Source organism: Phaseolus vulgaris, chromosome 7 (assembly GCF_051622355.1).
Source record: "Phaseolus vulgaris cultivar YP4 chromosome 7, ASM5162235v1, whole genome shotgun sequence".
NCBI lineage: Eukaryota > Viridiplantae > Streptophyta > Magnoliopsida > Fabales > Fabaceae > Phaseolus > Phaseolus vulgaris.
In genome coordinates, this window is record NC_143504.1 from 22,960,350 (window position 1) to 23,032,438 (window position 72,089).

Sequence of the window (72,089 nt, forward strand, 5' to 3'; positions counted from 1 at the left end):
TAACATACGACGTCCTTGACAAACTTTAAAACTTTGAACTTTAGGTAGCACACTTTCTCGCCCTCTGCCTTAATTGCTTAGCAACCCGTGATGGAGGTTGGCATGCGTGAACCTTTAATTGGCCTTGCCTTAACTCTTGTTTAGACAAGGGAAACTCCTTTGCTGATCCTTACCCATACTTTGTGGTTAGGGAGGATACACTAACTGGCCTCATCTTTGCCCCCAAGGCAATAGAGGACTTCAATGGGAATCCTTTCGCTGAGCCTTGGCGTTCACACTTGAGAGGAGGCGTCCTACACGGGAGATGCCATTCCCTCTCAAGGTTTTTAACCTCAAGGCGCATAACTGGCCTCGTTTTTGCTCAAAGGCAAATGAAGACTCAACTAGTCGAACCTTGCTGTTCGTTCTTGGCGTCCACTCTCGAGGGGGAGGCGTCCTAAGCGGAAGCTGTCACTCCCTCTCGAGGTGTCTAAACACCAAAACGACAGGTTCGTCGCTGGTCGAACCCTGTTCGTACTTGGCGCCCAAGCTCAGGGGGGAGGCGTCCTAAGCGGAAGCTGCCACTCCCTCTCGAGGTGTCTAAAAATCAAGACGACAGGTTCATCACTGGCCGAACCTTGTTGTTCGCACTTGGCGCCCACGCTCGAGGGGGAGGCGTCCTAAACCGAAGTTGTCCCTCCCTCTCGAGGCGTCTAAACACCAAAGCGACAGGTTCATCACTGGCCCAACCTTGTTGTTCGCACTTGGCACCCACGCTCGAGGGGGAGGCATCCTAAATGGAAGTTGTCCCTCCCTCTTGAGGTGTCTAAACACCAAATCGACAGGTTCGCCCCTGCATTGTACAAAAAATTCGAGAATATGTATACTTCAATCGTAATTTTATTGGGTGACCTCGTTAAAAAACCCTTAAAAGGGAAAAAGAGTGTCCCCTTGAAACTGTGTACAATGCTAGAGTTCAACTGAAATAAAACTTGAGATTGGCCGCATTCCAAGTACGAGGAATTGCGCCTCCCTCCAAAGTCTCGAGCCTGTACGCCCCGTTTCCCAGGACCTCCGTCACCCTGAAAGGGCCAGTCCACTTGGGGGACAGCTTGTTCTCTAGCTGATATGGGTGAGCCTTCCGCATTACCAGGTCAGCAACCTGGAACTTTCTAGGCTTTAGCTTTGAACCGTGCTTGGGCTCCACCCTTCTCTTTAATGCTTCAGCTTTGATCCTCGCCTCCTCTCTGACCTCATCCAGCAAATCCAGGTTTACCTTTCTCTCTTCATTAGACTCTTCAGCCACGAAACTCTGAAAAAGTGGCGAGCTCTCCTGAATATCTACCGGAATCATTGCGTCTGACCCATACACCAAGCTGAAGGGTGTCTCCCTGGTGGTGCACTGAGGCGTGGTGTGGTAAGCCCACACTATCCTAGGAACCTCCTCTGCCCATGTTCCTTTAGCCTTCTCGAGTCTTCTCTTCAGACCTTTTAGTAGGACTTTGTTGGCAGACTCAACCTGCCCATTTGTCTAAGGGTGCTCAACCGATGCGAACACCTGCTTTATCCCAACCTATGTGCATAGCTTGCCCAGTTGTTGGCTCGTAAACTGCGTGCCATTGTTGGAAACTAGACGCCTCGGCACGCCAAAACGGCACACTATATTCTTCCACACGAAGTGTTGGATCTTGTGAGTTGTGATTTGCGCTATTGGCTCAGCCTCTATCCACTTCGTGAAGTACTCTATGGCCACTACAAGGTACTTCATCTACCTTACCGCCAAAGGAAATGGCCCCAGAATGTCGATTCTCCACGTGTGAAACGGCCACGAGCTATAAATCGACCTTAGCTCTTCTGGCGGCGCCTTGTGCCAGTCGGCGTGCTATTGACACTGCTTGCACTGTTGGGCGTACCTCGTGCAATCTTCTCTCATTGTCCACCAGTAATAACTTGCATGAACGGCCTTCGATGCTAAGGACTGTCCTCCAACATGGCTACCACAAATCCCCTCGTGGAGTCCCGCCATTATTCGTGTACACTGTATCCGCTCACGCACACCAAAATCGGGTGGGTGAACCCATGTTTGAACAGCTTCCCATCAACAAGGGTGTACTTGGCAGAGCTCCTCTTTATCTTCTTGGCTTCCACGGGCTCCAATGGAAGTATCCCCTCAGCTAGATAGCGCCTATAGGGTGTCATCCATGTCTCCCCTTCCTCAACTATGCATATCTGCATTGGCTCCCCCTCCCAAACCGGGTAAGTACTTACATTGGGCATTCCTAGCGTCTCCTGAGTCAACGGCCGATGACTCCTCACCCCTCCTCTAACAGTACTGACCTGATAAACGCCTACCATGTTATCAGCAACAAATGTTCGTTGTGCCTTGAGGGTTTCCTATATGACCGTCATCTGCCTTCCCCCCTTGCCCGAACTAGCAAGCTTGGCTAGCAAGTCAGCTCGGGCATTCTGCTCCCTTGGGACGTGCACCAGCTCAAACACTGCAAATGAGCCTTTCAGAATCTGGACGTACCCCAAGTACGCGACCATCTGTGGATCCTTGCCTTGATATTCCTCGATCACCTGACCCGTGACCAAAAGTGAATCGCTCTTTGCCAACAAGCTCTACACTCCCATCTCTTTAGCTAAGAGCATCCCGGCTTTGAGGGCTTCATACTCTGCTTGGTTATTGTTGACCTTGAAAGCAAACCTTAGGGCCTGCTCCATCAACAGCCCGTTTGGTCCTTCCAAGATCACGCCATCTCCACTACCTTGCTGGTTGGAGGACCCATCCATGGAGAGCACCCTTCTGAAGTTGGCTTCCTCCTCTTGTTGTGCGTCCACCGGGGAGAGCTCCACCACAAAGTCTGCATATACCTGGCCTTTTATGGGGCCTCGGGGCTCATACTGGACATCGAACTCCAAGAGTTCCACCGTCCAACGTACCATTCTCCCTGCCACGTCCAGCTTATGCAGCACCTTCCGGATAGGTAAGTCCGTCATCACTACTACTCTGAAACTCTGGAAGTAATGACGCAACCTCCTCGTCGAGAGCACCACAGCCAGGGTTTCCTTCTCCAGGGCCTGGTACCTCACCTCCGGCCCTTGCAAAACTTTGCTCACGAAGTATATTGGTTTTTGTACTTGGTCCTGCTCTTGGACGAGGACCAAACTTATCGCCCGTTCTGTCACGGTGAAGTACAGTTGGAGCGGCGTGCCCGACTGTGGCTTGCACAACACGGGAGGGGTGGCTAAATACTCCTTTAACTGGAGGAATGCCTCCTCGCACTCTTCGATCCACACGAACCGGCTATTCCTCCTCAAACACTGGACGTAGGGGTGTCCCTTGTCCCCTCCAGCTGATACAAATCTGGACAGGGTGGCCATCTGCCCTGTCAACTGCTGCACCTCCTTCACCAAGACTGGGCTCCTCATGGCAAGGATTGTAGCACACTTCTCTGGGTTCGCCTCTATCCCCCGCTCGGTGAGTAGGAAACCCAAGAAATTACCTGCCTCCACCCCGAACACGCACTTCTCAGGATTTAGCTTCAACCGGTATTTAGCTATTGTCGTAAATAGCTCTTCTAGATCCGTCACATGTTGATCCCTCGCCTGCGAGGTCACCACCATATCATCCACATAGGCCTGCACATTCCGACCTATCATGGGTGCAAGGACCCTATCCATCAGCCTCTGGTAGGTGGTGCCTGCATTCTTCAGCCCAGAGGGCATCACCGTGTAGTAGTAACAAGACGTCTCGGTCATAAACGTTGTCTTGCACTCGTCTTTGGGGTGCATCTTAATTTGGTTGTACCCAGATAATGTGTATAAGAAACTAAGCATCCTACAGCCCGAGGCACTGTTCATTAAGGCATCAATGCTTGGCAAGGGGTATGAAACCTTCAGACACGCCTTGTTGACGTCGGTGAAGTCCACGCACATTCTCCACTTCTCGTTGGCCTTCTTTACCAAGACCACATTTGCCAGCAACTCAGGGTATTGAATCTCCCTTATATGGTCGGCACTCAGCAACTTCTTTGTTTCTTCCCTGATGGCCTGCCACCTCTCTTCATTGAACTTCCTTCTCCTTTGGCGGACGGGCCTGACCTTGGGGTCTATGGTGAGGCGGTGACACAGGAAATCGGGGTTCATGCCCGGCATGTCCGAGGCGAACCATACGAAAGCGTCCAGGTGACGTGCTATCACCCCAACAATTTGATCTTGCTCCGCTTGGTTCAACGACTTACCAAGCTTGAACGTTTAGCCCCTGATCTGCCTCTCCACGATATCCCCTGCTGGCTCGGGTCGCCTCTCCCGAGCGCTTTCTGCACGGGTGTCCCCGTCTCTGCTAGGTGGGCGCTCTGTAACCATGAACAACCCCCTCTAGGTCTTGAAGTTGTTCTCATAGCACCTCTTAGCCTCTTACTGGTCCGACTTGATGGTTATCACCTTCCCGCTCAAGTCCAACAACTTCATCTTCATGTGACGTGTTGATGCTACTGCCCTCAGCCTATTCAGAGTTGGCTCCCCAACAAAATATTATAGGCTGAGGAAGCATTAACCAACAAGTACCTTATGTTCTTCGTGCGGGATGCAAAGCCATCCGTAAAGGTGGTCCTCAGCTCCAAATGCCCTCGCACCTCCACCTGGTCTCCCGCCAAGCCATACAAGCACCCAGTGTACGGCCTCAGCTGATCAGGAGACAACTGTAGCTTTTTAAAGGTGGACCAAAACATCACATCCGCTGAGCTGCCTTGGTCCACTAGCACTTGGTGCACCTTCCTCCCTGTGGTTACAACAAAAATCACCACAGGGTCGTTGTCATGGGGAACGACGTCTCGAAGATCGACCTTTGTGAAAGTAAGGTCGATGTCGAGCACATCATCCACCGCTTGCACCTCCACTTACATCATCGATCGTGCATACTTCTTGCGCTAAGAAGCAGTGCACCCTCCACCTGAGAAACCCCCCGAGATGGTGTGGATCTCTCCATGAACGGGCATCTCGTGCCCTTGGTCCTCACCCGACGCTGTTGGGGTCTCAGTCCTCTGTGGCTCTGCCAAGTAGTCGTTTAGGAACCTACTCTTCACCAGCTCGTCTAACTGGTGTCCCAATGCCAAGCAGTTGCGTATGGGATGACCAAACGCTTGGTGAAACTCGCACCAAGCCTCCTTGTGGGGTCCCAGCTTCTTGTCAGTCTTGGGAGGCATCTTCAACCTCTCTGCTATGTTGCGCACAACGATCAAATCCTTCAGCTCTACCACAAAAATATGCCTCAAAGGCTTATTATCCCTTGCACGCCCCCTAGTCTGAGGCCTCATAGACTCGTAAGGCTGCTTCTTCATAGGGGCCCTCTTCTTTGTTGTAGCCTCATGCACTCTCACGGGTTGCACACACGCCGGCGCTCATGGACGCGTGGGAACAATGCACGCGCGCTTCTCATTCATCTCCCCTTCTGCTGCGATGTGAGCCACTGCTCAACGCCTTATCTCAGCGAATGTTTTAGGGCGATTTCTGATGAGTGATTCAGTGAAAGGCCCTGAACAAATCCCCTTTCTAAACGCGTGAACCATCATCGTTTCATCCTTGGTGTTAAGCTTCACCACCTACGCCATAAAACGGTTAACAAACTCCTTCAGCAACTCACCTTGATGAATTAAAAAAGGCAAAACGAACCATTAATCTCAATGATGAAGCTATAAGAAAGTTGGAGGAAAGATTACAAAGACTTGAAATGAAGCAAGCTAGGTCTTCTCATTCTATTCATGGAGAGCATCATCATCATAGACCTTCATCAAGAGGCTCTTCCAATGATCATGGACGTGAAGAAGATCATAGAAGAAGGAGACCTCAACCCAACTTTCATGGATTTAGACCATCTCATGCTCATGAAGATAAACGTGAAGATGGCTACTACCGAAATGCAAAGGCTAGGCTACCTTCGGTCCAGCTTCCTTGTTTCAATGGCTCTAGTGATCCTAATGTATATTTAGATTGGGAGGCTAAGTGTGAACAAATATTTGAGACCCATAAGATCCTTGATGAGCACAAATATAAGCTAGCCACCTTAGAATTTAGTGATTATGCCAAAGAATGGTGGCGTACAATTGTAATGGACATTATGTATCGCAAGAAACCTCTCGTGGTTTCTTGGAATACTTTGAAAGAGTATATGCGCGCGAGGTTTATTCCTCATTCTAGGAAGGAACACTTGTTGAAGTTCCAAAGGCTTCCTCAAGGACATAGGATGGTAGATGAATACTTTAAAGATTTTGAAACCACTTTGACTAAAATGAATATGCATGCTAATGAAAAGTCAAATATAAAATGGTTTGTCCGTGGTTTAAGAAGAGATATTAGAGAATTTATAGAATTAAATGAGTACTCTTCTTTGAAGCAAGTGCTTCGCATAGCCATCAAAATGGAATTATATCTTTTGAAAACCACGTCTACAAAACAAGTTTCTACTACAAATTCTTCTACTCCTAAGTCACCTACCAAAACTTCCAATATAAAATGTTTTAAATGTTTAGGTTTTGGGCACATAGCTCTTCATTGTCCACAAAAAACCTTAATGACAAACAAGGTAAAACAAGACCTACCTCACCCACCTCCCTCACGTAAAAATGAAAAAGACAAAGAAAGCCAAGTTGACATGAGTCTTATCCTTTCACCTCCAAGGTGTTTTCCTTCCTTATCTTTTTCATTACCCAAGGTTTCTATTTCAACACCATCTTGGTTAAAAAGTGTTAGGGATGATTTCATACCTCCTAATGGTTTTCACCACTTAAGAGGCCTTTTTCCAAAAGATATCATCATTCCCAAACAAATTTTTCCAACTTGGTCGATTTATAGAACCTCCTTTTCTGAAATCCCATTGTTTACAAAAGCTAAGTCATGTTTGCCTTTTTCTTCCACTTTTACTTGTAAAACTAAACTGACTTTGTTATATGCAGGGATTCAGAATTCGTGGACGAATTCTCTCCAACTCGAGGAGTATGATGAGAATCAAATAAAGGAGGCTTTTATTAATGAAGGGAGAGGTCATTCACCTACACATTTGAAGTTCTTCCTTCTAGTCTTTTCAAAATTAAAAAGAAGACATAAAATAAAGAGAGGATCAAGCCATAAAGCCAAAGAAGTCTACAAGCTTTCAAGAATAGGCTTCATTTAAATATCTCTCTTTATAGTTTCTTTTATAAATTTGTAAATAATATAGAATGTTTAAATACATAGTTTTTAGGAAAGGTGCTTAGAGGGAAACCTTAGATACCTCTTTTGTAAAAGCATCTTTAGGCATTAGTTTAGAATTTTCTAGAAGGTGACTCTTCATGCTTCACTTTAGGTGCTAGAAGTGAGTAGCATGCAAGGGACTTTTGGTTAGCTTGTTTTGTAAGCTTCATGACCAGCCCTTGCTCCTATAAAAGGAGGGCTTAGGTCATTCACAATGGAGATTTGGAATTTGTAGTAAAGAAACTCTCCCAATTTGGTGATTGAGTGAGTGAGATTTGATTTCTCCTCTTCCTAGTCTCATCTTGAGTGCCTTGGTTCTCTCAAGTGGCGGCATTGCACACTTATCTTGGAGCATTCACACTTCAAGTGGCGTGTTCATCAACCAAGAACTACAACCACATAAGTCCTCTTTCTTCTCCATCTTCTCATTCCATTTCCGTGCCTATTTGAATTCCTAAACATGTCTTAGGTTCCTTTCTTGCTTTCTATTCGGTGTTCTTGCTTATTTTCATGTTTCAATCGGTTCATCTTCTTTCTCCTTGGATTTGTTCGGTGCATTTCAGTTTTGAAGCATTTTAATCGGTTCATTTCATTTGTTAAGCAATTTAATCGGTTCATTTGCATTTTTACATCTTTTAATTGGTTCAATTGGCAAGAAATGGGTCTTCCATGTGAGTTTGGTGTTTGGTGCAAGTTTTGGTGAGTTCTTGAAACTTAGAACATTGATCCAATTCTATTAAAAGTGCCTAAGCTATCTCCAACTCAAGTTGATTCCATAAAATGTCAAAGAATCATCTATATCTTGCTATTGGAATCACATCACCTTGGTACTGTCTTACGTCAAAAAGATCGTAAGAGTTAGGTGGGGGAGCGCGATTCGCAATATACTGCTCCCTGAACAACTTCGACAACTATGCAAACGACGTCACGCGGCCATCAAGGAGGCTGATGAACCAATCCATCATCGTCCCTACCAGCGTGCTCATGAACAACTTACATCTTACTGCATCAGAACCACCAACCAGCATCATCTGCGTGTGGAAGGCTGTGAGATGGGCCTCTGGATTCTCCATCCCTATGAACGTGGCTTTCGGTCCCACGAACGTAGCTGGTATCACAGCATCCATAATCGTTTGCGAAAAAGGCATGGGAAACTCCCTGGGAGGTGTAGCACATTCTTGTTCCTCTGTTTCATGATCCCCTGCCTGATTTCGCAAATCACGTCGCAACTCTTCATTGGTTCGGTGTAACTCTTCGTTTCTCGCTTGCGACGCAGCCAGATCAATCTGGATGCATTCTTGGCCAGCTCTTGACGTTGTCATCGCTTCTTGAAGGCCCTGCATCATCTCCATAACTTGTTACAGGGTAAGACCTTTGCCCCCGATTGGCGCAGCAGATCCTTGCCTTGTATTCCTTATCTTGATCGATTCTTGATGAATCTTTCTTAGTTCTTGTGGTTGGGACAATCGTCTTAGATTGGGCCCCACGGTAAGCGCCAAATGTTCCCGCCGGTTGACCTAAAGTGTCTTCGTACGCCTACGACAATCGTGCATCCAAGAATCCCTCCTTCCCTACATGCCTTTCCTCCACTGGAATCACCTGAAAACGAAGAGACAAAGGGCGCTCTCGCGGCTGTTTGCACTCCGACGCTCAAGTCAAACTCCGAGCAATGAAACACCAAAAAAACCTCTAACTTTGAGAGCTATGTGTGTGTGTATTCTCTTTGTGTGTTACTTGCATTAGAATTGTGTACCTTATTATGTTGGTTGTTACCCTTTATATACTCTAGTGTTTTTGTCCCTTTCGCTAATTGTAACTTAGGCTTACTGTAGGTGCGTCTTAGCGTCACTAACACCCGTTCTGAAGGCCATCTAATGCGTAAGACTCCCTTCCCAGAGTGCAACCTCCACGGGATGACCACTTGGGTGCCAACTCATGCACCCAATCTCTGGGCCATCCGCCTTGGGAGAGCCCTTAGCTATTCTCGTCCCATGTATGCGGATCACCCCTGGAATGTGACCCTTACGAGTCCTCTCTTTCCCAATGGCTCTTTGATTGTGGCACACCCTACCACGTCGTCCACACATGGGCGCTTGGTGATCTAGGCCTCTCCCTTACTGATAACTGGAGTGTGGCTTGGAAACCACCTTTTTCGCCCCATCTTTACTGTTTGGGGTTACCGAGGTCCGAGGCCTCCACGCCCTACACCTTGATGCCACCCCCTCCTCGGCTACCTTCACCCGTGTGTTTCGCAAGACACTAGCCTGTCCTCCCAGTGGACCCAACGTTCGGGGCCCACCGTAACTATGGTCAATGCCGAGGCCTGAGGACCATCCGGCACAGTGTCCCTCTACTGGGTTGGGTAACCTCGTTGGGAAATCCCACACGACCTTACCCGCTGGCAGTAAGATCGTGGAAGAATCGAAACCCACTCGTACCCAAGAGACTGTGGACGTGTCTTACCTCAACAAGTCGCTCCCCACGACCGGAACCCTGGACTTAGCCAGAAGACACCCATTCACTGATTATGTGATGGGGGTGCAACTTCCAGTCATGTGAAAGGAACTCAATACTGATCGTTATGACGACACAATCGACTCTGACGAGCACATGGATGTATATACTACTCATATCAGTTTGTATACCTCGAATAACGTCGCCCTCTGCCGAGTCTTCCCCACTTCACTGAAGGGAGGGGCATTGAGCAAGTTTACAAGGCTTCCACCATACTCCATTGATTGCTTTGACACTCTGGCATCAAAGTTTGGGACACAGTTCGCTACAAGTCGATCACATCACCTGACCTCAATCGCCTTGGTCAACATCTGATAGGAAAAAGGGGAGTCTCTTAGGATGTTCATGCAAAGGTTCGGTAAGGTGAGCTTGAACATCCAAAATCTGAGTCCGTACATGGCCATGCATCACATGGTCACGGCCCTACGGCCAGGGTCATTTGTCAACATCTTGTGCAAGAAACAGGTTGTGAATCTTGACAGGCTTAAGCAGAGAGCTGCTAAATATATGAAGTTGGAATAGTTGAGAGAATACAAGAGTCAAGCAAGAGCTAAGATCGGTGGTGATAAGGGGAAGCAAAAGGAAAGGGAGCGACCTGGCTAATCAAACTTCTGTCGAGGAGACAAGTATAAGGAGACTCGTGGGCCTAGGTTCATTAGGTACACCCCTTTGAATGTTGATAGGGGAAGGATCTTGGACGAGGCCTTGAGTGCTGACCTGATACCACCACCAAGGAAGGTCCCGAGTCCTGATAACGCCGACCCTACACGCAAATGCAGGTTTCATAGAAATACGGGCCACACAACTGAGGAGTGTTAGGAACTAAAGGATAATATCGAAGAGCTTGTCCAAGTTGGACATCTATGTAAGTACGTGCAAGGAGAAGGAAGGAATGTGAAGCGCTCACCCCCGAGGAGGTAGGAACCGGCCAGACGGAGGGAGTACAACCCTCATCTGTTCAATGAAGATGACTGTCGACTTGAGCGTTAGCCACAAAGGGAGGAGCCTCTGAGGAGGGATGGAGTTGGAAGAAGAGGTGGTCAAGAGGTCGTCAACACCATCATAGGAGGTTTTGCTAAGAGAGGTAGCTCCAAATCGGCAAGGAAAAATCATTAAGAGTGGTGCAATCGATAAATACCATTTCTTTTTCTTTTCGACCGAGGATGCTCCCCATGACATTCACCGACGATGATTTCAAGGGTATTGACCCTTCACAGGAGGACCTGATGGTCATAACGGTCAACATCGACAACTTCTCTATCATGAAAATGTTGGTAGATCAAGGGAGTTCGGTGGACATCCTTTATTCGAAAACATTTCAAAGGATGAAAATTCCCAAGGAGGAGATGAAGTCGTACAACGATCAAATTTTCGAATTCTCGAGGGACAGGATAGGCAACCGAGGTTCTATCGAACTCTACACCATGTTTGGTGAGGGGAGAACAAGTAAAACCATCAAGATTCGGTACTCGGTGATAGAGGCTAACACCTCATATAACATTTTGTTGGGCTGATCGTTCATTAATTGGTTAGGATGATCGTATCCACTCCCATCTGGCCCTGAAATTTCCCTCAGTCACCTTCAGCGGGTGGCCCGTTGTAGAGCAAGTGTGCCAACCAGACGGCCTAGTTAAAGCTTTCACCGCACATCAACAAGACATTGTTTTGAAGTTGGTCAAGTTCGACTCCAACCGAGGTCTTATCAGCCTCTAAGGTTGTGTTTCTGGCCTTCAACTCTTTCATTCTCCTTCCGCATATTCCTCAGCTCGAGCTTGGCATCAACCTTGGCCATTCAAGACTCAAAATCTGAAACCGCTTCTAGTGACAACTTCAAAGAGCTAAAAGCCTCGCCCAGCTAATGCTCAAGACGAGATATTTCTTCCGTTGGTTGCCCTCGTCAGCAGCAAGTTTGGTCAACACCAGGCCCGAGCCTGCATCTCGACAGCAGCTGATAGTAGATCTTGGCGAGGGATGGTGGTCAGCATATTTTCTTCGGTCGACATCAGACCAACCTGCAGACCCTTTGAAAATTGAGTGTTTCCCTAGAGAAGCGGCAAAGGGAAAGTGGTAGCACCGATCGGAGATGGTGTTTTGGGCTGGATAAGGGAAGCAGGAGAAAGACATCTCGGAGTTCCATGCAGCGATCGAGTTTTGGAATCAGTCGTCTTCCTTTTCTTCTTTCTACTTCCTTCAGTTGAAGGAAATCCAGGGTCACGTATCTCGGCTGTAGAGGGGTTGCCAACCGTTTCTAGACTGCCCTTATGATGTGAGTTGATTTTAGGATTGTTCATTTGTATGGTGACACTTTACTTAGATTTGTATTTTAAGACAATTATAGGTGAAAAGCCTAAGGAAAATTCCCACTAGGCATTAACTTAACAAGTGTTAAGTAGATGTGAAGGTTCATTTCCATAAGGCCAAAGGAAAAACACAATTAAAGGTGAAGATGAATGCCAAAATAGGTGCGGAATTAAACCAAGGAAAACTAAGCAAACATAAATGGCCGAATTGAATTCAAGGAGCAAAAAGAAGAACAAGACATATTTTGGAATTGAAAATTGGAATGGAAAAAAAATGAGTGAAAGGAAACTTAGGAGATGAAATTGAGAATGTGTGAATGTCACCACTTGAGAGGTCTCAATTTCTAACAAGATAGGACATAGGTTTAGGGAGACAATGCTCATACACTCTAACACAATTTGTGTACACTAACTTTACTCTTCATTCAACTTGTGAATACATGAGGTAGGCCTCCCTATTTATAGATTTAGGAGCCTTGGAAAAGAAGAAAAAAGGGTAGAATGGGAAAGGAAGAAGTGGTGCGGTTTTAGGTTTGGACTTTGGTCAAAACCGCACCATCCTACACATTCTAGAAGCTAGAGTTTCCTTTCTACCCTAATGGACTTCTTATGGCCCATTCTTATGTCTTCACCTTCTAATATTGCTATATAGACCTACTCTTGCTTATTCTACTATTTGGACCCCTCATGTGAGCCCAACTTATTTACAACATTTTCTAATTATTAAAAAGACTAACATAAAGAACTTTAGATGCTCTGGTTTATGGCTTCTTCTTCTGCTGATATTGTTTTGAGGCTTGGTGGCCCCCAACTTTGTATTTTGAGATGACTGACCTAGTTCGAAATTGCTTGTAGTGTCTTTAGTCATCTGTGGGTTTGTATCACCTTACCCTTGTGAAGGGCCTTGGCATGGAACGCGGCCAACATGTCAGTCGATTAGGGAGTTGCCTGAGCCATTATACATGTACCAAATAAAAACGAGTTAATCAAAAGTATAGATTAACCGAGATGAAGAACAGTGCGAACATACCATGAAAATAAGTCCATCGTTGGGACGATTTATATACAGTTAAAAGCTTTTGGGTAGGGAGCCTTCTCGATAGGTTATCAAAAACATCATATACCTCTAACTCCTCAGCGCTTGAGGCCGAACGAGGCCACTGTTTGAACCGGGTGGGGGTCTTTCTCCAATATATAGGAAATTTGGATCGACAGGTTTCATCAAAGAAGAAATCCGTACCCTTAGGCTCGATAAAAGTCTTAAAAAAAATTCCTTTGAAATTTTTGTACTAAATGGTATAGGGGGAGAAGAGTTCTTGACTCGATCGACTAATCAGTGATAACCAACTCATAGGGTCAGCGGGGTGAGCAATGCAATAATGAAGGAAATTCAAAGGAGAAGGGCGAAAATAAAACATATCATATACAAGTCGAAAGACCTGCAACGATGCCCAAGAATTGGGGGCAAGCTAAGAGGGAGCCACGTTGAGTTCCCATGGGACACCCATGGTGAATTCATCAAAATAGCTAAATGCAAGTCAGAAAAAAAGACAAGAATAAGCAAAGAAGAAAGGTGTTTCGGTAGGTGAACGACCGATACGTATGGTATCGACCGAATGACACGAGTCAATGACGAGAATTCCATCAACTGCATCAGGCTTAATAAGGCACACTTTATCAACAAAGGACGAGATAGAACAAGAATCCCTGAAAAGGGAGTAGAACCCAGTTACTTTGGGGTCAACCCAATCAAATCCTGTAAGATGGGACGTCATAGTTCATTTTGCAGATACCATCCGGACTAGGAGTTCACGAGGAAGAGGAGGTTAGCGAGAGGAGAGAAGGAAGGCATTTAGTAAAGTGAAGGAGTAGAAGAAGACCGACCGACCAAGGAGGAAGGTAATAATTCTCTCAGTCCTAACCCATTCGAGAACATGTTTAATATTTGAAATTTATTAGTTTATATTATTTTGTAAGTTTTATTTACCCCCAAAAACCCAAACATGTTATAACAAGGTAAGGAATTAGGGATGGTAATGCAGGGCGGGTCATGCGGGTCAGCCCACAACCCACTACTAAAAAGTGCGGGGCAGACTCACTAATCTAGTCTGCTAACCTACTAGGCTCGCCCTGCATAACCCGCAACTCGCACGAGCCATTAGCAGGGCGGGATGGATTGGCCCATTGACCTGCATAAATAAAAAAATTATTATTTTATTTTCTACAAAAAAATCATACCTCACTCACACACTATTATTGCAGTGTGACCTTTATTTTATTTTATTTAAAATAAATAATATACCCAAAAAAAGTATGTCTTATTTTAATCATATAAAGAAGTTAATATTAAAAATAAAAGTGAATTTACTTTTAAGTAAAGTTTCACATTTAAAAATTGTTAATAAAAAAATAATATAAAGAAGAGATTTCATTAAAATATTTTGTAGTGAAACTTTGATAAGATACTCTCATACATTTACATACATATCAAAGGAAAATATATACAAAACAAATCTTTATTATTTTTAATCAAACCTTATAAGAACTTCATATTTGAATGCCTTTATATTTTTTTATCTTAATTAAATTAATTAAAACGATGATAAAATTTTAATTTTTCAACAGTAGAAATATATTTTTTAAAATTAATAAAATTTTAATTTTAAAAAAATATTTTCCTTATAGGTCCGTGAAACGAACCCGCATAGTTGGGTGAGTCTAGATTACCACCTCTATAAGAAATAAAATTTAGAGATGTGAAATAAGTTTAAGCAGATAATAATCTATAAACATAGACTATGCCTGAATTAAAAAAAAGTTATAACTTAAATGAAAGAGATATAGTTGAAATCCAACATATTTATAATATAAGATAAATAGAGTAAATCAAAATATATATATATATATATATATATATATATATTAAGAAATATCTAATATCATGATTTGTTGCATCTTATGTTTTTATTTACCACAATCTTGTTATTGTTTTTAATTTAATATCATGTCGGGTATAGTAGAAATATTTGTTTTTTACATAACTAAAATTCACAAAAGTGAATATTTTAATACATAAATTAAATAATAAATTAATGTATCTGATTATATAAATTATATTCTAGATTTACAATAAATGAATGCTTTAAAAGCATTTTCAATAATTCAAAAATACTTTCAAATTTAGGAAATTATCCAAAATTTAATTTAAAAATCGACATAATAGATGATATTTTTTATAAGTGAAAGAGGTTTTTGTCCAGTTGTGAGTTAATAAAATATATATATATATATATATATAAATAAATTTTATCACACCCATATATATATGGCTGTGTGTGATAAAATTTATTAGAGAGGGAGAGAATTTAAACTGTGTACTCTATATTTTCATATATGAGTAAATAAAAGTTAGTTTGGAAAATCTAATTTGGTTTTTGTTGGATGATAATGAGGCATGTGTTTGATAGTGATTACTCCTCTAAAAGAAAAATCAATTACCAAATACAGAAAAAAGCAACTAGTATGTCCAATATGGTTGTCGCTGTTACCTTTTCAATGGCTTCAAATACAAGCTATATAATCACTTCAATAAACTTATACACACTTAATAATAATAACAATAAATTATCATTATTGTTGAAGATCCTCCATAAAAATAATGCTCATTTATAATATATATATATATATATATATATATATATATATAAGATTTAAATTTCACTTTATAAATATAATTATTTTATGAGATTGAATTAAATAACTTATTTAATATTTAATAAAGATGATTTGAGCGATTCTAAGTCTACCGTTATTTATAAAAACATAAATCAACTTATTAAAAATAATAATAATAAAAAATAAAAATAAAGGTATACTGTTAAATTAAATTTAGTATTATTTGCTCTTAGTTTCAAGGTAGATTAAAAATTTTTAAAAAAATGGTATTGAGATTCAATGGGATCGGAGTGAACAAGAAACACAAGACAAAAAAAAAGTGAGTTATTTGTAAACACCTTAATTTTTCTTAATAAAGAAGAAAGAAAGAAAGAAAGAAAAAAAAAGTTTGTTGAATTTGATGTTGTAACAATGATATTTGTCGGTTTGTTTGTTTGTGGCATGGGTTGTTCCGTTCCCGCTCCTTCCGTCAACTAACTATATCTAATCTAAACTCAAAATCAAGGGAAACAAACTTATCCATTTTATTCGATTTTTGTAAACCTTACGAATTCAGAATTGTGATTACGATTACGACTACGATCACCATCTTCTCCACTAATTTTCCTTTTCTATCTTGAATGTTGCTTCTTTCTAATCAACACTTTTCCATGACCTTTGCTTTTGATTTTCATCAGCACAGTACCCTTCTCGGTTTTTGAAAACCAAATATGAAGTCACCTTCTCGAGTATCGTTTCTTTCTTTCCTTCTATTATCATCGTATTTTTGCTTCAATTCATGTTTCTTTTTCTAAAACTAATGAGAATCATGTTTTTTCTTCTGTTTTATTTGTTTTTATCGTTTCCTTTTTTTGCATGCCATAAGGGTTAGGCCTCATTTCTCTTGCATAAGGTTCGATTTATAATAATCACGATTTATAAAACTTGTGAAAAAGGGTACCATAAAGGTCTTCAATTTCATAAAAACATTTTGGGTAGCTTTTATCTAACCTTGTTTTACGTTGGACCAGGCTTTTTCTTGTGGTGATTCAAAGAGTAAAAGATCATGTCTTTATGCCATCTTGCCAGCAGCTTCTTTAATTTGTGCTGCTTTGTTTTTCATGAGTTCGATCTTCTCATCACAGGTATACACGAATCATCCTTGTTTCTTAACGACTTTGACTTTGATTAAGTAGGATTCATCACATTCTTCCAAATTCCATGCAGCCTAAACTATCAAGCTGGAAAATGAACGATGAACAAACTGCAAGAGCTGATAAATGCAAGGTTCGATTTCTCACTGGGCATGTTTTTTTCTTGATCATATGTAATTTTTTCAGGTACTGAATTTTTGTGCTTAATATTTGTTTATATTGTTTAGTAGAACCAGTGCAGGCCTAAGGGAAGTGAGGCATTACCTGAAGGCATAGTCTCCACCACTTCCAGTTTCGATTTGCGACCTCTCTGGGATCCGCCCATGCCTAAAAAAAAAGGTCATCACACTATAGAAGCTGCACAAGTGAGTTTCTATATATCTCTTTCTTGTACTTTGTTGATGCAGAATATGTGGTCTCTTTAATTTACACTCTTTTGACATAGAGAACACTTATCATCACCACCAACACTGGGTTCAATGGTTATTTTCTTTTGGGTTTCGTCGCTTTTTGGTTCTGAAACTTTATTTGAATTTTTATCAATCTGTAATTTTGGACAACCACGTGCAATATTTTTTGTCATGAACTGATCTGAATAGATACAAAATTAAGAATATAGTTTACGGAAAATATTCTCCATGATTGTCTTGTTACCTGCAAGTTATTAGAGTGCCAATTATGTATATCAATTAACATTTTCCCTAATAGCAGAGACTAAAAGTGGTAACTAAAATTTTAGCAACTCTGTTGGTCAAATTTAAGTTAAAGACTAAATGCCAAAATCTAAAAAGTTTGGAGACAAAAAAGATAAATGTACTAAACCCTTTTTCTTTTCTTCTGGTATGGTAAGGTTAAGCTAAATGCATCAAGCAGTTTGTTTGCGATGGCAGTTGGGATAAAGCAGAAAAACCTTGTGGACAAAATGGTCAAAAAGGTACTTTAATGGGTTTTGTGTACATATTGTTCATTACAAGTACTAGTACTCTTGTTGTTTATGGGTCTGTGACTCTTTCTGCACTACATTGCAGTTTCTACAAAGTAATTTCACTGTGATGCTCTTCCACTATGATGGCATTGTTGATGGATGGAATGATCTTGAGTGGAATAGTCGTGTCATTCATGTGTCGGTAAAAGGTCAAGGCAAATGGTGGGTTTCTAAGGTGATTTCAGATTCCACCCCATCCATATTCTGAATGATATTTGTTATTCTAAGTATGTTTTATCCTGGACACGTTTTCATTGATTAGGTGGTTTGCAAAACGTTTCTTACACCCTGACATAGTTGCAGACTATGATTACATTTTCCTTTGGGATGAGGACCTAGGAGTGCAATATTTCCATCCAGATAAGTATGAAGAATTTTGTTTTAACATTTGTTAATTGCGATTATATAGTTTGATGATCTTGGACTTTCATCCAAATATAGCTACCCTGTCTCATGATTTTTACCATATTTCTTAAAGGTATGTTTCTATCATCAAACGTGAAGGGTTGGAGATATCACAACCAGCACTGGATCCTAAGAAATCAGAAGTGCATCATCAGATTACTGCACGTGGGAGGAGGTCAACAGTGCACAGGTTCACTTCATACCCTTTTCATGTTCTCAACTCTCTTTTTTTTCACACAGATGAAACAACCATCAATAAAATAATCTCATTCTCTTAGTAAATGAATCCGAAAACAAGTGAAAAATTAATTCTTCATTAAAAACATGAGAATTTCGATCAAAATTAAAACTGGAGGAGTATCTATCTAGTTCTCATTATAGCAGTCTCCACTCTTCTAACAAGTACTTCTTTAGAATTAGGCCCTGCTATTTTGTGTCTGGGAAATCCTCTGAAGGTTGACTTAACTATATAAAATCAAACCATTGATAAACTTACTATGAAGTTCATCTCAGCTCCATTGTTGGAATTTTTTGAGTTATGTTGTCCGGACTAGCTGTTGGATGTTCTTTAAATACATTGTTAGTTTGATTTTGGGTTTGAGCTTAGTTAGGATTAGTGATAATCTGTTATCCGTCTTTACGTCGAGAGGTAGAAGCAAGTTTACAAGGGCCGGAAGGTGTTTGGGTCTTTGTAACGCTTTCTGGTATCAACTAAGGTTTTCTTATGTGAGGAGGGACAAACCCCCCCCTCAATCCGTGGTAAGGAACATTTGTTGAAAAACTGAGGGAAGATAAACCTATCTTGTCTTTTTCCTTGTAATGATGTTGTTACTAGACAAGTTTGCTTTGAAGAAAATGCTTATTTATGGATGTTTTTGATCGTTGTGTTTGCAGAAGAACATACAGAACTGGTAATGATGGTAAAGGGTGTAATAAAAGCAGCACAGCTCCACCTTGTACAGGGTAAGATTTTTTTGTTGAAAAAACAAATTTAATGTGGATTTCCCTTTATTTACATAGTTGAAGAAATAAAAGGTGAAGTAATTTGCTTCAGGTGGATAGAAATGATGGCTCCTGTTTTCTCAAGAGCGGCATGGCGTTGTGTTTGGTATATGATTCAGGTGCTCCACTCTGTACTGTGGAGCATTACCATAAGCACTGCTCTATACTGGTTTCATATTTATTCACAATCTGTGGTTTATTTTACAGAATGATTTGATCCATGCATGGGGCTTAGACATACAGCTTGGCTACTGTGCTCAGGCAAGTTAAGCTATGTTTTGGTTAACTTTGATTTCCTTTTTTTATTTAGAATACCATATATATTGTTGGGTACAATTCTAAAATCAAAATGAACTTTTTTATTTGGATAACCATTGTTTTCATAGTGGCAACTGAAATCAATGAAGATTAGCTTGATGAAACACAAATTTCAATTACAGAATAATGCTAACAAACTGTATTTAAATTTTGTCCTTTTGTCATTCTGCTTTTATTTTTGCTTTCTAGTTCAATCTGACCTTATTTCTGATTAGTATAGGGTGATCGAACGCAAAACGTTGGTGTTGTGGATGCGGAATACATTATCCACTACAATCGTCCCACCCTCGGAGGAGGAGATGATAAGAATGTGGTCAGAAAAATGGCATTTTTATTAGAGTTTAATTAAGAAGAAATACTTGTTTTAATTTTCTCAAACACTATAATTTCTTAGCTCAATTCTTACTTTGCATGTGTGTCTTGCATTCTATCTTCCTAGAAACTGAAGCTTATCTGTGTTTTGCAGCTTAAACCTCAGGAAAAGGATCACAGAGTAGATGTAAGTTACCATGTTCTCATGATTTGTCAATAGAAGTATTGTCTGAATGTACCTCAAGTAAAAGCACGTTTTTTTTTTCGATTTAGATTCATAGACTTGTACCAGTCAGATTCCTTGCAAAACTTGTGCTCTAGATGGGCTAATACTTGGGTTGTGTTTGGTTTATAGAAAAGAAAAACAATTCTTTGGGGGTCCCCTCAGATGTTTGATGCAAGACAACGAAATAGGCAACACTAACCTTTCAAGTTTCATAATATAGTCAATTGCTTTGCAATTTGGCTCTACATATTTGAGATTCTTGCATGAGAAAATTTATGCCAAACAATTAGTATAGCTGAGTGATGCATAATTTTTTTCTGTGGTTACTGACACCAACATTATTTTGGGGGGTGTGCAGGTGAGGAGACTTTCTTACCGGGAATTAGATATATTTAGAAAACGTTGGGAGAAGGCAGTTGAGGAGGATGAATGTTGGGTGGATCCATTTCAACTGCCAGAGTAAGAATTGGATTGGCCAACAAGTTTTATGTAAATTTTGTACCTAAAAAACATGTTATATGTGAAGAGAAGTGCTACAGGTAGCTTCAGCAAGTGTGGATCACTAGTAAGACGTACAGAGAAAGCTTAGAGGATCTCATGACATGCTCCTGGAATAATTTTTTTTTTCTTAAATAATTTTCCACCTTTTATTGGATCAGCTTTAAAGGGAAACAAAATAATGATAAAGAGTAGTTAGAAACTTGAAAGTTAGACTCTTCACCCTGTTGTTTTCTTGAGTAAACATCTTACTGTCATTTTTTTTTCAATTTTGATTTGAGAAAAGCAATAGATGTGAACTTGTCAAATTCATTTGAAGAGAGCTGATAATGATTGATTATATACCATATGATCGTTTCCTTTTATCTTCTTTTGTTTCTGCTAGGATCATCTCTTTATTCGACACTTCATATAACATCATCCTATAAGACAAGATGGTCACAAATTTTAGGTATGAACGATTACAAAATGAGATGACATGCAGTTTAAGATATAAAAAAAAACGAGCCAAGTTAGAAGTGGTGAATTTTTATTCCCCCTAAAAAAACCAAAACATTTGCTTTGTATGTTTTCAGCAATATAAAATAATTTCTGCAGTAAGATAGCAACATCAATAAAGTTAAGGCAAATCTTAACGGGTGTTCTTAGTATTAATGAAACAAAAGTAAAAAATATGTAATGAAAGTGAAAATACTCATTATATTAAAAATATAAAAATATTTATTAATCATTTTAAAGATAATTAGAAGCAGTTAATAGAATGCACTTGCACCTTCAAGTTAACTTGTTGACAAAACACTTAAGAAAATATTGAAGTTACTTAAATGGAATATGCTGCTGAGAGAGTGAAACCCAATTTGATTAGAACAGCCCCAAGCAACTCCAGTTGGATCCTTAAATTATCCTTACAACAGTACATGGGTTGTTGCGAAATGAGGTCAGAAAGATTCCAAAACACTCTTCTCAAGATGCAGAATTTAGTTGCAATCTCTCCACACCAGAACCCACAGCCACAAATGCCTCTGCCTCACAAATTTACCAATAAAAAGTGATAATTAAAAATTTGACATTATGGAAGCCTTGGTATTAGTATCACAAAACACATAGAAAAGAGAGAATAATACACATACCAAGGATAATTGCATCGATACATGAACCATTGTGGAAAAAAAAAATAGCAAAACATATTAGAAATGTGGCAGGTTTGTAGCTAAGGCTTCAATATCCTATCTCCCACCCCACCCCAATAGAATTAGTATGATGATGGAAAGGTGAAAAACTGTGATAAAGCCTGAGATTCGGACTAACAGTAGGGAAGTTGCAAGAGAAACAACTAAAGATGGCAATCAAAGCAATTGCATGTTTTAGGGGTGAAGGAGCAGAAGCCAAAAGGTCTATTGGGAATGTTGCAATTGATGGCATAGCAACATGGAGAGGGCAAGCAGATCCCTTTGGCCCCACCACAGCAGGTGCATACTGCACATATCTGGAAGCTTCCCAACTTTCTCCGGCTCTCATTCATCATCATCATCATCATCTGCATGGAAGCTGCACCACCATTTGCCTGCTAATAATCAAAATTAAGAAAATTGAGCTACACATTCATTCAGATTTAGTGGGATAGGAGAGAAGAGGAGAGAAGACTACATGGGGTAAGAAAATAGACAAAAAAATGAGAGTGATGATGATGAGGCCATGAGCATGAGTAGAAGAGGGCATCTTGAGAAGTGCTTCTTAGGTTGGTGGTGATGGAGAGCCAAAAGTTCAAGTTTTTAAGCGGAAACTGAACTATAAAGCTAGCTTTGCACAGTGGAGTTAGAACAGGGAAAAGAGTGCAGACGAAAGAGAAGGAAAAATGTTTAATTTGAGGTTAGAGAGCACGGAGTCTGACCCCTGTTCTCTCTCCTCTCTGCTCCCCACTCTCTAGAGTTAAGGCTAGAGTTGATAATCCCATGGGATTTTATTCAGTGTCACCAATTTCCTATTGAGTAGTGATAATTTCACAATACCTTTATCTTATGCCTTATTATTTTATAAAAGTATCCTTATCATATATAAGTAATCCAACATTTAAAAGGTGTAATATGAAAAAAAAGTTGTCAAAAAAATCATTTTTCTTTCCTATTACGTCTTCAACTCTTCAAACCTTCTACCACTCTTTAATACTCCAAAAATGTCCATACATAAAAGTAATTGTCTGCATAATACTTTTAAATAATAACATTGTTCTAATTACATTTTTTATTTATCAATTACTTTTATGTAAACGTAATTTCTTTTTTCTTTTTGGGCAATGAATATGTTATAGCTAAAGATACTCAGAGAGCTTTGCCTACACTAATAATGTTAAGGTATATTTATATACCTAAAAACAGTTAATATATATTATATATTTTACTTAGGGATAGTGAGTTTTGTCATTAAAGATGAACATTTTGTTTGAACTAGGTTGGAAGTGAAAAGGGAATAAAATGAAGAAAAATGAGTTGAAAGTGAGTACATTTTGAATGTAGACGGTATGATTGATTTAACATTATTGATTGATTTAACAAAATATCTCTGACTTGTTAGAATTTGGAAAGATTTTGAATTAAAATAAAAAAGAATGTTTATAATTAAAAGTTGATATATTTATTTATATATTTGTATTTGAAATTTGTAATTTGTAATTCAAGAAAAAAAATTACATTTAAATTTTTTAAACAATATTATTGGGTAAAGGAAATAATAATTGTAAGTATAATTCATATGTATAATTCGTACCATGTTGAAAAAATAAAATTGGTAATAGACATGCATAAAATTTCAAATGGAAATTACAACATATTTTTCACATTTCTTAAGCATACCATCTTTAAGTTCAACCAAAGATTTCACGCAAATGTATCATGATCTGATGAGTCGATTAATTTTTAAAATTAATATTAAATTAAGAATTCAATAAAAATTATTAACATAATGTAAATCTTAAGTTGTATTGTAATCTCATTTACATTATTTAATACAAACAATGAACTATAATCAATTATGTATGAGTACATAATCGATTAAGCCTCACATTCTAATCGATTAACAAGTTAGTCTTAATTGATTACAAACAAACACAACCTTAATCAATTACATACCACATCTTAATATATTATAGAATGCAACTTAATCAACATGGAGTCTATGCTTAATCCATTATAACTCAGTATACATGTTTATGCACATAGCCACATCCATCCTTGTTTCACCTTCCAATAGAACCAATATCATGTAAACCCAAAGTCATAAGATAATATTTATTTAAAAAACTCAAGTAAATGCACCCTACCAAAGCACATATTGAACTAACCTACAAAGGTTCTGTCTTCTTCAATAGTAGCTTTCCTTTGTGCACTTGTAGAACTATCTTCACTTCATCTCATGTTCTACCCCTGAAAAAAATCCATGCTCATTATACCTCCCCATACAAGATAAACCAAAGGGGACCAAAGTGAACTAACCTTCCACTCCAAAACAAGAATGTTGTCTTCACTCAATAATAAAGTATTTTTTTAACCTTTCATACACTCATTTCCGTACCACACAACCTCCTTACACGTACAACCTACTACACCATGTGAAATTACTATTTCTTCTAAAAAATAACAGAGGAACCTCCTCACTTTACCTATTCATGCAATATGCTCTTCTTTACTTATAAGTTAAAGGCTTAACTTATGTATATCTATCACATATAATATACATATTTCAAATCTAACATATTCCCTTTACCTCCTCTTGACCTTCTCCACAAACATCCAACAATGCTCAGAGTGTTCAACCCATATCTTGTTATTTATAATAATTTTTCAAAGCATAATCAACTATGCCAAGACTTATAACCGATTATGAAAAATTAATCGGTTACGACCCACAACTCATCCCTTCAACATGCATTTTTCAGGATTCACCAACTCCAAACTCCAATTATGCACATACATGAAACATCACCATATAGGGTTATAAATGTAAATCAACTTCTTCACTCAAAATTTTCAAGCTAATCTTTACAATTTAGAAGTGGTACTCAATCTTTCCTCTCCTTTCTTTCCATGCAAATAATCACAAATCATGTCCATTAAACATTAAACATAAACTGTGACATTTCTGAGCTTCCAAATCCACAACAAGAGGACAACTACCATCCAAACAAAGTGAAAATAAATTAAGACTGTTATTAACTAAATATTACTTTTGGTGTTACTGTTGTTCTTATTATTTACATTTTTTCACTTTAATTAACAATCATGCGTTGCATTACTCTCTTTTTTGGGAGTGGTTAAGACTTAGACGTGCTTTCCTTTTGAATTTGATTTGACTGAGCTGTGAAGATTGTCGGTCATACAAACTATTTTCGTCTTAACATGTTTTCTTCACCCGGACTTCCATTACATATTTTCGTCGGCACCTGCTTGGACATTTAACTGCAGTTGCATCGTACATAGCACGTGTACAACCCCACGCTCGGTCTAAAACCGACAATGATGTAGCGAAAAATAGTGACAATCTAAGCAGAGCACCAACACAGTTCGTCTGCTTCACCGAACAATCAAGAAATCACTCTACATGATTACTCTGCGGTAATGCTAGAAATTAGATTATTTTAGGGATAAAAACACTGCAAAAAGTCGATCCAATAATTATTTTTCCGGGGACACAGTGAACTCTCATGACAGTGTAAACCTATAAAAGAAAGAATCGGATCGGCAGTACCTGCATAAGTTTAGTCATATAACATGCACGTAATTTAATTAGCAATACCATACGCGTGTTATCTTCAGCTACAGAAAATGGGACTTTCTAAAGCCTCCATTAAAGATATTCCAGATTATGACTTGATGCATGTGAACTGCAAACCCAACTCCACCCATAATGGGACCATGAAATTTATAGCCTGAACCCCACAGCATTCTCTACAAGAACAAAAGTAACATAGGTTTTGAGATTTGGCATATTGGAAAAAGTACATCAGTAAGGTTCAGCTTTCACTGCCTCCAACATTCATAATCAAGGCTTTCTACCCTTCAACTCTGCAAAACAAAATCTGTCAAGGACAATCACCGCAGATAGTATGCATGATAAGAAGAAAATAGAGCCACAGATTAAAATAACATTCCACCAGTTGATATTTACACGGATGTACAAAATATACTTTAACTTGATCAGCTAAATTCTGGTAAGAATGTACAAGAATATGAAAAATAGAAAGGTATCGGCGATACTGTTTGCTTGCCATTGAAAAGAATTCCATACATGCTCAGCAGACAGCATAAACCCAACTGCGGTGAGGGTAAAGTTTGAGCAATGAGTTTCAATCCTACAACCAATAAATATCCAGAGGTGGTAAAATTTGGTCATTACATATTTCTTCCAGAAGGAGGTTTTTACATAATGTGAAAAGTTAATTAGAAAGAGTGGTGGCGCTTGAGGACAGAAGGATTGTTCACATTGGGTTGGACCTAAGGTGACAACATTCGCTTAAATTTATCCAATGACCCTGGTAACATGAAATCCAGAACATTTGATTCTGTCAACTGCATTTAATTTTATTGACAGAATCAACTTGACATGACCTCTGTACATCTCCAGCAATGGGAAAATTAATTTACAGATCAATCATCTTTCCCCTCAAAAAAATTGTAAAAGCTAAGTGACCCATTTTCAAGAGACATCGTCATCCATCATCATCAATGTCACCATCACCAGAAGGAATCTGTCTTGTCTCTGATAATGAGAGCCGCCTGGGCGTTGCTGAGCTCGACTCAACAAGTCCTTCCGAAGATAAACTTAACGCAGCAGTTCCTGATGAAGATCGTAGCAGATGCTTGCTCGGGGCATCAGCTGAAGGCGATGCAGAGATATTATAGGTGAAAATTCCCATTGGATGGTCAAACTTGCAACTTGGGCCAAATTTGCATATGCCATAACGAGAATAGAAGACACACAAAGGTTCTCCCTGTAAGAATGGGACACTGCCTCTTATCAGCTTGCTCTAATTCCATTAAAACTGATAATATCAAACTAAAGTTAAGAGAATGATGACACAAATATTTGCAGATGATCCCATTTTCTCCAATTACCACAAACAAATTAACCTTTTCACACATTTTCCAGTTGATTGAAGGAAAGATGAGAATACACAAAAATACTGCACAGACTTCGCACTGATTTAAAAATGATTAATATGAAAATCACACCATTGAAAGATATGTGATAAATCAAGAGCCATAGGGAGAAACCCTAATGCTGTCAGTCATCATAGTTTGATTTAAGATAATATAACAAATACATACTTCGAACTACTCAAACTAATTACCATTCTCAGCATCCTCTCTAGTGTCTATCTGACTGCTTCAAACCATTCCAACTTAGGTCGGCTTCAAATTATTTTTAAACATAAAACAACAACTTTCCAATCACATTCAAGGGTTCAAGCACCATTGTATATAATATGATTAAATCCATGCATAGAAAAACTATCTGTAGTAGAATTATTTTTGCCACTTCCTAACAACAAGGTCATGTCATGTTAGGAAAAAAAGAAGGGATACAAATCCAAGAGGTAATGCAACAATCAAATAACAAGTAGTATGAACACAGAAAATTATGGAGACTAAATCTTAATCAAATTGTCGCCAAACTCAAAAGCCCGAGAACTACAATGAAGAATAAATTCAGAAATGATAAAATTTATGCCTATGAAAACAAACTAGGCGGATAGAACTCCATAGGAAGAACCCAACTCACAGGACGTAAAGGAAGGCCCATGGGACTCAAGACACAGTCAGGAGCAGGAATTAGCCTTTCGTGTGGGTGGTGGAATCGACAGACTGCACCAAACTTACAGTCTCCTGTCTTCATGTAGAATTGGCATTCAGGCTGGCCAGGTCTCTCAGGAAATATGTTTTCCCTCTGCAATGCATAAAACCCTACTGGAACAGTGCCAGAACGGAATTGAGAATATGCTCCATGTGTTCCTGTGTTTGCTAGCTCACCTTGGCGAGAAGTTCCATATGTTTGACCATTTCTCATTGCTTGCTGAAGACTGTCTGAATTAGAGATTGATCCCACTTGACCCTGCAAAATAAATATTCTATTAAGACATTGACATGTATGATGTATCAGCCAGGGAAGATTCTACCAAAACAGTTGTGCACATATGCACCTTGTTGCATTATTACCTAAGTTAAAGGAATGATCATCAATCTATTCTGTTCACAGACAAATACCGTGAAATTTCACACCAACAGAGTTTCAGCATCATTTTTACAGAGAAACAGTGATCATAATGATGGAAATAAATGACCTTCTACATACATTTAACATAATCTGATATGACATGCCTTAGAACCAGCCAAAACACAGAATAAAACTATCGTGTTCTTCTTTATTTCCTATGGAAATAATGGATGAGCTTACACTGTATGCACTCCAACCAGGCACTGAAACCACTCCCTGAGGAAGAATTAAGGGTGCATAACTTGAAGGACCTTGCCAGCGAGGACTGGGAATGTATGATGCCCTTGCCCAATTTGTAATTCCTCCTGCAAATGACTGCTGACCTGGTGTAGTTGGAGAATGGACAGTAGGGTACAGAGAAGAATCCTGTAATGAAAGCATCATATTACTCGGCTGAGGATGGTGGAATTTGCAAGTGTTCCCAAATTTGCATTGTCCAGTTCTCAAATAATAAGTGCATTCCGGCTCATTCTGCAGAATCAGGAGACAAAAAAAATATTTTGTAAGTTATATATGAACACTAATATCAATCAGAAAGCTAGTACAATTTCTATAAAGGCTCGGGGATCAGATATTAAATATCTACATGCAAGAACACAGTTTTGGAAAGTATAACCATAAGATCTGAATTTATGCAGGTCTGACAGTTTACTGATTACCAAATGAGTGAAGATACAGTAATGAACTACAAATTTATGACCAACTACTATTGTAATCATAATTATAAATAAATAAATATTAAAAACTAACAGGTCGGAGCGGATAGCCTAAAGTATTTAAGGAAACTCTTCCAGCAATCCCAGTCTGGTCTTTAGGATGATGAAATTTGCATGTGGCTCCAAATTTGCAAGTTCCTGTCTTCAGATAGTACTGGAAAACAGAAAAAAAAAAAGAAAAAGACATCTTCTTTGTGGTGATTGGTGAATGTTTAAATAAAGAATGCATGCCGAGAGATAGAAATTAGTGCTTTACAGATCAAGGTTGATGTCTTAACATCTCTATTACTCATAAAGAACAAAAATACAAAATCAAAAAGAAAATCTGATCAAAACGCTTCATAGTTTGGCATGAAGTAATTTTCATTTCTATAGTAACTATAGCTCCTGTTGATATCAGTGCTTAAATCAAGAATTAGCACATGCTATTAAAAGTTGAATAGCACACTGTTGGGAAAAACGGGTAATTTTCCCACTAAAACAAAACCCTAACAGAGCTACCCGACAAATAATATTGAATAAATAAAGCGGAATAATAAAAGAGATAAAGAGGAAAAAAACACACCCGAAAATTGTTAACGGAGTTCGGCATTTTAGCCTAATCTCCGAGCACAGCAAAAACAACTCCCTTTTATTATTATGAGAGAAGATATTACAAATTGGGATATATAACAGTGAAGAAGGGGATGTTAATATATAACCCTCAAACCTCCTTCCCAAACAATGAACCCACCGATGTGGGACTTGGGATTAAGCCAAAATCAACAAATCTCCACCTTGGCTTAATTTCAAGTCCCACCTAAAACAAATCTTCTCAAAACATAACAAAAAAACAAACTTTACAGTGCTTCAAATTTGCGCCTCCGGGCACCAACTTCAAATGTGCAAAATATTAACCAAGTCTAAACAATATTCAAACTTGGCCCTTGTAACCACCTTGCCTTGTAGCGAACATCTTCTTTATTAGAAAATTCTTCTTTCTTTGCAAATACCCATTTGCACCCAATTGCCTTCTCACCTTTTGGTAATTGTGCCAACTTCCACGTCTTGTTCTTCTTCAAAGACTGCATCTCCTCTTCCATCGCACCCGCCCAATTACCACTCTCTGAACTCAGAATGGCTTTTGGGTAAGTGGATGGAATGTCATCAACAACTGGAAGTGCATAGGCAACCATATCCATGAAACGAGTAGGCTTCTGAATGTCTCGTCTCTGTCTTCTAACTGCAATTGGCGCTGATTGTTGTTGAGATTCTTGGGTAGGAACCTCTTCCTCATCCGACTCTTCTTCTGCCATAGGAGAGTGACTTGTGGTATTTCGTGTTGGGATCACCACTGTCGGCTCAAACTCCACCTGCTTCCGGGCACACTCCACCTGTTGTGGAGTACTATCAGCTCCTTCTGGATTTACCTTCTTTAACATGGCAGATTCATCAAAGGTAACATCCCTGCTGATAATCGTCTTCTTTGCCTCTAGACACCACAAACGGTATCCCTTCACTCCAGGACTAAAGCCCATGAAAAGAGCTTTCTTTGCCCGTGGATCCAACTTTGATTCAATCACATGATAATATGCAATAGAACCAAAAATATGCAAAGAATCATAATCAGTTGCAGGTTTTCCAGACCATACCTCTAACGGGGTTTTGCCATCTATAGCAGATGATGGCAAACGATTGACGAGATGTTGAGCGTATGTCACAGCCTCAGCCCAAAACTCTCTGCCTAACTCAGCATTAGACAACATACAACGAACTTTCTCCACAAGTATCTTGTTCATACGCTCCGACACCCCATTCTGCTGTGGTGTTTTTCTAACAGTGAAGTGCCGAACTATGCCACAATCTTGACATACCTTCAGGAACGGATCACTCTTGTATTCTCCTCCATTGTCTGTTCGGAGAACCTTAATCTTCCTTCCTGTCTGGTTTTCAACTTCAGCTTTCCACTTAAGGAAAATTTCAAGCACATCATTTTTGTTCTTCATAGTAAACACCCAAACTCTCCTGGAAAAATCATCCACAAAAGTGACAAAATAATGCCTACCTCCGATTGACGGAGTCTTGGCAGGTCCCCACACATCTGAATGCACATAATCCAGAATACCCTTGGTATTGTGAATTGCAGTGCCAAACTTCACTCTTCGTTGCTTTCCCAGAACACAATGCTCACAAAATTCAAGTTTGCAAGCCTTCGTACCTTTCAACAATCCTTGCTTGGTAAGAATTTGCAAGGATTTCTCTCCAGCATGTCCCAACCTCATATGCCACAACTTCGTTGCCTCAGCATCCTTCTTAGAGCTAGAAGTTGCTGCCGCTACTGTCCCCACCACTGTACTACCTTGATAGTAATACAAATTGTTCTTTATCACGCCTTTCAACATCACCAGTGCTCCCGAAGTTGCTTTAAGAATTCCATCTCGCATCGTCACAACTAGGCCTTTAGATTCTAAAGCCCCCAATGAGATGAGATTCTTCTTCAACTTTGGCACGTACCGTACATCCCGCAAAATTCTGGTGGATCCATCATGATTCCGCAGCTTGATTGAACCTATCCCGACTGTCTTACATGGATTATCATTACCCATGTAAACAACCCCGCCATCGAGTTCTTGAAAATCAAAGAACCATTCCCGAATGGGACACATATGATAAGTACAACCTGAATCCAATATCCACTCATCTGGATACGATGATGCTGAAAGCGAGACAATTAAAGAGATATCTGATTCCACGTCACTTTTGCATTCTACAACATTTGCATCTTGTGGAGTCTTCCCTTTCTTCTGCAGTTTTGGACAGTCTTTCTTCCAGTGTCCTTTCTCATGACAGAAAGCACACTCATCTTTGGCAACGACTCGACCTTTAGACTTAGACATCCCTCTTCTCTCCTTTGTTTGGCTTTGCTGACGACCTCTTGCCACCAATGCTTCTTCTGATGTCGTTGATTTGGTTCTCATCTTATCCTGCTTTCTTAATTCATGACTATATAAAGCAGAACAAACAGCATCTAACGACACATTCTCCTTCCCGTGAAGGAGCGTAGTCTCCAAATGTTCAAATTCATCAGGAAGAGATGATAACAACATCAAAGCCAAATCCTCATCCTCAAACTTCACATCTAAATTCAACAGGTCTGCTACTAATTGATTAAACATAGTGATGTGTGCATTCATAGTAGTACCTTGTTGGTAGTCAAATCGGAACAACCTTTTCTTCATCAGGAGCTTGTTCTGACCACTCTTCTTCAGAAACTTGTCCTCCAATGCCTTCCACAGTTTGTGTGCAGAAGTCTCGTTTTTTACAGCGTACTTCTGCTCTCTGGACAGGCAGGATCGAATAGTTCCGCATGCCAACCGGTTGATGATGCTCCAATCTTTCTCCTCTACCTCTTTTGGTTTCTCTCCTTCAATAGCAATATCAAGACCCTGCTGAAAAAGAGAGTCCAAGACCTCTCCTTGCCACATGCCAAAATGTCCAGTGCCATCAAATATTTCCACCGCCAATTTCAAGGTGGACACCGGGAACCTCGACCATGATGAAGAGGAGCCCGACACTCTGGATACATCCTTGGCTTCTTCTTCTTGATTTGCCATTACAAACTCAAAATATAATATTCAATATTACAAATAATTTCAAACAACCCAAGGCGAACCTTCGGCTCTGATACCACTTGTTGGGAAAAACGGGTAATTTTCCCACTAAAACAAAACCCTAACAGAGCTACCCGACAAATAATATTGAATAAATAAAGCGGAATAATAAAAGAGATAAAGAGGAAAAAAACACACCCGAAAATTGTTAACGGAGTTCGGCATTTTAGCCTAATCTCCGAGCACAGCAAAAACAACTCCCTTTTATTATTATGAGAGAAGATATTACAAATTGGGATATATAACAGTGAAGAAGGGGATGTTAATATATAACCCTCAAACCTCCTTCCCAAACAATGAACCCACCGATGTGGGACTTGGGATTAAGCCAAAATCAACACACACATACGTACAAGCCATACATATATAACAATAAGTTCTTAGGAATGACAAGAGCAAGATTTTCTATTTAATTCACCTTAACTTTTCAATTGTTCAACTGGTTTTTTAATATATGTGTGGGTGTGTGTGTTTGTATGTATGTATATGTATATAGTTTGGCAGAACAGTTGGTTTTTAATTATATAAAAGGAAAAATGAACTGAATGTTATTACAACATAATTTAGGCAAAGTCATGTACGCACAAGTTCACAGTTCTTCCCTTTCCCCCTACCCCATTCTCCACAACTTTCAAATTCACTGACATTTTAGGCTAGCCTTACATATCATGGTCTCAAGAACCACATGAAAGTGTCAATCCAAATCCAACAATTACGCCCACAAAGATTGATATGATTTAGAGAAATTGCTAAACTCCACCTAAAAGGAGACAATTCCCAGACCATGCAAATAAATAAGCAACATGCACCTTATGCATGCATTGAGAAACTAGTACGTGCCTGACATTCTGGTTGTCCTATTCTTTCTGGGAACTCGCCAATCATCCTTGCAGTGGCAATAGCCTGATAGAAGATAATCAGTATCAGGAATTTATATTCACCATGTAATATAATGATATCAAAATGAAAATCATCAACACAGTATGATTCAACATTATGTTGCTTCAGTAAAGTGAAACCATTAATGTGAAAAAGAGCATGTATGTGAAAAGCCAAAGAGAAAAAAAATGTTGTTTCCACACCCAAAGCTAGTTTAGGAGTGCTGCATCAAGAGAGGAATATACAACAGAGTGACATCCTCCCCAGTGTTTATGTGCATCTTTCGCTGCTAAAATGCTGTCATAATCCAGTACAACGAATAGAAATGCACGTGTTTTGCATAGAAACATGCCAACAAACTAACCAAAAACATGAGAAGGACAGAAAATGTTAGAAGACAACAACAAATAGTTTTAAGTGTGCATAGCTTCGATCAACTAGAGAGATTTTAATTTTATTATGACAAGAAAATAGGAAAAATTCAAAATGAATCCATCTAAGAACAAGAAACATGTATCATCATCTAATTTAAACTCATATATTATAAAATTACAGCATAATTTTAGAAATAAATGCATTCTAACATGTACCAGCTTCCTGTTAGGAGGATGATTAAATCGACACGTTGCACCAAATCTACAGAGTCCAGTTCTGATGTAATATGAACAGTCTGGCTCCCCTGGACGCTCCGGATAAGCTCCAGAATCCATTGTTTCGCTAGTCCTCAAATTCATCACCCAGAGTGAATCTGAAACAGCATCATAAACGCGTGAACAGCATGACATAAGTGAAACTGAAGCCACATAATCAATGCACACAATGGCTACAAATCCCAAACCTACAATCACAAAAATAATAAAAACTGTCTAATAATCATTTTCATTTTTAAAATGTTCAGAGAGAAAAAAAAAACAACACGGTTTCAATAGAAATGGAATTTGATTCTCGCAGCAGTTTAAATCAAGCAAAAAAAATTATTGATCTGAATTGAACACGTGACATCTCCTAATTCTAACGCAAAACATTGGAACACGAAATGTTACTTTATTAATCTAACGCGTTCAATTTGAAAAAAGAAAACGCTAAAAGAAATTAAGCAAAAAAGAAGAGAGAAAGAACCTTGTCCTTGAGAGATTGGGGAATTGCGGCGTGTAATGATTCCATGAGGTTGAGGATTAGGGATGATGAGGTTGAGCTTCTTCTTCTCCATTCATAAGCCTTTCAATTCTCATTTCCCACCTTCTCCACCCCATTCCTCAAAAGAGAAACTTCTCCTCTCCACAAACCTCACCACAACTCTCATCTCTTCTTTCTCTCTCTTCTCCCACACGTGCCATCTCTTTTCCCCTTCCCTTTTTTTTTTTTCCTTTTTTCACTTAAACCAATGAAGAATTTTCGTTTATTTTTATTTTAAAGTGTGAATTTAAATGATGTCATTATACATGGAAAATAAGAGCGAAAACTCATCTCTCCATCTCTTTCTTGTTTTTCTTTAGGAAAGTATGATAATTTTGTAGGTTAAACAATCAAAAAGAGAAAACTTTAATAAATCATTAGAATGAATAAATTATTTTGTTGAGAAGTAGGCATACAAGACAAGTCTCTCTCTTTTCTCTCATTTTGACTTGGTCCTCATGCACTTCCTTTGGAGAGAGACTTAAGAATGACTTTGTGCCCATGGAAGTTAAAAGAAATTTTGTTGGTAAAGCCATCATGAAAAACTTTTCTATCAAATTGCCATGGCCTACCTAAAAGAATATGAGTAGCTTCCATTGGAACAACATCACACAAGACCTCATCTTTATATTTACCAATGGAAAATGTAATGAGGACTTGCTTGTTCACCACTAACTCACCCACCTCACTTAACCATTGTAACTTGTAGGGCTTGGCATGAGAGATGGTAGGCAATCCAAGTTTGTCTACCACTCTTGTGCTTGCCACATTAGCACTACTCCCCCCATCCACAATTAAATAGCATACCCTATCATTAATAAGACACCTTGAATGAAAAATATTTTCTCTTTGAGTTTCATCAAAAGGTTTTAAAACTTGTCCAAGCATGCGTCTTATTACTAATAGGTCACCCTCATGTGGGCTCTCACCTCACTCTCATTTGGGGATCTAGAAGGTGAGGAATGTCTAGAAGATTCAGACTCATGCTCACTACCATCTACCCCATCATGCATATACATAGTTCGCTTAGAAGGGCAATTAGAAGCAATATGTCCATAGCTTAAGCATTTAAAACACTTCTTACTAGACGATTTAGGTGGTGATTTAGGTCTAGAAGTGGAAGTGGAAGGCTTAGATTCTCTAGGTTTGAAAGTAGAGTCCTTTAAAGGGATATTTGAGAAAGAACTATTTTTACTTTTCCAAGAAGAGTGGTAGTAGGTATCCTTAGAAGAATTTTTGAAAGCATTTTTCCTTGCAAGTTGATTTTCAATTTTACTAGCAAGGTGAAGCACATTTTCCAAAGAAGAATATTCTTGCAACTTGATCTTGCCGGTGACTTGTCTGTTGAAGGCCCCACAACGTCTAACTCCGCCTTCCGTAAGTCAGTGAACAAAACCACCAAAGAGTCGTTTACTCTGAGTCTCTGTGAGGACCGTGCACTCTGCGAATTCTCTCTCTTCTCTCTGTGCGAAAACTAGATCTTTACCAGTATCCAAAAACGTACCTCTGTAACAACGTGGAATGCCTTTATATAAACTCCTGCGCTCCCACGTTGTCTATACACGAAGTAACTTAGCGTGTTTCTTTCGTTGGATGTCTCGTGCAACCTTTGCGTAGGTACCAGGTGCGACTGGGGCAATCGCGCATACCAGGTACTACCTAACGCATGGGCGATCACCTCTGTCCTGCCTCGTGCACGTTACGGGCTGAGAGGGATTCGATCACCGACCGACTGGCTTCCTTGACCACTCTCATGCATGGTACCATAGAACGCATAGCCTCTCCGATCTCTGGTCTCCTCCTGACCACCGATCTCCGCCTGATCACCCTCTTCAAGACACATCAGCTTCCTTGGCCCACCTGTCTCACTAAGAACAACCCACGTGGCCATCAGTGGCTGACGTCATCCCAGACCGATGACCGACCGGATCACAAGCCCCCAAGTCTCGAGCTGCGTACTCGTCCTCAGCGAAGAGACTAAGTGCTCGCTCTCGGTGGCCACGTGGCAAGTAACGCCACGTCACATGCCGCGTCACGTGTTGTGCTTTAAGTAACGTTACGCTTTCCTTCCCTTATCTTGCGACACGTGTGCGCATCAACGGTTAGCGTGAAGCGTCGCTTGCAGTTCCTTTATTCAAAAACTTACACGCCTCTACTGCTCCATTATCTTCCCCAGCACGTTTCTTTGCAACCTCTCGAACCTTCTTCCGCGATTCATCTTCCTCGCTTCCAGGCTCCCAGAAACCGTTCGCGATCACAAAAAGGTACTCCTTTTCTCCATCTATGGCGTATTTGGACATTTTCTACCGAGTGCATTGCTCAGTAACTGTATTTATTCATGCATCATGAGTCACTTTCCCTCTTCTGCGCTGTATCAAGGCCTCTTCTGACTTTTCTACGTTCCGCTTCTTCTTCCTCTTCGTCGTTGTCATTTCTTTACCCCTTCGAACCATAGCATTTGCTCCCTTCATCTCTTCTAGTTTTTACTGATTCCTCACCTTTTCCCTTCTCCATTGTAGTTACAGACAATGGCTCGCACCAAAACTACCGCGCGCCTTGCCTCGCCTTCTGGTGCACAGCCTTCCGCCAGTGCACCTTCATCGCCCTCAACGAGCGCTACCCCCTCGGCGGGTACACAACCCAGGGTGACGCTCGCTCCACAAGACTACGCGCAAGCGTACAAGTGGGCTCCCCTCCACCTACTCGCTGAAACGTCCAGCCAGCTCCCAGCCAATCACCTCGCCACCCTGCTGAAGGGTGCTGAGGACGAGCCTTCATACGCCATCGACAGGGAGGACGATAGAAATCTGGGTGTGCGCATCCCCCCCGCAAAGCATACCCATTTGCGTAGATGACAGGGCCACCAACGGGGTGCCCTTTACATTCATCTACTCAGCTATCTTCAAGAGGCTGCGCCTCCGCTTACCCTTCACCTTCTTTGTGAAGGAGCTCCTTACTGAGCTGAACGTTACCCCTTGCCAACTTCATCCGAACGCTTAGGGCTTCATCCGGGCGTTCGAGATCTTGTGCAATCACTTTGGGCACCCTCCATCAACCGACGTCTTCCTCTACTTCTTCGAGGCCAAGAACCCGGGTGATAGGTCGTAGGTCAGCCTAAACGGTGTGACAGGGAGGGTGATCTTGGGCCTGTATCAACAGTCTTTCAAGGATTGGAAGGGTAGATTCTACATGATCACCTCCAATAGACACAACCCTTCCCTTCTTGAGGGCTTTCCCCTCTACAGGGTTCCTAAGGTGGAATTTAGGAAACCCCGAGGCCTGGAAACCATGGCCCCATACGAGCGCGAGCTGTGCGGCCTTCTCTCTGGCTTGGGCGCCAAGTTTGGCTCTTCCACCATTATCAAGCACGAGTTCGACGCCGAGAAGCTCGAAAGATACATCGGTTTGTTCCCTCCTTTCTCTTCTACCTGCCTTTACCTAGGGCTTCCGATTCGCTTATTTCCCCACATGCCCCTCGTGCATATACTTGCTAACTACCTTTATGTTTGAACTGCTCACTTTTTTGAGCCTTAGTATGCTAACCTTTTGCTATGTTGCATTGATGCAGATATGACTTATGACAAGGAAAGGCGGCAAAGGCTGCTCGCTCTGGCCAGGAGCCGTCGGGCTGCTGAGGAGCCCCCTGAGGTGGAGGCGATCGCCGAACCCATTCGTGCCTCTCCCATGTCGGTCGCGCCAGCTGAAGGGCGTGAGACCAGGGTTGATAAGAAAAGGAAACGGTTGGCGAAGGCCCCCACCACCGTCATAGCCATTGAGGAGGAGAGCTCTGGGTCCCCTTTGGTCCAAAGAAAAAGAAGGGGAACCGAGGGCCCCGAGGATGATGCCAACCCGCTTCCTCGAGCCCATGCCTCCCCTGAGCGCCCTCCATCGCCAGCCCCCCTTTCCTCCCCATCCCCAGCAAAGTCACCCCCTCTGACTCAAGCAGGTGGGAGTGGGATCGCGCGCTCGTAGGGAACCCCTCGTCCCCAACCATCGCCGCGCCCCCAAGACTCTGCCACCGCATCTGAGGGTGGTGGTGAGAGCTCCTTCCAGGCGACGGGCCCCAGCTCCGAGGGACTCCCCAAGGTTCTCCGCCTGACCAAGCAACTGCTACAAAATCAGGAGCTGGTCAAGTGGAGCTCCAGCGAGGTGGACCTCCATTTGGCCCGTCAGATGGTGCTCTCCTTGGAATTCTCCACACAACACCGCCGCCTCGAAAAGCTAGAGGGCAAGGTGAAGGAGCTGCTTAGCCAATAGGAGTCGCTGCGAAGTGACTATGAGGCTTTGCAAGACACCAACGGCATGCTGAAGGACATGCTGGAGGAATCCAGGATGGCTCGCGTCCAACAAGTCCAGGAGACCATCAAGACTAAGATGCTGATGGGGGATGCCGTCGCCGCCCTCGACTTCCAGCTGCTGGAGACTACGGGTAAGGCCATCCAACTCGAGGCTGAAACCGCCTATATGCGTCAACAGAATGCTAACTTGACAGAGGCCCTCGCCACGAGCGACCGGAAACTCAAAGAAGCCGAGTCGACTATTGCCACCCTGACCATCGAGAAGGTTGCGCTCGAGACCGATAAAGCTGGGTTCGAGGTCAAGAAGACCAAACTATGGGAAGAGGCGGTCGACACCTTCGCTGAGGGTTTCGACTTCGCTCTTGAGCAACTCAAGTGTGCTTTCCCCGAGGTCGACTGCTCCCAGCTGTCCATTGAATTCGAGGTGGTGGATGGCAAGGTTGTCCGTCCCTGACTGCCCTTGACGTGGCTTTTCTTTATTTTGCCCATAAACATTTGCCTTGTGAAAACTCAAACTATAGATTATTAAATTCTTCTCTTTGCTATTGCTTGTTTGTTTGTGTATCTTCTTGCCTTTATCTCTTGCTACGTGCGATTAACTGTTAACCTACACGAGCTTGATGCCAAACCTTAACCGTATTTGAACTTCTTTTATCTCTTACTTTGATCACAACGAGCAACCCTTGATAACTGATGACCGATCGGGTTTAAACCACTGCTACCACCCTCTCATCGGTCGTCGCGGTTCTACCTTACATCTTTCTTCATTGCTTTGTCGCTCCAGCGCTAAGTGCATAGAGGACTTCCACACCGATCGGTCTAGGATGACGCCTTGTTTTTGGGAGGAAGAGTGTTTCTCGACAACCTCTCTTACCTGCCCCAAGGCCACCGTTCCTCAGAGCTTCAGGTGGTTCTACCATCTTCTCACTCCTTGGGTGAGAAGGTATTTGACTAAGAGTCCTACCGAGCCAATATTGACGCTATGCCACTTGGGTAAAGGCGTTTCTCGAATCCTTCCTTTCCCTTCTTTGGGCTTACTAGCGCCCCTGGCGTTTCGAACTTAACTGCCTGCACTCACGCATGGGGTGAGGAGGATTAAGACCGGTTGCCTTCACTCGCGCCTGGGGCGAGGGAGGCCTAACCGATCACCTGCACTTGCGCCTGGGGCGAGGAGGATTTTAAACTCAAAACTTTGCAAACTTTATACTGATAACCTCTTTTTATTTCTGGGAAAAAGGGCTTACCCTTAACTTGTTCACATTGTTCACCTTGGCGCGAAAACGCGGCCTCACTACACATTTTAACTAAAATAGAGTTTTAAATGCGTGGCGTTCCACGTCCTGGGGATCGCCCCTCCATCCAAGGTTTCCAGCCGATAAGCGTCGTTCTCCAATGCCTCCACTATTCTGAATGGGCCGGTCCACTTGGGAGACAACTTATTCTCTAACTCGTGCTGATGCGCTTTCCTCATCACCGGATCTCCCTCCTGGAATCGCCTCTGCCTCACCTTGGAGTTGTGCCTTCGCTCCACCCTTCTCTTTATAGCTTCAGCGCTGATCCTGACTTCTTCTCGTATCTCGTCCAAAAGGTCTAGATTCACCTTTCTCTCCTCGTTGGACCTCTCTGCCACGAAGTTCAGAAATCTTGGTGAATTTTTTTGTATCTCCACAGGGATCATAGCGTCTGACCCATAAACCAAACTGAAAGGTGTCTCATGGGTGCTAGATTGCGGAGTGGTGTGATAGGCCCATACGATCCTGGGAACTTCTTCCGCCCACGTTCCTTTGGCCTTTTCTATTATTCTCTTTAGCCTTCTGAGCAGCACTCGGTTGGCCGGTTCTACCTGCTCGTTCGTTTGAGGGTGCTCTACCGAGGCGAACACCTGCTGTATCCCCACCTCCTCGCATAGGTTCCTCAGCTGATGGCTTGTAAACTGGGTGCCATTGTCGGAGACTAGACGCTTGGGCACTCCGAAACGGCACACAACGTTTTTCCATACAAACTGTTGAACCTTGTGAGTGGTGATCTGTGCGACCGGCTCTGCCTTCACCCACTTCGCGAAATACTTGATGGTGACGATCAAGAACTTCATCTGCCTGATCGCTAGGGGGAAAGGTCCCAAGATGTCGATTCCCCATGTGTGGAAAGGCCAGGGGCTGTGAATCGACCTTAGTTCTTCGGGGGGCGCCTTGTGCCAATTTGCATGTTGCTGGCATTGTTTGCACCGCTGAGCGTAACCCACACAATCTTCCCTCAACGTTGGCCAGTAGTACCCTGCACGGAGAATTCTACCCGCCAGGGCACGACCGCCGACGTGGCTCCCGCATATTACCTCGTGGAGCTCCGACATAAGCCTCGTGCACTGCTCTCCGTGCACGTATACTAAAACCGGATGGGTGAATCTGAATCTGAAGAGGTCCCCATCAATGAGGGTGAACTTGCTCGAGCTCTTCTTTATTCTCTTTGCCTCCGCCGGCTCCAGCGGAAGCACCCCATCTGCCAGATACCGCTGGTATGGTGTTATCCACGTGTCAGCCCTTCCCGCGGCGTCAATCTCCATCACCTCGTTAGATCCCGTCGGTCGAGCTCTCACTCTCGGTGCTCTCAAGGTTTCCTCTGTGAGAGACCGATGCCCGATTGCGGCACGCTCGCGAGAATCGCACACCTGCTGCACTTGGTTGTTTGTAACGAACGCACGAGGTACCTTCAGTGTCTCCTGGATGACGGTCCTCTGCCTTCCCCCCTTGCCCGAGCTAGCTAGCTTGGCGAGCAAGTCGGCTCTGGCATTTTGCTCCCTTGGTACGTGGATCAATTCAAACGCTGTAAAGGATACCTTCAAGGTGCGCACACACTCAAGGTATGCAGCCATCTGTGGGTCTCTGGCCTGGAATTCCCCGGTTACCTGCCCAGTGACCAACAGGGAATCGGTTTTGGCCGTTAAACTTCTTGCTCCAATCTCCTTTGCCAGCAGCATTCCGGCGATTAGGGCCTCGTACTCTGCCTGGTTGTTGCTGGCTTTGAAGGCGAAACACAGGGACTGCTCGATCAGCACCCCGTTCGGGCCTTCTAGGATGACCCCCGCGCCACTCCCCTGTTGGTTTGAGGATCCGTCTACCGATAAGACCCATCGGAAGACCACGCCCTCTGGCGGTGCGTCGCCCGATGACAACTCAACGATGAAATCCGCGAACACCTGCCCCTTGATCGGTCCTCGGGGTTCGTATCTGATATCAAACTCAGATAATTCTACGGTCCACTTTACCATTCTTCCGGCTACATCTGGCTTTTTTAGCACCTTTTGGATGGGAAGATCAGTCATCACTACAACCGTGAAGCTGTGAAAGTAGTGACACAACCTTCTTGCTGAGAATACCACCGCCAAAGCTGCTTTCTCCAGAGCCTGATATCTTACTTCGGGGCCCTGCAGCACCTTGCTCACAAAATAGATAGGTCTCTGGACCTGTTCCTGTTCTTGGACCAGAACCGAACTGACCGCCCTCTCTGTTACAGCAAAGTATAAACGAAGAGGGGCGCCCGTCTGTGGCTTGCACAGCACCGGTGGGCTTGCCAAATATTCTTTAAGCTTAACAAATGCCTCCTCACATTCTTCGGTCCAAACGAACCTACTATTCCGCTTGAGACATTGGAAGTAAGGATGGCCTTTCTCCCCTCCAGCGGACATGAATCGCGACAAAGCCGCCAGCCGACCGGTGAGTTGCTGCACTTCCTTCACCGACGCCGGGCTCCTCATCGCCATGATCGCCGCACATTTCTCGGGATTTGCCTCAATCCCTCTCTCTGTTAGGAGGAAACCTAGAAACTTCCCCGCTTCCACACCAAAGATAAATTTCTCTGGGTTGAGCTTCAACCTATACTTGGCGATCGTTGTGAAAAGTTCCTCTAGATCAGCAACATGCTCCTCCTTCCCTCGCGAGGTGACCACCATGTCATCGACGTACGCATGTACGTTCCTTCCTAGCATCGGCGAGAGTACTCTATCCATCAGCCTCTGATAGGTGGCTCCCGCATTCTTCAAGCCGAACGACATTACTTTGTAACAGTAGCAGGACCGCTCGGTCATGAACGCGGTCTTGCTCTCGTCCGACGGGTGCATCCTGATCTGGTTGTAACCCGAAAAGGCGTCCAAGAAACTCATCAGTTGGCATCCTGACGCACTATCTACTAGGGCGTCAATGTTAGGCAGGGGATAGGAGTCCTTGGGGCATGCTTTGTTGAGGTCGGTGAAATCCACACACATCCTCCATTTGCCGTTTGACTTCTTCACCAGCACCACATTGGCCAGCCACTCTGGGTACTGGATTTCCCTGATATGCCCCGCGGCCAAGAGTTTGTGGGTTTCTTCATGGATCACCTGCCTCTTCTCCTCATTGTACTTCCTCCTCCTTTGGCGCACCGGTCGGACCTGGGGATCCATTGCGAGGCGATGGCAGAGGAAGTCCGGGTCAATGCCCGGCATGTCCGAGGCCGTCCACGCAAATGCGCCCATGTTCTTCTCAATTACCCCGGCGATCTGTCGTCGGGTGTCCTCATCGAGCTGCCCTCCCAGCTTGAACCCCCTTCCCCCGATCGCCGCCTCCTCCCACCCCTAAGTCGGGTGGGGTCTTCTTTCTCTAGCGATGACCGCCCTCGCTATCCCAGACTTGCGAGGCGCGATCCCTCTCGCCCCTTCAGCTTCACCTTGGGCACTTCCCGTGCCCCCAAGCATCGCCTCTTCCATTTCCACGTCACCGTGCTTGCCTCTTACCAACGTCGCGACCTCCGCTCTTCCCTCGTCCGACCTTGGTGGCGGCGTTGTGGTAACATGGCACACGCTTCTCCGCTGCTTGAGACTGTTTTCATAGCAGCGACGAGCTTCCTTTTGGTCCGATTTAATGGTAACCACTACCCCCTCCATTGAAGGCATCTTTACCTTCATGTGCCTTGTCGATGGTACGGCTCCTAACCTGTTGAGCGTCGGTCTTCCCAACAGTATGTTGTAAGCGGACGAAGCATTGACCACCAAGTACTTAATCTTCTCAGTGCGGGCTGTGGCACCATCCGTGAATGTGGTCCTCAGCTCCACATAGCCCCGCACCTCTACCTGGTCCCCTGCGAAACCATACAAACACCCCGGGTATGGCTTCAGAAGATCAGGGGACAGCTGCAGTTTGCTGAATGTCGGCCAGAACATCACGTCTGCCGAGCTTCCCTGGTCCACAAGGACCCTGTGCACCTTCCTCCCTGCCGTGACAAGGGAGATAACTATCGGGTCGTTGTCGTGAGGCACAACGTCCTGGAGATCAGCTTTGGTGAAGACAATGTCGACGTCGGGGGAGTGATCCTCCTCCGCCGAGTCGACTGCCAACACCGATCGCGCGTACTTCTTTCTCTGAGAGGCTGTACATCCTCCCCCAGAGAATCCTCCCGCGATCGTGTGCACCTCCCCGTGCACCGGTACCTCGTGCTGAGGATCCCATGCTGGGGCCCTCGATGTCTGATCGCCTTGCGGCTCATGCAAGTAATCACTCAGGAAAACGTTTTTTACCAACTCCGCGAGTTGGTGTCTCAATGCCAAGCACGCGCGGAGTGGGTGGCCATAGGCCTGATGGAACTCACACCACACGTCTTTCTTTCGCCCCAGCACCCTGTCGGTCTTCTCCGGTGCTCGCAGCCGTGCTGCTATGGCTGGAATGGCGATCAGTTCCGCTAGCTCCACCACAAAATCAAACCTGGGGGTGCGTTACTCTCCCTCGTGCGCCCCCCATTCTGATCCCTTCGAGGCTCGTAAGGGCGGGGTTTTCCCTGAGCCCTCTTCCCCTCTTTGGCCTCGTGCACCCTCATCGGCTGTTGAGTCCTGCTTGGTCCTGCGCGCGACTTGTTAGGGACCGCGCTTTCCCTTTTCTCAGAAACCGCTGTTTCTGCAGTGATGTGCGCCACATCACGACGCCTAATCTCCGCGAACGTGCTGGGGCGGGGCCTGATCAAAGAGTCACTAAAGGGGCCTGCAAGAACCCCTTTCTTGAATGCGTGCACCAGCATATCTTCATCCTTGCTGGGCAGCCTCACCACCTGCGCCCCAAAACGGCTAAGGTAATCCCGGAGGGACTCGCCTTGGTTCTGGCGCACATCGAAGAGATCGTACGACACCACTGGGGGTGCCTTGTTCACGATATACTATTCCCTGAACAGCTTCGAGAATTGTTGAAACGACGTGATGTGGCCGTCTGGCAGGCTTACGAACCATTCCAGCGCAATCCCACTCAGGGTACTCATGAATAGCTTGCAGTATACGACATCCGAGCCTCCAGAAAGCATCATTTGGGTGTGGAAAGCCGTCAGGTGCGCTTCCGGATCCTCTACTCCTGTGAACGAGGCCTTCACCCCCACTAAGCCTGGTGGTACGACTGCGCCCATTATTTCAGATGAGAATGGCATGGGGAAAGTCCTGGGAGGGGATGGTGGTGGCGCCACTCCTTCCTCCACCACCCTCTCTTTTTGCGCCTGTAAAGACTGGCGCAGCTCTTCGTTGACCCGGTTCAAATCTTCGTTCTTGCCCTGTGATGCAGCCAAGTCTGCTTGCATCCTTTCTTGCGCCATTCTTGACGCCGCCACATCGTCTTGCAGTGCATCCTGATCTTGCCGGTGACTTGTCTGTTGAAGGCCCCGCAACGTCTAACTCCGCCTTCCGTAAGTCAGTGAACAAAACCACCAAAGAGTCGTTTACTCTGAGTCTTTGTGAGGACCGTGCACTCTGCGAATTCTCTTTCTTCTCTCTGTTTAAAAACTAGATCTTTACCAGTATCCAAAAAACGTACCTCTGTAACAACGTGGAATGCCTTTATATAACCTCCTGCGCTCCCACGTTGTCTATACACGAAGTAACTTAACGTGTTTCTTTCGTTGGATGTCTCGTGCAACCTTTGCGTAGGTACCAGGTGCGACTAGGGCAATCGCGCATACCAGGTACTACCTAACGCATGGGCGATCACCTTTGTCCTGCCCCGTGCATGTTACGGGCCGAGAGGGATTCGGTCACCGACCGACTGGCTTCCTTGACCAATCTCATGCATGGTACCATAGAACGCATAGCCTCTCCGATCTCTGGTCTCCTCCTGACCACCGATCTCCGCCTGATCACCCTCTTGAAGACACACCAGCTTCCTTGGCCCACCTGTCTCACTAAGAACAACCCACGTGGCCATCAGTGGCTGACGTCATCCCAGACCGATGACCGACCGGATCACAACTCTACCACGTCTTGAATGTCCCTTCGAAGGCCACTCACAAACCTAGCTATCTCAGCTTCCTCACTCTCATCCATATTAACTCGAATTAAAAGCGTGTCTAGTTGTTTAAAGTAATCATCCACACCTAGCGTGCCTTGATGAAATTGTTGGAGTTTCAACAATAGGTCTGTCCTAAAGTGTGGGAGTACGAATCTAGCGCGTAAACAAGCTTTCAAATCGTTCCAAGAGACCACGGGCGACCTCTTGTGTAGGTCAATGTCCATGAGATATTGATGCCACCATTGCATGGCATAGTCTAAAAATTCTAAAGAAGCTAATCTAACCCTATGCTCATCTCTAACCCCATTTACATCGAAAATTTGCTCAACCTTAGCCTCCCATCCTAAGTACACATTAGGATCACTTTCACCACTAAAACTAGGAAGTTTTACATTGGGAGAATAAGGGCCAGCCACATATTGGCGCCCCTCTTCATGGTGATGGTGCCTTGGCCGTGCATTGTCTTCATAATATCCATGAGAGGAATGAGAATGCCTTGAAGAATGCCGAAGAGGAGGATGATGTCTTCTCTCTCGGTTTTGGTGGACTTCCTCACGGCTTAACTCCAAGCTTTGGAGCCTTGCCTTCATTTGTCTTATCACATCAAGATAGTGAGCATTTGATTGCTTGGCATTCTTTAAGTCGTAAAAAAAGGCTGCCTTTTGAGGTGAGCAAGGCTTGGAGGACTCTCCATTAGAAAAATGAGCCATGATAAAAAAGTACAAAAAACAGAAACAAACAATTAAAGAAACTTGTTAGACAAATAAAGTGAGAAATAGGTTGCTGGAAAATGCCCAAGAAAGTACTCAAACCACTCCAAGAAAGTATTCTGTCCTCAACCAAGCCTTTCTTGTGGAATGGAGGAGCTTCAAATGAAATAATGTCAAAGCAAACCAACTCACTTAAGAACAAGTCTCCACAAAACTTTTAGAAGAACAAAAAGACAAGCAAGAAAAGGTATAAACAAGAAAAGCTAAACCAAAAACATAAAACAATATATGACAAACTGGAAAAGAATATGAATGAAAGATAAGCAAGAAAAATAAGGAACTCAATGAATAAAGAAGGCACACCAAAAGAGTCCTAAAGAAAAGTGCTAGAGTAGATTGAAGAAAACAGAAAACAAGCTACTGGAAATTTTTTTTAATGCAAGCTGTGCTATGTTTACAGATTTAACTGGAATGATTGAAAACGAACTGGAATGTGAAAAATTAACCACAGAAACTTCAATGTCTTAACTCAATAATGGCACTGGAATGAGGTAAAAACAGTAAGCCAATTGAGAGAAATAATTTTTTCAAAATTGCTGCCCAATTACCGTATTCTTTTCGGCAGTATTGTACACTTTTCGTATTTTATTTATCATTTTTTGTGTACTTGGAATTTTTGAATACTTCTTTTTGCTATGCTTTTGTAACACTTTGAAGAAAGTAAATCCAAATTTTCACAAATTTCAAGTGAGCCAATTAATTGCAGTAAATTGAAAACAGTAGCACGTTTGTAAGAAAACAGAGGAGCCTATTTAGGAATGAAAAACAGTATGATGAACTAGCAAAGACATAATGGAAATTATGTAAAGGAACTTGTATAGAATGAGAATACAAGCATGAACTCAAATCTAAAAATGAAAATGCACAAAGGATCAAGCAATAAACTCAAAAAACAAAAAGTAAACCAAAGCAAGAAACAATCAAAGCAATAAAAGTACTACAAGAAGTAATGACAATTATGGAATAACATGACTAAGACAAAACTTGACATGATTACAAAATTAAAAGATATATCACAAGATATAACAACAAGTGAAAGGAAGCTTAAGGTCAGCTCTAGGAAGGAGAGTGCCATTCCAAAAGAGCAGCCATACTCATATGAACAATGAGTGCCATAATCCTTTTCACAAACACTTGGTGTAACAAAAGAAAAAACAGCAAGGATACTCAAAATAAATCCTAAAACAGAATGGTAAACAACTTGAATTAAAGAGCTCTTGAAAGTAAAGTGCAATACAACTCAAAATTTAAGCAAAAACAAGCCTAGACTCTAGATACCACATGATGTGAATGCAATAACAAGAATACATGATTCTTTGACATTCTTAGGAGCAACTTGAGTTGGTCATGAAATGGCACTTTACTTAGAATTGGATCAATGTTCTAATTCAAGAACTCACTAAGACTTTGCACCAAACCAAAGCTCATATGGAAGTCCATATATTGTCAAATGGAATCAAACAACAAGGAATGAAGAACAAGAATGGAAAACCAAACAGAATTGCAAGATTAAGCTATTGTACCGAACAGAAATTGAACACAAAGCTGGAAAACACAATTTCAATCGGTGGAAATGAATGGAAAACACTAAGCATTGGAAACTACCGAATAAAAATGAAAGAAATGAAGGAAGGAACACTTATGGAATGAAGCTTGCTGGTTTGAGACTTTGGAAATTCAGTCACGCCACTTGGAGTCTTGTTCTAAGATAAGTGCAAGGTTGCCGCCACTTGAAGCTCACCATTGGCACACAAGATAAGGCAAAGGAAGAAGAAGACAACAAGACTCACAATTTCTCTCTAAATTTGAGTATAGTCTCTCTACTTCTAAATTCCAAATCTGATTTGTACAAGGGCAGCACCTTTATTTATAGCCTGTAAGGTGCTGAAATGCAAAGCCAAATGTCCCCCAAATGACACTCAAATTCGGCGCCAACTAGTGCATGAAGGAAGTGTGACTTTCCTTCCTAGTTTGACACCTCTTAACTCCTATCTACACTCCCCCTAGCATCCCTTACTACTTACACACCTATTTATTACATCCGCACCCCTACTTTATAAAAGAAATAAGAAGAGCCATCTTTTGATACTCTTGTCCCAAAGCTCTTGCCATGCTCCTAGTGATTCGTTGGGCTTGGGCCCCTTGTTGGGCTTGGGCTTCATGGGCTTGAGCATCCTCTACTTGGTTTCCATCACCAGGGATCCCAAAACAACATACTATGTTTTTCCGCACAAAATGTTGCACCTTGTGAGCAGTTATTTGTGCAACTAGCTCGACCTCGACCCACTTAGTGAAGTATTCAATGCCACTATGAGATACTTCATCTGATGTATTGCCAAAAGGAAAGGACCTAGGATGTCTATTCCCCTGGTATGGAAAGGCCACGAGCAATAAATTGACCGCAACTCCTCGGTTGGTGCGTGATGCCAATCAACATGCATCTAACACTACTCGCATCATTTACAAACTTTACGCAATCCTCCTTCATCGTTGGCCAATAATACCTAGCACGAATGACCTTAAAAGAAAGAGCTCGTCCACCTATGTGACTGCCACAAATGCCTCCGCGAAGCTCCCCATGATATGGGTACACTGATCACCACTTACAAAAGTGAGGATAGGATGGGTATAACCATGACGAAACAACTTGCCATCTATCAGGGTATACTTCCCTGCATTCCTCCTAATCATCTTAACCTCTGTAGGTTCGACAGGAAGCAACCCCATCAACTAGATAATGCTGGTAGCGGGTGATCCAAGTCTCTGTGGTGTCAACCTACAAGACTTCAAACATCTCATCTCCCAGCGACCCATATGTAGCTATTCTTGGGACCCTCTGGGTTCCCTGAATCATCGACCGATGTCTCCTCCCCTTCTCCAAGCTGACCCCCAAGACCTCCTCATGGCTAGCCTCGACTCAAACAAACTTATCTCATAGGGCGCCTGCTCGGATAATTGAATCTACTCCGAACTAGGTCGTCTGACCAAGTGCTAGTTCAGATAATTCACATGTTCAAACCATTTCATCTCACAAGGCGCCTATACTCGGGTAACTGAGTTAGGTCGTCTTACCATGTGTGAAAATAGAACCTGAGGCTTGTTGCATTCTACGTTCATGGGATGACTCCACCATCTTGAATTTCTAGCCAATAAGCTCCGTCGCCCAACACTTCTATGAACCTGTATAGTATAAAAGTTTGGTGTTATATTGCCCTTTATTGTTGAGCTACGGCGGGACATAATCACTTGTCATTCTCGACACATGAGTTTTGGAAAATTTGTCAAAAAGTGTTTGATCTTTGTTGCATATTGTAGACCGTGAACTAGTACACCAGGTAAGTTCCCAGGAAAGAGAGGTGGATCACCAATGGACGCGCTTAAATACCAAGTCTTTCCTTGCCAAAACTTTCCTAGACATGTACTTTTACACTACTACGCTTCTATATCCAATACAAGAATAATTTCTCTCATGTGAGAGTTCATGATCATGATGATGATAATAATATCACAACAGATTTAAATGATAAATAATCATTTATGTCATCTTCAGAATAACATGATAACAAAATTACAAATATTTGTGTTTTTCATAACAATATGATAACAAATTTAAACAATAACAATTATATCTTTTATCTTCAGAATCTCAACAGACTTAAAAATAATAATCATTTATATTATCTTCAAAATAACATGATAACAAATTTAAACAATAACAATTATATCTTTTATATTCAGAATATCTGGGCTGACCAACATTTGGACCGAGCTCACGACCCATCCTTTGGACCCTACAACCGAGCTGACCTACTCACGGTCGTACACCGAGCATCCGAGCACTTTGTCCATTACATTGATGAACTACAAATAAATTATTTTTATTATTGTTATTGTTAATTATATAATTATTGATTAAAATTAGAAATTAAAATATGTAATTTAATTTGAATTTAAAGTATTTATTTTTAATCATCGTTTGAAAAGAGAGAGTAAAATTAACAACAAAACTAAAAGCTGGTTTTGATTTTAAATATTTTGAAATTTAAAATTAGAAAAATGCATGAAATTATTGTTACTATTTCAACTAACCAACCATTGTTATAGTTTTTCTAAGTAGTCAAACAAATTCAATATATACAATAATATCTCGAATTAGAAGTTTGAATTAACTATTACGATTAATTTAAAATCCTTCCATCATAGTCCATTAAACATCGTTTTTTTTTTTTTTATGTTTTTATATTATAATATTATATATCATTACACCATTTTATGGTTTAGACAAGCGGACATGACATCTATTTAAATATTGTTGCTTAAAATAGGAATACAGTGAATTTTATTTTTCATTGGATTAGATTATGTATAAGTGTTCTTCCTAAGGACGAACTTTGGTTCTTTTTCTTGAACAAAGTTGCTATGATATTTCCAATCCAGTTTTGAAGGATTGAAGAATTTACTGATATCTGTGTAGTTAGGTAGATTTTGAATTGTTAATTTGCACTTAGTTATGATCCAAGTTCGTATGATTTGAAATTTTTTTTGAAAGTTTTATTTTTTCAAATCTATGTTAATTTTAGTTAGTTGTTTCGTGTTTTAAACTAGTTGAAAAGCCTTCTATTTAAAGTCTGGTGACTACAACAAGTTTTTCAACAGGTTGATGTATCGTGACAACCGATTGAATTACACTTAAGGTTTTGAAAAGGATTTAAAAAGGATTTGTTTTCTTTTGTCTTTTTTGTAAAGCAAAAACAGTCAATTATTTCGATAAAATAACTAACTTTATATGTTTAGTTTTTAATAGAAAAAGAAATCAATCAGTTTGTTTTAAAATTCAATCAAGTGTTTTTAATAGATTATGATTTTCAAATTGTTTTTAAATGTTTTTATCATATTTCATTTAATGATCAAATTGTTTTAACCTCTTTTTAAAATCTATATAAAGATTGTTTTATGATCATTTAAAAAAAAAAGAATAAAAGAGTTTTGATAAAAATGTTTTCAAGAGAAGATCAAAGAGTTAGACTTTGTTAATCATTCTTTGATAATTTCTTTTTGTGTGAAGTAGGAATTTGAGTTTTTCGTTCTATTGTTCTTCAACTTTGTAAAGCCCATGTGTACTCTAATTCTTTCTTTCAATTCTATATTGTGTTGTAAAACAGTTTCAGATAATATTTTTGGAAACTATGGTTTTGGTTGAGAGTGTTGTGTGTTCTTGAGGGGTTCAAGATCAACATTATTGGCTGTGGTTTGTAATTTGGTTTTGATTACTTAGTGAATTCTCAGTGGTGAGCTGAGGACTGGATGTAGCTCTAGGTTAAAAGTGAACTAGTATAAATGATGGAAGAGGGCCAAGCTCAACACCCCATGAAAGCCAAGAGCGTCTAGAGCCAAGTGAAGAGCGTCTAGTGCAAAGGAGAGAGTGTCTAGTGCAAGGGGGAGAGCGTCTAAGACCAATTACTAGGTCCATGGCCAAGCAAATCCATGAAGACTTGGACCAAGCTACGGATGGAAGAGAGAGCTATTTGTATATGCTACATGAAGGCCCATCAAGAGTAGCTTAGTGTTAGTTGTAGTGTAAATAGCACAAACTTGATTTCATGAGGATTTGACCTAGATTTGCTAGATTTGCTACATTTCTAGAAGGATTCCTTCACTAGGATCGGCCATGTGCCATGAGTTCCTTGTGATGTCATTTACATTTCATTTAGATTGCATTTTCTTATCATTAGGTTAACCTTTATGGTCCTCCTTAGCCTATAAAAGGGGGAGCCAACATCATGTATTTTCAAGATTGAATAGAGTATTGTTATGCTGCCAAATTTGTGTCATACACTACTCTTTGCCTAGCATCTAAGTTTTAATCTTCACTTCATCACCTTCAAAGGGGTTGGCCGAACCTCCCCAATTCCCCACTCTCATGCACCTTCAAGGCACCCATACTTCCTAGGAAGGCCTTGTTCATCTCCTCCACAAGCTTCCACAAGTTTCATCACCAAAACTCAAAGAAGAGCTCATAGGAATGCCATCATTTGGTATCATGAGCTATGGTTCTTCAAAGATGAGTATCTCTTTGCAATTTTCTTTTTGAGTTCTTCTTATTTCCTAGTTGTTCATCTTTATTCCAAGTTGTCTTGCTGTTTTTGTGTTTTAATATGATTTGAATGCTTGTTTATTCATTTCAATCGGTGGGTTTGTTCAAAATTGTGCTTGAACATCTATTTTCAATTTTGTGTAGGATTCTTGATATCTTTGTGTTGCTGTTTTTATTTTTAGGTATTTGAGTCTTGCTTGAAATTTCATTTGGGTCATATGATGTTCTTGAGTCTTTTCATTTTATGAATCCATAAGTTTTGTCTAAGTCATGTGTTTCCATATTTGTCAACAAATCCTAGTAGTACTTTTCTTGGTTTATTTGTTTCTTGTTTTTTGTTTGAATGCTTGATCTGAAATCTGTTGTGTTTTGATCCTTTTGTGCCTTTTAATTTTTAGTTTGAGTTCATATTTATGTGTTAGATCCACACAAATTCCATTACACCATTTCCATTGTGTTTTTGTTAGTATATCATTCTGTTTTTTGTTTTCAGATTTTCAAAATCCTCTGTTTTCCACCATTCTGTTTTGGCTGATTTTGCTTATGAAAATTAGGTACAACATAAGAAAATTCTAAGCCTCTGGATTTCACTAGATTGAGGTGTTAGCAAAAGAACAAAAAAAGAATCAGTTGAAAAAAAGAAATAGAAAAAAAAAGATAAATATTACAAAAAAAGTGTGCAATCCTGACGCTACATCTGGCGATTCTGAGCACTGATTTTAAAAAATTATTAAAATTAATTGGTGCATGAGTTTGGAGTGAAACTAACGCTAAAAATTTGTTAAGATCTTGATTTGTTTGAGTATCAATTTTCAGAAGCAAATATCAAAGAGCCAACTCAGCATAAATCTGTGAAAGTCACGCATTCTGGACCACAACATTTTGTTTCAGTGGTCCTATTTTTTGGTTTTCAAATCAAATCTAGTACTATTCCATAGGTTCCTTTTTGTGTGCCCTCCTTTCTTTGAGTGCCTTTTTATTTGATTGTCTAATTTCATTTGAACTCTTTCTAAGTTGTGTCATATTTAATTCCATTTGTGTGGTACTGTTTTTCAAATTAATTTGTTTCTTGCTTTATTTCTTTGACCTCTAAGCTTGGTGGTGGATTAATTATCAATTGGTACTTGTTGAGTGGGAATTGACTTGAGGGGAGTCTAGTTTTGCTTAATAGGTGCTGGATTGAAGAATTTAATTACCTAATCCCAAGAGGATCAAAGGCAAGGGGCAGCAACAAACACATACTAAATACACCACACACCTTGGAAGACCCAACAAAGAAGAAACAACAAAGGGAGTGCAATTGGAAAAAAACAACAAAGGGAGTGTCATTTAATTTCTTTGCAATTTAACTCTTGTTAATTACTTGTTAATCACGCATTTAGACGGTGAGTGTGTCTTCAAGGGCTCCAAGTGTCCAAGAAGCCTCACCTAGGGCCGACTAGCTTAAAACTATCTAGCTTAGGATTTGTTAATTGCTTTAATTACATCAATTGCCTTTAGTTAGCTACGCTTAATTGCTTTTGTTTAGTTTTGTTTTAAGCGTTGATAATATTTGCTTTAGTGGCTAGATAGTTTGCATTGTTTTTGTTGCATAAAATTTGATTTCTACATCCTCATTGTGTTTTAAGTGATTTACCTAAAGAAAGATTTGTGTTAAGATCTTGAGGGATAGTTTTTGGCTAAGGCAAAGACTTGGTATTTAAGTAGTCCATTGTGACTCACCTCTCTTACCTGGAAAACTACCTTCATTAACTTTCCTCATCTTTCTTAAAGTAAAACATTTCTAAACACAAAGCTTTAGTCATGTCTTCTCACTCCTCAAAATCTCTTAAAAGTGATGTGAAATCCTTGAAATCTCTTTTAAAACAACTTTCCAAGGATATTCTATCAATTTCATCTAAAAAATTGGAGAATGAGACCAAAACAAATGAATTGACTAAAGCAAAGGATGAGAAGTCTCACATTTCAAAAAAATTACCCTCTCATTCATCTATCTCTAAAGATCATGATTCTTTTGGGGAGGGAAGCCTTAGAATAAATAATTATTATCAAGCACCCCCTAGAAGACATAGAAGAGAACAAGAAAGCCCAAGAGAGGTTAGGGTAGACCTACCCCATTTCCATGGAAAAGAAAATGTAGAAGCTTGCTTAGATTGGGAAATGAGGGTAGAAAAATTATTTGCTTCACATAAAGTAAAGAAGGAAAGAAAGATACAAAAGAAAAGAGAGGAAGAAGAAAGGGAAGCTAAAGAAAAAGAAAAAGAAAAGCCAAGTGAGGGGTGGTGTGAATCTAGAAAGAATGAGGAATATCTTATAACACCCCTTACAAGCATATTAAAAATAGAAAATCAAGATAAAACCCTTGAGAAACAAAAGGCGCGGGAGAAGAGTGTTCCTTCCCACAAGGTCATTCAACAAGACAAAAGAATTAAAAACACCTTTGAAAATATGCTTCTTGTTGAACAACCTAGCCTTATCTTTTGTAAGGGAACACTTGCATGCACTGCCACAAGTAATGAACCCATGAGTCTACCTCCTCAGGTGGAAAATCTTTTGAGTGAATTTGAAGATATTATTCTCTAATGAGGGACCCATTGGACTCCCTCCCATTAGAGGTATAGAACATCAAATTGACTTCATTCCGGGGGCAAGCCTACCAAATAGGCCCGCTTATAGAACTAACCCCGAGGAAACCAAGGAGATAGAGTCACAAGTTCAAGACTTGTTGGATAAGGGTTGGGTTCAAAAAAGCCTAAGCCCTTGTGCTGTACCTGTCTTGTTGGAGCCAAAAAAAGATGGAAAATGGCGCATGTGTTGTGATTGTAGAGCAATCAACAACATCACCATCAAGTATAGGCATCCAATCCCAAGGCTTGATGACATGCTTGATGAGCTACATGGGTCAACTATATTTTCCAAAATTGACCTTAAAAGTGGGTATCACCAAATTCGAATCAAAGAGGGTGATGAATGGAAAACCGCTTTTAAGACCAAGTTTGGATTATATGAGTGGTTGGTGATGCCATTTGGTCTCACTAATGCCCCTAGTACATTCATGAGGCCTATGAATCATACCTTGAGGGATTGTATAGGTAAATACGTAGTAGTTTACTTTGATGATATCTTAGTGTATAACAAAACCCTAGAAGACCATCTAAGTCACCCTAGGGAAGTTCTTCTAGTGCTTAGGAAAAATAGTTTATTTGCCAATAGTGATAAATGCACCTTTTGTATAGATAGCATAGTCTTCCTAGGTTTCATAGTTAACAAAAGGGGGGTGCATGTTGACCCCGAGAAGATCAAATCCATCCGAGAGTGGTCAACTCCGCAAAGTGTAAACGATGTAAGAAGTTTCCATGGGTTAGCTAGCTTTTATAGACGTTTTGTACCTATTTTTTCAAGGTTAGCTTCCCCTCTCAATGAACTTGTCAAAAAAGATGTTGTATTTTGTTGAAGTGATAAGCATGAGCAAGCCTTTCAAAGGCTAAAGGCTCAACTCACCAATGCACCAATTCTAGCTCTCCCAAATTTTTCTAAAACCTTTGAGATAGAATGTGATGCATCGGGAGTGGGCATAGGCGCGGTATTGTTGCAAGGTGGACACCCCATTGCATATTTTAGCGAAAAACTCCATGGTGCCACCCTCAACTACCCCACCTATGACAAAGAGCTCTATGCTCTTGTGCGAGCCCTAAAGACTTGGGAACACTACCTTGTGTCCAAAGAATTTGTAATCCATAGTGATCACGAGTCTTTAAAGTATTTAAAGGTCCAGCACAAGCTCAATAAGAGACATGCTAAATGGATGGAGTTTCTTGAACAATTTCCTTATGTAATCAAATACAAGAAAGGAAGCACCAACATAGTGGCCGATGCTCTCTCAAGGAGGCATGTGCTCTTTTCAAAATTAGGTGCCCAAATTCTTGGATTTGATCACATAAGAGAGCTTTATCAAGAAGATCAAGAATTTTCATCCATCTATGCCCAATGCAACATAGGGCACAAGGAGGTTACTATGTGGCCGAAGGATATCTTTTTAAAGAAGGAAAACTTTGCATTCCCCAAGGCACACATAGGAAGCTCCTTGTCAAGGAATCACATGAAGGGGGTCTCATGTGCCATTTTGGAGTTGATAAGACTCTAGATCTTTAGAAAGAAAAATTTTACTGGCCACATATGAGAAAGGATGTCCAAAGACATTGCTCTAGATGCATATCATGTTTAAAAGCAAAGTCTAGAACAATGCCTCATGGACTCTACACCCCCTTGCCGATTGCAAATGCTCATTGGGAAGACATTAGCATGGACTTCATTTTAGGACTCCCTAGTTCTGCAAGAGGCCATGACTCTACCTTTGTGGTAGTAGACCGTTTTAGCAAAATGTCCCATTTTATTCCTTGCCACAAGGTAGACGATGCTCAAAATATTTTTAGACTCTTCTTTAGAGAAGTGGTGAGACTCCATGGTATACCTAGAAGTATAGTATCCGATAGAGATCCCAAGTTCATAAGCCACTTTTGGAAAACTCTTTGGGGGCAAACTTGGAACAAGACTACAATTTTCAACTTCTTGTCATCCTCAAACGGATGGCCAAACCGAAGTAGTCAATAGATCTATTGGAACTATGCTTAGGGCTATCATGAAAGGAAACCACAAATCTTGGGATGAGTACTTTCCCCACATTGAGTTTGCTTACAATAGAGTAGTCCACAAGACTACTAATGCTTCTCCTTTTGAAGTTGTATATTGATTCAATCCTCTCACACCTATGGATTTGTTACCTCTTCCTAATCCACAAGAATTTGTGCATAAGGAAGGAGTAATCAAAGCCGATTTTGTGAAGAAAATGCATGAGAAGGTTAAAATCCAAATACAACAACAAAATGAAAAGTATGCAAAACACACAATAAAGGGAAGAGAGAAATAATTTTTGAGGAAGGAGACTTAGTTTGGCTTCACCTTCGAAAAGACCGATTTCCCACTCAAAGGAAGTCCAAACTAAGTCCCCGAGGTGATGGACCCTTTCAAGTCCTCAAGAGAGTCAACAACAATGCATACAAATTGGACCTACCTCTTGAATATGGAGTGCATGATACTTTTAATGTAATTGATCTATCTCCATTTGTAGGTACCAATGAAGACAAGGACGACGTGGATTTGAGGACAAATCCTTTCCAAGGGGGAGGGGATGATGGAAGAGGGCCAAGCTCAACACCCCATGAAAGCCAAGAGCGTCTAGAGCCAAGTGAAGAGTGTTTAGTGCAAAGGGGAGAGCGTCTAGTGCAAGGGGGAGAGCGTCTAGGACCAATTACTAGGTCCATGGCCAACCGAATCCGTGAAGACTTGGACCAAGCAACAGATGGAAGAGAGAGCTATTTGTATATGCTACATGAAGGCCCATCAAGAGTAGCTTAGTATTAGTTGTAGTGTAAATAACACAAACTTGATTCCATGAGGATTTGACCTAGATTTGCTACGTTTCTAGAAGGATTCCTTCACTAGGATCGGCCATGTGCCATGAGTTCCTTGTGATGTCATTTACATTTCATTTAGATTGCATTTTCTTATCATTAGGTTAACCTTTATGGTCCTCCTTAGCCTATAAAAGGGGGAGCCAACATCATGTATTTTCAAGATTGAATAGAGTAGCTGCCAAATTTGTGCCATACACTACTCTTTGCCTAACATCTAGGTTTTAATCTTCACTTCATCACCTTCAAAGGGGCTGGCTGAACCTCCCCAATTCCCCACTCTCATGCACCTTTAAGGCACCCATACTTCCTAGGAAGGCCTTGCTCATCTCCTCCACAAGCTTCCGCAAGTTTCATCACCAAAACTCAAAGAAGAGCTCATAGGAATGCCATCATTAAATTTCTTTGAATCTCTATTCCCTTACTCTGATAAACTATTATATGAACTATTTTGTGTATTCTGCTACATTAAACAATCAGTTATTTCGATAAAACAATTGATTTATATTTTCTCAGAACTGTTAATCTGTTAAATAATCTAGTTGAATAGATAAATCAATTAATGTATTTAACTGATCTTTTCAATTTTCTTACAGTCTTTGCAAAAATCTTGTGAAAACAATTCACTCTCTCTTGTTTCAACCATACATTCTAACACTTCCGTAGTGTTTGGACTAAAATTGAACACTCTGAGTTGTTAGATTGACTGGTGGAACACCTACAAAAGATTCTCCGACGCTCAAGTCAATAAACTTAGAGAAATATAAAGATATTTAGTGAATATGAATTAGAGAGTATTTTCTGAAGAATGATGCTATATATATAAGCATTTGGGTCTAATGACGTGTTCAGTAAAGTGGTTATCTGCTTATAATTGCTAGGTCATGTTGCACAACATGACATTTATACACAATACATGATGCTATCATGCCGAGCTATGCGGTAATTGTGTATAGTTTGTACCCATTACTCGGTTGAGTTGTGGTAATTGCAGATAGTTTTTATCCACTGAAAAGTGGTTAAGTTATTGTATATTTAACGATTAATATTTAATAATAAATATATAATTAATACTTATATTTTAGGTACTGGGTAGTATACAAGCTCCCAAACTTGAAAGTCAAATTCCTGGATTTTCGAGTTTTATGTGATTAAAAACCGAGAACAATTATAGTGTGAATAGAAATTAACTCGGCATGAGGGAAGAACTCATCCTACCTTGGTTGAGTTTTACTCATCCATTTTTTGTATGTATCTGTTTTAGAAGAATTTCAATCCGTTGAAACTTCATTTTAACCTGTTGTTTATGGTAACAAAAAAAGAATAATTAAAACAAACAGTTTATAAGGAGTGAGATAGAGAAATATTACTCGTCAATTTATATTGGTTCACTCAACCTTGGCTACATCCAGTTCCCAGAATAACCACTGGGTTCCACTAGTAACCAATCACATATTACAATTTACACAACCACAAAGAGGTGATCTTGATACTTGAAGAACCACTCACCCTCTTTGCTATACACACCCTTAGTCAGAACACCCTTTGACTTTACAGGATTTCCACACACTTTACAAGTTTTATAAAAGAACAAATACAAGAATCATGAAAGGAAAAAATTATACCTGAGTTACAGGAATCACAAAGCTCCTATGATCAGACCTTGAACCAGTGTATAACTATTTAGAATTCTTGCAAACCTTTGAAAAACTTTTTTCAAAATCAATCTGTCATTGTATTTGATATCTAACTGGTGTATTTTGTTTTAAAAGAAAAGCCATATTTATAGCTCTCAAAACTAGCCGTTCTAGGCAATATTTATGAGCCAAAACATTTTTGATTCACTTGCAAAATAGATTAACAGGTTTTTGAAAAGCTGTTATGAAATGTGACAATCAACCGATTGAAAAGTCGTTTTAACCAGTTGAATTGGTTAAGCAACTATTTAACCAAGTGAAAAACAGTTTTAAAACCTTCAAACAGGCTAAGTGACAAACAACCGATTATTTCGAGGTTTCAACCAATTGTTTTTCTCTTTGCTTAGAAAAATACTTTTCTCTTTTAAGACAAATTGAGCAAGATTGTGCAAGGGACTAGGAATTATCTTTACAAGAATTCTAAACACCCTAGATTAACCCCAAACAAAAAGCAGCATAAATTCAACCTTCACCATAGATTTGAAACATCAAAGATCCCAAGTTTTACAATCTCCCCCTATTTGATGGAGACAAATCCTTGGGATGCTTTTTGGAATGTTCTTGTTTAGAATCTTGTATAACCTGCATTCATAAGCAAACATAGACATACATGATAATCTATTCCAATTAAACAGGCACCACAAACTAGTTCCCACTAGGTGATTTCCAAAGAGGAACATCAACCAAATCAATATGAGAAACCAGAAAACCATACAACCATACAAAGGAGCATCACAGATAAACAATCGGTTATTTCGCAGAAATAACCAGTTGAAATTTTGTATTAGAGTTTCAATTTTCAATCATAAACCAGTTATAGCAGTTTATAGCAGTTATAGCAATGTTCAAAAGCAGAAACAAGTGAAGATATTAGAACATTACATATCCCAAACACTTCTCCCCCTATTTGTCTTCACAAATAGACAAAAAGAAGGATAACAAAACCACATAGATTTATGATAAAGCTTGTAAATCAAGTCTTCCTAATTCATTCCTTAAAGAATAAAACCTTTCCTTGGATAAGGGTTTTGTGAAAATGTCTGCAAGCTAGCTTTTTGTGGCAACAAACTGAATCTCACAATCTCCATTGCTGACATGGTCACGAATGATGTGATGTCTAATCTCAATATGTTTGGTTCTGGAGTGCTGAACTTGATTTTTTTGTGAGATTTATTGCACTTGTGTTGTCACACAATTGCTTACTTCAACCCAAAGTCTTCAAGTTGTTGCTTGATCCACAATATTTGTGCACAACAGCTCCCTGCAGCTATATATTCGGCTTCCGCTATTGATAATGCTACACACGCTTGCTTTTTGTTGTGCCATGATATAAGGCTTGATCCAAGTAGATATCATGTCCTACTTGTGCTCTTCCTATCTAATTTACATCTTGCAAAATCAGAGTCAAAGTATCCCATTAAATGAATAGGAGAGTGTGAAGATACCATAAACTCACGGATGTTGTGCCTTTAGGATCCTTTTGGAAGCTTTAAGATGAGATTCCTTAGGACTGGATTGGAACCTTGCACAGAGGCAAACAACAAACATAATGTCAGGTCTACTTGTAGTAAGATATAGTAATGAACCTATTAACCCCCTGTATTTCGTCTGGTCAACTACTGTTCCAGCTTCATATGCACTTAAGTAACAATTTGTAGACATAGGTGTTATTGCAGCTTTACAACTCTCCATCTCAAACTTCTTGAGTATGTCATTACAATAATTGGATTGACACAAGAAGGCTAATAAGAGTCTTACAGCTTCAACCTTGCTACTAGTGCAAAGGTCTCATCATAGTCAATCCATTTTTCTTGGTTGTAACCCTTAGCAACAAGCCTTGCCTTGTTTCTTGTGATGACTCCTGAATCATCTGACTTGTTTCTGAAAACCCATTTTGTTCCTATGACATTCATTTGAACTATTTTAGGAACTAGGAACCACACATCATTCCTCACAAATTGGTTGAGCTCTTCATGCATAGCAGCAATCCAGTGCTCATCCTTGAGTGCATCATTGATTGTCTTTGGTTCAATCTTGGAGACAAATGTTGTATGGTTGCAAAAGTTTTCCACACTCCTTCTTGTAGACACACCCTTGTTGATATGCCCAATGATGTTGTCAACAGAGAGATCTCTGGGGATCCTCCATTCCTTTGGAAGATCACACTGCTGCAAATTTTCAATCGGTTATTTCGCAGAATCAACTGATTGAATTTCTGTATTGTTTTCCAGATTCTCCAGAAAGATATTCTGCTCGTCCTCTTTCGTATTAACCTTTGCTAAACCTTGCTCATATTTGTTAGTTTCATAAAAAACAACATGCATAGATTCTTCAACAATCATAAGCTTCTTATTGTAAACCTTATATGCATAACTAGATAGGGAGTATCCAAGAAAAATACCTTTTTCAGCTTTAGCATCAAGCTTACCCAGATTTTCTTTACCATTGTTTAGGATGTAGCATTTGCATCTAAAGACCTTTAGGTGGCCTATGTGAGTCTTTCTTCTATTTAGCAGCTCATATGGGGTCTTCTTTAAGATTGGCTTGGTAAGAACACGATTCATCACATAATACGCTATACTTACCGCATCAGCCCAAAAGCACTTAGGCAGGGATGATTCACTCAGAATTGTCCTTGCTAGCTCTTGAAGTGATCTATTCTTTCTATCCACTTCATTTTGTTGAGGTGTTCTTTGTTGTAGAGAAGTTGTGGAAGATCCCTAGCTTGTTGCAAAAGTTGTTGAATTTCTTATTTTGAAATTCCCCACCATGGTGATTTCTAATTGCTCCAATATTGCTGCAACAGGTGTTTTGCAACCTTTTTGCTAACTTCTTGAATTCAGGATAGGCCTCCTTCTTTGAGTGTAGGAATATGGTCCACGTAAACCTAGAAAAACCATCTACAACCACAAGAGCATACAAATTTCCTCCAAGGCTCATAGTTCTAGAAAGACCAAAAAGATCCATGTGTAATAGCTCAAGAGGTTTTGAAGTGGAAACAAGGTTTTTCAGTTTAAAAGATTTTCTTGTTTGTTTCCCTTTTTGACAAGCCTCACACACATGTTCCTTCTCAAACTTAAGTTTGAGTAAGCCAATAACAAGATCATTTAAAATCAGTTTATTCAAGTGATTCATATGTATATAAGCAAACCTTCTATGCCAAAGGCAAGATTCCTCATGCTTTGTCAAGAGATAGCCAACAGATGTAGCTTTAGAAATATCAAGCAAATAGACATGGTTTGGTCTCTTACCAACAAGTAGAACTTCCTTTGAGTTTGGCAATTGGATCTCATAAGAATTAGTTCTGAAAGTGACTTGGTACCGTCTGTCACAAAGTTGGCTAATGCTGAGTAGGCTGTGTTTGAGTCCTTCTACACAGAGCACATCATGGATTAGAAAGATGTTTTCATTGCCTATGGTACCTTTACCAAGGATTTTTCCTTTGTTTTTGTCTCCATAGGTTACATGCCTTTCCTGTTTGGGAGTGATGCTGACAAATTTTGATGCATCTCAAGTCATATGCTTGGAGCAACCACTATCCAAGTACCACAAATGTTGTTTTCTCACCAAGCAATCATGCAAAATTCAAAATCAGGTGCCAAGATCTGGTCCCCTAACAAATTTTAATCCATGGATGTTAATATGATTACAAGGAACCTTAGGATTCTTGGGAACCCACTTTAGGATAGCTTTGGGAACAAAAAACTTTCTAATTTTACAGAATCTAACAGAGTGGCCCTTTCTCATACAGTAGAAGCAACAAACAACCGGTTGTTTAGACCTTTTAATAGGTTGATTTTTTGTAATGGTTGAAAAAGGTTTTGAACAACCACTGTTTTTGCTTTGTGGGTTAAAACCCAAACCAGATTTTCCAAAAACACACTTTTGAGATGCTAAAACATTCTCAAGATTTGATTTGCCTTTTGAAATTTTGTCAACTGTTTTCACAAGATACAAAACTTTCTTTTGAAGAGATTCACATTTTTTTGCAAATACTAGAATCACACTTGTAAGAAGAGTTTATAAATTATTTCTAGATTTTCAAAATTAGTATTTGAATTGTTCAAATCTTTTTCCAGACCTTTGATTCTTTCTTTCAACCAGTTGTTTTCACTTTTCAACTGACTATTTGAAAGGGTTAATCTATTAGCTTCTTCATGAGTTTTTTGGAAAGCCTCAAGAAGTTGGTAATAACTATCACATTTATTGGAGGAAGATGTACTTACTTGGTTTGATTCAGATTCTTCTCTTGCCATAAGACAAACATCCATCTTGAAATCTGAAGAAGATGATCCAACAGAGGACTCATCCTTGTCCAGCCAAGCACTTCTTGAGTTCTTGTGAATTCTCTCAAGAGTATCCCACATTTCTTTGGAAGAGATACACTCTGAAACTTTGAGAAGTTCATAAGAATAAAGGGCAGAAACAGTTATGTTCTTAGCTACACAATCAAGATGATCTCTTTCATTATTAGATGATGCAACAATATTTTCAGGCAGATGTACGAAAGCATTGTTTGAAATAACATTCCAGATTTTTTTATCTAATGAGTTAATAAAGAATTTCATTCTTATACACCAAAGCTGATAATTTTCACCACAAAATATAGGTGGTTTATTTAAAGAGGTACCTTCCCCAAAGAAAAAATTGCTAGCCGTTAAAACATTTTTCAGAAAAAAAAGCAGAACTTGAATATTTTTCAAGAACCTAGCTCTTGATGCCAATTGTTAGAATTAATGGCTTAAACAAGACGGGGGTGAATTGTTTGTCGATTTTCGAAAAGATTGAATAAGAATGAAGCTTTATCACAAATCATAGATTAAGCAATCAAGGAAGACAATCAAATAATGTAAAATAAACTATTTGCAGAATTTCAATCGGTTGAAACTTCGTTTCATCCAGTTGTTTATGGCAACAAAAAAAGCATAATTAAAACAAACAGTTTATAAGGAGTGAAAGAGAGAGAGATTACTCAGCCAATTTATACTGGTTCACTCAACCTTGAGCTACATCCAGTTGCCAGAACAACCACTGGGTTCCACTAGTAACCAATCACAGATTACAATTTACACAACCACAAAGAGGTGATCTTGATACCACAAGAACCACTCACCCTCTTTGCTATACATACCCTTAGTTAAAACACCCTTTCACTTTATAGGATTTCCACACACTTTACAAGTTTTATAAAAGAAAAAATACAAGAATCATGAAAGGAACAAATTAGACCTGAGTTTACAGGAATAACAAAGCTCCTGTGATCAGACCTTGAACCAGTGCATAACTATTTAGAATTCTTGCAAACCTTTGAAAAACTTTTTTCAAAATCAATCTGTCACTGTATTTGATATTTAACTTGTGTATTTTGTTTTAAAAGAAAAGCCATATTTATATCTCTCAAAACTAGTCGTTCTAGGCAACATTTATGAGCCAAAACAATTTTGATTCACTTGCAAAACAGATTAACAGGTTTTTAAAAAGCTGTTATGAAATGTGACAATCAACCGGTTGAAAATTCGTTTTAACCGGTTGAATTGGTTAGGCAGTTATTTAACCAAGTCAAAAACAATTTTAAAGCCTTTAAACAAGCTAAGTGACAAATAACCGATTTTTTCGAGGTTTCAACCGGTTGTTTTTCTCTTTACTTAGAAAAACACTTTTCTCTTTTAAAACAGATTGAACAAGCTTGTGCAAGGGACTAGGAATGATCTTTACAAGAATTCTAAACACCCTAGACTAAGCCCAAACCAAAAGCAGCATAACTTCAACCTTCACCATAGATTTGAAACATCAAAGCTTCTATGTTCTACAAAACACTTCACTTGGAGTGTGATTGGCCTCCAAGATAAGTGAAGAAAGCTGCCACTTGAGAGGTCTCAATAGTCACAAGATAAGACCTAAATGCTAAGAGGAATTTAAACCTCACTAACACCTCACAAAATTTGTGCAGAGTAACTCTTCTTCTATTAATTTCAACTTGTAAAATACAATGGGTAGGCCTCCTATTTATAGGGGAAGGAGCCTTGGAAAACAAGCAAGAGGGGTAGGATGGGAAAAGGAAAAAAAAGGGGCTGCCTTAGGGTTTGACTAAGTCAATCCCGCATCCTAGGCTTTTCATTCTAGAAACTAGGTCAAAAAGCCTTCATAAAGGGCTAGGAACAATCTAAAATGACACTTACACCCCCTATTATGCTAAAGGCACCTTATTCTAGCCTATCTTTGCAATTTGGACCCCTAAAGTGAGCCCAATTTATTTATATAACTTTTCTTTTATGGAAAAGACCAGAAGGAAGAACTTCTAATATTCTGGTTTATAACTTCTTCTTCCGCTGATGCTTTATTGAGGTTTGGTGGGACCCGACTTTGTATACTGAGATGACTGACCTTTTTGTGAGGTTCTTGATGTGTCCTTAGTCATCTGTTGGTCGCTTTGGTTTGTATCAACTGGTTTAATCAATACCCACTTTGTTCCATACGTATACTCCATGGGAATGCTTATCTCCTCTCTCTTGAACCATGCGCCCAAGAAATTAATTAGAAAAATGCGAACTAACTAAGAAACCTAAGTTTAAGATAAAGAAGGCTCTCAATCATGCGTTCAAGTACAACCTCTCACAAAAACTAGTTTTTCCAGGAGATTAGACAATAAAAACAACTGCTATAGAGAATTAAAAATCGAAACTTTTATTGAACAAAACCTCAGAACTCAATGAGAAATTACAAAGGAATCAACCAAAAAGGTTTAGCCTTTCATGCGAAGCCAAAACAAAAGAATTTCAAAGAAGAAAAGAAACTAAGAAAACCCTATAAAACTCCCCCCTTTCTCCTTGATGCTTGTGTCCTTTTATAGGCTTTTATGCTCTAAGGATCTTGGGAAAATATTTCAGTTTAGATTTTTTTAATAGTTTCCAAGTTTCCAACTTTCTAGAATTCTTGTATTTTGCAAAAGATTTGCTTCCAATTCTGTTTATGAGATATTGTAGCTTTTATTTTCTCTTTCTTCTCCTCAGAATTTGTTTCCTGTTTTGATTCAAAGAAGCAACTTGGACCTTTTCATATTTGGCCCATTCACAGAGGTAGACACTTCCTTCAGATAATTTACTCTAAAAACACAAAATTAACAATAATAATAGTTAAAGCCCAAATAAATCCAATTATATGAATCTGAATTAAAACAATGGATTTATTTATTATTATAGTCCAATAATCCATTATTAAAGCTATTGAGTGTGAATAAATATATGCTCATCACTCACCATGGTTAACTAGGCTAACCAAGGTTAAGATAACTTAAACCCTAAGCTACCTTCACCCATGGAAGCCTATATAAAGGAACTCATTCCTCATTGTAATGTAGACTTGAATAGTATATTGAATGAGCATTTTGAATTTAGTACTGTTAGAATATATGGCCTTAAACGAGAGGGGGTGAATTGTTTAAGGGAGGTTTTTGAAATATTTTTAAAGTTTAACAAAATTCTTTATATGAATCCAGAACAGAAATCAGGTTAGCCAAGAACATGAGCAATAAAACAGCAAAGCAACAGAAAAACAATCGGTTGTTTCTGTGAAACAATCGATTGTTTATACCAGTAAAGCTAAAAACAAAATTTAAATGAGTTTAAGAGTATGATAAAGATACACCAACATTTTATACTGGTTCACTCTTAAACCAAGCGCTACATCTAGTCCCCAGAAAACCACTGGGTAATCCACTAAGTAATCAAACCAGATTACAACACACAATCCACCAAAGCAGTGACCTTGAACCCTTCAAGAAACAAACTCACTTTGGCATATCACACACAAGGAGTATTGATCTTGATCCCCTCAAGAGCACACAACACTCCTTGGCAACACAACAGGTTGTTTTTCACTTAGTTGGAAAAACACTTTATTTCGAAAAGGATTCAAAACACATTAGCTTTAGATTCAACAAAGGAGTGGATTACAAATAAAACTATCTAGATCCCTCCCAAAACACAGTAGAAACACAGCCTTGCGTCAAACACATAGGATTTGGATTCTTCAAAGCACAATTTGAATTCTTCAAAGCACTTGATCACTCTTGATCAACAATCTCCCCCTATTTGATGAAGAAAAATCCCTGGTTGCTTGTGTTGGTCTTTGTTTGAATATGAAGCAGCACCTGCAAAGCAAAACTTATGCAAACCAGAGTATTTTTAACAGTAAGTTAGAATAGCACATTAACTAGTTTTTTTGCATAAACCTTAGAGCAGAAAAACCAACCAAAAACCAAGTTAAAAACAACAACAAAATTTAAACAACATTCAAACAAATCATAGTTTAGCAACATAAAACCAAATATTCTCCCCCTATTTGTCTTCACAAATAGACTTTAGGAAGAGATAAAACAGATTAGTTTAGAATAAGGAAATAAAAAGATAGAAAATAATAAAGCCTTGACAGACAAGCTTAACAATCGGTTGTTTCGACAGATCAACCGATTGTTTTTCTTTAGTCTTCCTTTCCATACTGCAGCTCAACAATTTGATTCTGAACAACTTGAAACCTTGTATCCATGGTTTGGAATCTATTACCAAAGTTCTGAAAGTTTGAAACACAAAGATCATGAAGATTCCTTTGATTTTTCGCAAAGCCAACTAGCCTATTCACCATGTAGCTCTCAAAGGAAGTCATTGAAGGAGTCCCATCTCCTTGATGTCCAACACTTGTCCCAGCACCAAAATCAGTTGTAGGTTGTTCTGCATCTGGAAGCTCCATATCAGCACCTTCAACATCCTCTTGATCTTCTTCAACATGTTCAGCATGAAGACCACTTGAGGAACCACCTTTTCCATCATCCTTACTTACCCATTTTCCATTGATCTTGGTAAAACCCATCTTGCTTAATGATCCATTGTTCACTTCAAATGTTGACTTCACCAACTCAGATGTTTCACCCTCAAGATTCACTTCAAAATAGTGTAAGAATTTAGAAATCAAGATAGCATAAGGGTAATGATAATCACTTAACCTCATAGACTTTTGCATATGCTCCTTGATGATATGAATCCAATTAATCTTGACTTTGTTCATAATGCAGTAGATGTAGACAAGATCTTCCTCAGTTAGAACAAAATGATTGCTTCCTCTTGGTGTTAGAATCCAAGTGACAAAGAGAGCCAACAACCTTTCATCTAATTTCAACCCTCCAACCAAACAAGTCCTTACTTGTGCATGTGGATTCTTCAAACAACTTTTGTAATACTGAACTTTGTTGAAGTTTTCCACCACACCAATATTTCCTTTCTTGATTCTCAGCCCAGCATATTTCAAACCAGTTACAGCAGCCCATACATCATGGGTAATCTCCATATCCACACCCTTGACATGTGAAACAAGATTGTTTCCTTCAAACTTCAAGTTTGTGTAGAAAACCCGAATTAGATCAAGATAGATGTTCCCCTTCATCTCCAAGAACCTCTTCAACAACTGTTCTTTGAGAAGCCTCCTCCCATTGTCCTGCTTTTGGCTTTTCAACTAATCAAAGGAGACAACTTTTGGGTTGTTTATCACTTTTCTACTTTTTTCAAAGCGATACTTCTCAATCAATTCATTATCTTCTGAAAACCAGCCCTCAAGACGTCCTCCTGATCTCACAACCCTGGTTTTAATCCTTTTTGATGTAGGAGCAGTGGAATCCATGAAAGAAAAATAAGAAAAAGGCACACACACACAAGGAGAGAAAGAGATGTAGCAAGAGATGAGCCAATGAGTTGTTTTTTGTGAAGGAAAATAGTTGTAGAGGGTTTTATAGCAAAACAGAATCCCTTTTTGAACCTTTGGTTGAAGTGGGTTTCAGTCCTCAAGGAAAAAATCTAGTCCAGCTTTTGCACAGAAAAAGACGTCAGCTTAGAGCAGAAAAACACATGGTCAGCACATGTGACTTTGACTAGACATAAAGGCACTTGAATTTCCAATATATAGAATATATTCCTTTATGACAAGATGTAACTTCCTTCAGAACCAAATCATCCTTTCATGAATGCTTTATTGACTTAAAGACTCATCAAGATTTTAATCTGTAAAAGATAAAATGCATAAAGAAATTAAATCTATTTATGCAATGTTGACAGAGAAGAAATAATCGGTTGTTTCGAGGAAATAATCGGTTGTTTTTCTGCAACAATAACAAAGTTTGTATTTTAAACAGAAACTGAGAAGAGTTTAAAACAAATGCAATTTTTCTTATGTAGATGAAGAATTTGATATGAATTTATAATTGAAAAGTAGAGATAGGGAAGGTCTTATCTTTTTGTTATGAAGTTCCTTCAATGAGTCATTGTTTGTGATCAAGAATGCTTCTTTTGCCTTTCAAGATATCTTGAACTGGTACATACCCTTTATTCAGTTCCAGTCATATTTCTTTTCTTCCAAGGACTTGATCAGATAACTCAGGACTTCATGTTTCTCTAGTATCCTTGCATCATAATGAGTTCAAGCAACAAGATTTGGTCCCCTTACAAATGTGAGTCCTTTTGATTTATTTTTATCACTTGAAACCTCACAACCTTTGGGAATCCATTGTAAAATACCTTTAGGAAAAAAATATTTCCTAATCTTACAGAATCTAACTGAGTGACCTCCTTTCATGCAATAAAAGCATGTAACAACCGGTTGTTTCGATCTTTCAATCGGTTGTTTTTCTGGCACTTTTGAAAAAGGCTCTGAAATCCCATTTTTCTTGTTTTGAGGATAAAACCCCAAACCAGATTTTCCAAAAACACATTTTTGGGATGCTAAGACAGTTTCAAAGTTGGATATACCCTTTGAGAGTTTATCCACAGTTCTTATAAGGTAGTGGACCTTACTCTAAAGAGTTTCACAATTTTCACAAACTTTAGAGCTACACAAATGAGAAGAGTTTTTGCAATTCATTTCAAGATTTTCAAAATAAATTTTTGACTGTTCCAATTCTTCTTCAAATGTCTTAACTCTATTTTCAAGCCAGTTATTCAACCCTTTTCAATCGGTTGTTTGAGAGAGCCAATCAGTTAGCTTCTTCATGAGTTTCTTTAAAAGCTTGAAAAAGTTGGCTATAATTTTCAGCACTTAAGGACGCACAATAACTTACACTGCTTGAGCTGCTTGAATCATCATCTCCTTCTGCGATTAAACAAAGATTGGCTTTTTCATCTTCACTTGATGAAGAGGTTGATGATGAGACTTCGTTTTCATCCCAAGCAATATATGCTCTTTTTGATTTCCCTCTCTTTTCCTTATTGCTTGACTTCTTTTCATTGCCTTCTTTATTTGGGAAATCAGCTTTTATATGCCCTTGTTCTCCACAACCAAAGCAAGTATAATTGTTAGAATTGAAATCACTAGTTTTCTTGTTTTAATACCTTTGTTTGTTGGATTCTTTGTTGCGATTTCTCTTCAAGAATTTGCTGAACTTTTTGGACAGCAAACTTAGATTTTCTTCCTCACTTTCATCACTTGAATCTTGCTTCTTCTTGTTCTTGGCAGCTTTCAAAGCAATGTTCCTTACATGCTTATCCTCACTTTCTTGAACTTTGAGTCTATTCATCTCCAACTCATGTTCTTTAAGCTTACCAAACAAGGAAGCTGTAGTCAAGGATGTCAAGTCCTTTGATGAAGAGATTCTCGTTACCTTAGGTTGCCAAGATCTATCAAGACACTTGAGAATCTTGATGTTTAGCTCCTCTTTATCAAAGGTTTTTCCAAGACTCATTAGATGGTTGATGATGTGAGTGAATCTCTTTTGTACTTCAACAATTGATTCTCCCATGAGCATTCTAAACATATCATACTCTTGTATTAGAGTATGTTTCCTAGCTCTCTTCACATGATTTGTTCCTTCATGGGTGACTTCTAGAGTGCTCCACATTTTCTTAGCCGATGAACATTGTGATATCCTGAAAAATTCATATGAATTCAAAGTAGAGGTTATGATATTCTTGGCAATGCAATCAAACGTGGTCTTTTTATTTTCAGCATCAGTCCATTGGGACGGAGGTTTTTCAATAGAAGATCCATCCTTTTAAAATTTAGGAATAAAAGGGCCATTTTCAATTGCATCCCAAATTCCTTTATCAAGAGATTCAACAAAGATTTTCATTCTAACTTTCCAAAATTGATAATTCAAACCACAGAACAGAGGTGGTCTGTTAATTGAGGCACCCTCCCCAAAAGGTAGTTTTTTCAGCCATAAAAAAAGATTT

The 72,089-nt window shown here is 40.1% G+C and overlaps 3 protein-coding genes across 8 annotated transcripts; 1 reads left to right on the forward strand and 2 right to left on the reverse strand.

Annotated features, from left to right (window-relative positions):
* The first annotated feature begins 16,081 nt into the window (after positions 1-16,081).
* Positions 16,082-20,942, forward strand: LOC137827808 (uncharacterized). 4 transcript variants are annotated; one of them, XM_068634140.2, is made up of 14 exons: positions 16,082-16,426; positions 16,709-16,822; positions 16,905-16,964; positions 17,062-17,196; positions 17,682-17,765; positions 17,860-17,978; positions 18,079-18,180; positions 18,295-18,411; positions 19,116-19,184; positions 19,276-19,342; positions 19,431-19,484; positions 19,762-19,854; positions 20,008-20,040; positions 20,438-20,942. In XM_068634140.2, exons 1-14 carry the CDS (start codon positions 16,409-16,411, stop codon positions 20,540-20,542), a joined length of 1,170 nt encoding a protein of 389 aa, XP_068490241.2. In that variant the 5' UTR covers positions 16,082-16,408; the 3' UTR covers positions 20,543-20,942. The 4 variants fall into 4 exon arrangements, 3 of the variants coding, with proteins under 3 accessions (XP_068490241.2, XP_068490242.2, XP_068490245.2); XR_016514462.1 differs by having other exon boundaries at positions 16,137-16,426; positions 19,263-19,342; XM_068634141.2 differs by lacking the exon at positions 16,082-16,426 and adding an exon at positions 16,429-16,590.
* Positions 20,943-21,277: 335 nt separating this feature from the next.
* LOC137829477 (uncharacterized) lies at positions 21,278-22,447 on the reverse strand. 2 transcript variants are annotated; one of them, XM_090304283.1, is made up of 3 exons: positions 22,225-22,447; positions 21,708-22,141; positions 21,278-21,599 (listed from the first exon to the last, which is right to left on the reverse strand). In XM_090304283.1, the coding sequence occupies exons 1-2, from the start codon at positions 22,294-22,296 to the stop codon at positions 21,911-21,913; spliced, it is 303 nt and encodes a 100-aa protein (XP_090160409.1). In that variant the 5' UTR covers positions 22,297-22,447; the 3' UTR covers positions 21,278-21,599; positions 21,708-21,910. The 2 variants fall into 2 exon arrangements, with proteins under 2 accessions (XP_090160409.1, XP_090160408.1); XM_090304282.1 differs by having other exon boundaries at positions 21,708-22,144.
* Positions 22,448-25,799: 3,352 nt separating this feature from the next.
* Positions 25,800-34,616, reverse strand: LOC137827807 (zinc finger CCCH domain-containing protein ZFN-like). Of its 2 annotated transcripts, none has more exons than XM_068634139.2 (7): positions 34,208-34,616; positions 33,679-33,836; positions 33,050-33,112; positions 28,594-28,713; positions 28,024-28,314; positions 27,352-27,681; positions 25,800-26,560 (listed from the first exon to the last, which is right to left on the reverse strand). In XM_068634139.2, the coding sequence occupies exons 1-7, from the start codon at positions 34,296-34,298 to the stop codon at positions 26,279-26,281; spliced, it is 1,335 nt and encodes a 444-aa protein (XP_068490240.1). In that variant the 5' UTR covers positions 34,299-34,616; the 3' UTR covers positions 25,800-26,278. The 2 variants fall into 2 exon arrangements, with proteins under 2 accessions (XP_068490240.1, XP_090149498.1); XM_090293372.1 differs by having other exon boundaries at positions 33,019-33,112; positions 34,208-34,426.
* Positions 34,617-72,089: the final 37,473 nt, after the last annotated feature.

Excerpts from the sequence above, each read along its gene's own strand:
- LOC137827808 (XM_068634140.2), top strand. Across the intron at positions 19,485-19,761 it reads AGCTTGGCTACTGTGCTCAG|GGTGATCGAACGCAAAACGT; the intron begins GCAAGTTAAGCT and ends TGATTAGTATAG. Across the intron at positions 19,855-20,007 it reads GAGGAGATGATAAGAATGTG|CTTAAACCTCAGGAAAAGGA; the intron begins GTCAGAAAAATG and ends TGTGTTTTGCAG.
- LOC137829477 (XM_090304282.1), bottom strand. The coding sequence starts at position 22,296 with ATGCCCTCTTCTACTCATGCTCATGGCCTCATCATCATCACTCTCATT. Across the intron at positions 22,145-22,224 it reads TGTCTATTTTCTTACCCCAT|CAGGCAAATGGTGGTGCAGC; the intron begins GTAGTCTTCTCT and ends TTTGATTATTAG.
- LOC137827807 (XM_068634139.2), bottom strand. The coding sequence starts at position 34,298 with ATGGAGAAGAAGAAGCTCAACCTCATCATCCCTAATCCTCAACCTCAT. Across the intron at positions 33,837-34,207 it reads CCCAATCTCTCAAGGACAAG|ATTCACTCTGGGTGATGAAT; the intron begins GTTCTTTCTCTC and ends ATGCTGTTTCAG. Across the intron at positions 28,714-33,049 it reads TAGGACAACCAGAATGTCAG|TACTATCTGAAGACAGGAAC; the intron begins GCACGTACTAGT and ends TCTGTTTTCCAG.